The 72089-nt window shown below is 43.1% G+C and overlaps 2 protein-coding genes across 2 annotated transcripts in view; both read left to right on the plus strand.

The window, feature by feature from the left end:
* The window catches only part of LOC117487169 (ubiquinol-cytochrome-c reductase complex assembly factor 1), a 16642-nt gene extending 14509 nt beyond the window's left edge, over positions 1-2133 (plus strand). Inside the window, exons 8-9 of the mRNA XM_034135827.1 lie at positions 1-99; positions 1771-2133. The exon at positions 1-99 is cut by the window's left edge and continues 15 nt beyond it. Coding sequence (XP_033991718.1) covers positions 1-99; positions 1771-1905 — 234 coding nt within the window. The 3' untranslated portion in view covers positions 1906-2133. The remainder of the gene's footprint in view (positions 100-1770) is intronic.
* Positions 2134-33392: 31259 nt separating this feature from the next.
* fam83c (family with sequence similarity 83 member C) lies at positions 33393-58431 on the plus strand. Its single transcript, XM_034135805.1, is given in 6 exon segments — positions 33393-34203; positions 40894-41059; positions 46063-46101; positions 46104-46188; positions 55342-55569; positions 57332-58431. Coding segments are annotated over 6 exon segments (1776 nt in total). The 5' UTR covers positions 33393-33696; the 3' UTR covers positions 58083-58431.
* Positions 58432-72089: the final 13658 nt, after the last annotated feature.

Raw genomic sequence — 72089 nt, forward strand, 5'->3', positions numbered from 1 at the left:
GACTGCGTGCTGGCTGCAGCTCTGTGGAGGAATCTGTTCAGTAAAGAGTGTGAAGACCCCAAACAGCTGGAGCTCATGGTGGAGTACGTGCGCAAACAGGTGAGTGCAGCCGCTCAGAACCAATCAGACGCCTGGACTGTAGTGTGTCCATTTGATGTTGTTTTTATTTACCTCCACGCCAAGTCGTTTCAGAGGGAAATACTGTGTTTTTAAAGAGGCCCTATTCTGCTTTTTAGTGGCGTTCCCTCTCCTCGGGGTGTGGGGTTAGTGCATGTAAATGGTCTGTGATTTGCATATTCCACAAATGCGATTATTATATTTTGATTAATTGTGCAGCCCCGGTTCATACATACACACAGACGGAGGAATTAAGTTGTAAAATAGGAGCAAATATAGAGCTGTTTAATAAAAGTATTAGAAAAACCTTTAAAAAAATTGAGAAATGTCATCTTTCGTTAGCTTAGAGGCAACACACACACACACACACACACACACACACACACACACACACACACACACACACACCTGTGTTAAAGGTCATGGAAGCAGTGTCCGACTCAATCAGCCAACAAACTGTGTGTGTGAGTTTAGAGTGTTGCATCAGAAAACAAACAAATGACACACTTCCCTGAATGTGGAAGTGTGTGTACTTTAACGTAACACACACACACACAAACACACACACACACTTTTGGTCACGGTAATTCACTGAGGAGAAGGAAAACACAGTTTCTTTAAATTATGTGCACATTTCTCAGCTAAATGTGAAGAGGACTGTATTTAAATATGTTGAGGCTGCCATGCCATGAAAACCTTTTCCAGGAACGTTTAAACACACACACACACACACACACACACACACACACACACACACCGTATGCCATCTGGAATAACCGGGGGTTAAGTTTCTTGCCCAACTACGCATCAACATGTTGCAAATATTCGTAGTGGCCAAACTGCGGTACTACAACTTCCGTGTCAGTCCGTAACGTCACTGGGCCCAAAATAATTGTTCCCATTCACTTGCATCAAGAAATAGACATCAGTAAATCAGCAGACCTTTTTTTTTTTAAAGCTTAATCAACTTCCCATTACAAACACTTAAAAAAAAAGCGGTTATTTAATTCATTAAAAGACTTATTTTTTCACCCCTCTAATCACTTGAATGAGCTGTGACTTGCACTGGAGGCGGGGCTTAAAGCAAGGAGGTGTGGCTTAACAGATAGAAGGGCGGGGCTTTAGGAAAACACAAGTGTGCATCCTTGACCAATAGGCTCCATAATCAGATTTCTTGTATGTCCGTAGTGGCCAAACGGTGGTACTACAACTTCGGATACGTAATTTTTTTCGACACTGTTGTACCATTGACTTGCACTGGGAGGGAGACGTCTGTAACTCGGCTGGTCCTATTTTTTTAAGCTTAATCCACTTCCCACTTAAGTAGCCATCATTTAAATCATTAAAAGAGTACATTTTTCACCCCTCTAATCACTTGAATGAGGCGCATTGGAGGCGGGCCTTAAAACAAGGAGGTGGGGCTTAACCGATAGTAGGGCGGGGCTTAAGGGAAATGCAATTGTTAATCCTTGACCAACAGGCCCCTGAATCAGATTTCGGGAATGTCCGGAGTGAAGATCTTCACATCTGATCTGAGGGGAATTTCTTGTTGTGTATTTTGAACTTGTGATGTGTTGTAAAGCACTTTGAGCTACACGTGAAGTATGAAAAGTGCTATAATATTAAATATAAATATGATTATAATGTGTGCAGATGCAGTTCATCGACGCTCTGGACGGGGAGGACCTGATGCTGTCGGGGGAGGTGAAGTGGCGCCCCCTGCTGGAGGAAAACGCTCAGAGCATCCTGAAGGTGGCCACGCCCACTTATAACGACACAGGGCTGTGACTTCCTGTTTCCTCCACTTCTTCTTCTGTCCTCGTGTAACCTCTCTTCCTCCTCGGTCACATAAGGATTTTAAATGTGTCGCTTCTTATCCTCTTACTTGTTTGTAGAGACTATGTTTTATCTCAGCGTGAAAAAAACAAGGAAGCATCATCGTTCGACCTCTTTGTTTTTCCGCTCCCTCTCTGCAGACACACACACACACACACACACACACACACACACACACAGGAAAACAAGACCTATTTATATTTTTCTTGTTTTCTCTACCGTATATTTATCAAATATTTTGTATACTTCCATGTTTACACCCTACTGAAGCGTCACCCTGCGTTAAATAAGCTTTCACTTTGAATCGGAGACGTTAAAGGAATGGTTTCTGGGCCGACAAAATGTCCGCCAATGGAGCTTCTTTATTGCAATCACAGGCTGTAGGTATTTTTCTCATCATGCATCATGACAGGAAGCAAACACTCATCACTGCATTTAAAAACAATGAGGTTTTGTTTTTCAAAAGTGAATAAATAAAATGTTATATGGATATAAAAACTGATGTGTGGTTTTTTTTTTTTACTAGTTATTTTTCTATGCTTTGAAGCCAGTGAGCCTAGCGTTCTAGCTCTCACTTTCCAAGTCAAACATTTTAAAAGCAAAGTTGAATATTTAATGTTTAAAGGGAGAGGTGTCTTAAGGCCCCGTCCACACGGAAACGAAAACGAACCGAATTCGATATCAAAAAAGTCTTCCGTCCACACGAGACCGCTCGACCCGCTGGAGGCGCTGTAGTACATATGCCGGGCCTGTAGGTGGCGCTGTACTTCCGCCACAAAATACACCAAAAGCAGCGGATAAGACCTCCCGAGCATGGTTGCCATGGCTACCCTTCTGTTTATTCTCCGCGGTGGATTTAGTAACATGTAGTTCTCCTTGTCCACTTGTTGCTGATGGTTGTGGTCGAGGAGCTGTAGATGTTGCACTAACATCTGTAGCATGGTCAGTAGCGTCTGGAGCACGAACGCAACCCTGTGATCCGCCATTGTTGTTGTTGTTGGCGAAACACATCAGGCTTGTTTGAGACGAGCTGCGGCTCGCCTCGAAAGTAGGCGAGAATAGCCGATGGCAGCCGGGGGAGGTCTCAAAAAGCTCGCCTGAAGTCGGACAGCTCGGAGTCGGCTTCTTCTTCTTCTTCTTCTTCTTCTCTCGGTTTTTTGGAGGATTGCAAACAGCTTTAAGGTGCATAGCATACTGCCACCTCCGGAGTCGGCTTGACTCGGTTTGCATTTATAAAGAATGCACAAATGTGTTTAATCGTTAATGTCAGATATGTACTCAGTAAATACATTTGTTCCTGCTCAAGATTAGATTAAACTTTATTGTTATTGCACAGATTACAGGTACTGAGACAACGAAATGCAGTTTAGCTTCTAACCAGGAGTGCAACAAGCAGTAAAGTGAAAAGTAATGTACACAATCTACAGAATGAAATATAGAATGAATTGAATGATGAATAAACAGTGAGGGGTATGAATACACTATACACACAGTCGCCTAGCCTAGTATGAACAGTGTGTTGTATGAATATGCTAAGATATATAAAGTATGACAACGGTAAGCAGTGCAAGTATAGTATACAAATATATAGATATTAATGTAATGATGATAAACATTGTGGAACAATGATGAAAAATGTGAATGGAAGTGGCGACGTGAAACTGACACAAAACAACACACTTTAGCCGAGCCAATTGGAGAGCTTCATCTCCAGCACGGGGTAAAAACGACCAATGAGCGCTCAGCTCCAGATACCAGCGAGTCGTTTCCCATCAAGCATTTCGCTTCCGCAGCTCGTGGAGAGAAACTGCGCCGCCTCGCTCTCAAGGCTGCCGGCGTCTTTGTCCCGCGAGATTTCAACGTCTCATGCCGTCGAGCCTTCAGAGCAAGTCGGACAAACTTATTAACCATCATGCAACGCACGAGCAAGACGGCGATCGCAATTGCGCAGGTCTGCGTCGGTCTCGCTCACCTCAAACAAGCCTATCGGCAATGACGCGGGGTGAGCAGGAGAGGCGGGGCTATGGCTTCATCGTTATCAGGAAATGATCGTATAGGGCGCGTACACACGGAGCCGCTTCGTCCGCAGATCTACCCACCTTGGGAGCCGTTGTCCATATCCGCGTTTCCGTGTGGACGAACCGTCTATACGATAGAGAACTGTAGCGGATACAACCCGTTTGGTCTCCGTGTGGACGGGGTCTAAAGCGCTAACAGGGTAAACACACATGTATAGGGGCGTATTGATTGCAGGTTGGAAAAGTACATTACAGTACCCATTGCCAGAAAAATGACAAAAGAGAATACTGGTTTTACTACTCCTGTTTCTAAATACAAGTTCATTAGTTGCTCTAGTTAATTCTCCCGTATGTGCAATTAAATAACCAGAGAAGAAGAAGTGATTGAGAGAACTCCAGTGAAAGCTTAAAGAAACCCATAAAAAAAACGAGACATCTCATCTTTACAGATTTGATTTACTTTGTTTTAGTGGAGTTAAAAGACTAATAATCAAATCAAAGATGTAGTGGAGTAGAAGTATTATGAAACATAAAATGGTAAATAAAGTTTATAGAAATACTCATTAAGTACAGAACTGTGTATTTCATTCATTCATTTTGTATTTAATTTGACTACAGGCGTGTTGTGTGGCTAACATGAGTCTAAGGATGACTAGCCCTTGCAAGCTCTGCATTGGTCCTGCAGAGGGCGCCACACTCCACTTTAAAAACACACGTGGTATTTAGACTGGTGATTCCCCTTTGGAAGTTTTCATGTTTTTTTTTACGAGTCTGAATGTTGAGATTTCCCAAATAGTATGAATTTTTTGGGGGGAAATCGACGGATTAGGAGAAAAAAAGTCAGACATTTTAATAAAGAAATGTAACTTTTGAAATGTTCATAAACATTTTTTGAATTTCTATATTGAAACATCTGCAGAAAAACACCCTTTAATGTCAGTAACAGCTCCTGATTGAACTCATTGTGTCTCTAAGGTGAATACACACACGCATTTTGCACTTTATATTTACAATTAATTTAATTCAGTCAGACAACTCACGTGTTTCTTTAAGATGTTTATTAGAAGCAGCACATAGTTGAGTTTGGCGTCTAGGCTCGAGGCCTCATCACTCCACAGATATGCATAGCTCCATGAATGATGATTAAATAATTAACCCCCGAAGCCTACAGGTGGAAGCTGGGGTGGTGGGGGGGCAGGCGAGCAGCAGCGACGTGGAAGTAGCTGCAGCAATAGCAGCAGCAAGCGATGCATGGAGAGATCTGGCAGGTTCAATAGAGCGGCACATTAAGGAGACTCTGTTTGGTTGGTTGTAGAGTGGCACGGGGCGTTATGTATGAATGCAGCATAAGTGCTCGAGTTGACTGCCTGAACGAGTTAATGCTGAGTTTATTCTAAGATGTGCAGAGAGAAACTCCCTCTGGAGGAACACAGGGATTTTAGCCTCTGCAGACCGTGGAGGCTGTGGCTCAGTGGATAGTGTGCTCAGTGGATAGTGGGCTGGACTTTGAATCAGGGGGTAGCAAGTTCGAGTCCCACTGCAGTCAGCATGTCGTTGTGTCACTGAGGCGCCGTTTACACGAGGAGAAAACTGCTTGTATCTGCATAGTTTCGCGTGCGTATAGCCCTATTATTTACACGAGGCTGATAGAAACTGACCCCACAAACGATAACGGGTCCCAAGGTGGATAGATTTGCAAACGAAACGCTCTGGGGGGTCAACCGAGTCCGTGTAATCACCTCTATACGAATATTTCCTGAAAAAATAACGATAGCCCCACCTTTCCCCACCTCTCCTGCTCACTGCTGGAGCATGGCCAGTAGCCATCTGTAACGATCAACTATCAAAAATAGCTGTGTTAATTAAACGCACAAGGGGTTCTTGAATGAAATAATATTATAAAAGGCAAACCAGAATTGTTAACGCCCAATATACTCCTTAAACAAAATAAACAGAGTCAGATTTCATGCATTGATCCATTATATTGACAAAGGTGCATCTCACCCGGTGTTTGTAGAGAATATCTCTCTTTCTGAGCCGTCCTCTCCACGGAGACGTGCTTCTTGGTCGGTCGATGCAATATCCACAGATTCGGTTTCTTTCAGTTAACTTCCCCGTTGCATTTATCCATATGCTGAGGAAATGACTATATCCCGCTGAATACCAGCAATCGCCACACACACTTCCTCCTGTCAGTAGCTACTGCTAGTGCTACTGCTACTGACCATGCTACAGATATTAGTGCAAAATCTACAGCTCCTCTACCACAACCATCAGCAACAAGTGGACATGGAGAATTACTGTACATGAACTACATGTTGCTAAATACACCGCGGGGCATAAACAGAAGGGTAGCCATGGCAACATTGCTGCGGGGCTCCTCCGGGCTGCTCTTCTTCGCTGCTTTTGGTGTATTTTGGCGGAAGTTACAGCGCCACTTACAGTCCCAGCATATGTACTACAGCGTTTCCAGCGGCCTCGTTTGAACAGACACGTTAAATGAAACGAATGCATGTGAACGGAAGACTTTTTTGAATACGCATACTGTGCATAAACGCAAACGTTCCCGTGTGAAGGAGGCCTGAGACACTTCACCCCAAATTGCTCCTGTGGGGATTGTCCACAGTATTGAGTTCACAGTATTCTTCCTCCGCAGGCTGAGGAGGTTCAAAATGGATTCCAGGATACTCTGCAACTTCTACAGGTGCACCATAGAGAGGATCCTGACCTTCTACAGGTGCACCATAGAGAGCATCCTGACCTTCTACAGGTGCACCATAGAGAGGATCCTGACCTTCTACAGGTGCACCATAGAGAGCATCCTGAACTTCTACAGGTGCACCATAGAGAGCATCCTGACCTTCTACAGGTGCACCATAGAGAGCATCCTCACCTTCTACAGGTGCACCATAGAGAGTATCCTGACCTTCTACAGGTGCACCATAGAGAGGATCCTGAACTTCTACAGGTGCACCATAGAGAGCATCCTCACCTTCTACAGGTGCACCATAGAGAGGATCCTGACCTTCTACAGGTGCACCATAGAGAGCATCCTGACCTTCTACAGGTGCACCATAGAGAGCATCCTGAACTTCTACAGGTGCACCATAGAGAGCATCCTCACCTTCTACAGGTGCACCATAGAGAGCATCCTGACCTTCTACAGGTGCACCATAGAGAGCATCCTGACCTTCTACAGGTGCACCAGAGAGAGCATCCTGACCTTCTACAGGTGCACCATAGAGAGGATCCTGACCTTCTACAGGTGCACCATAGAGAGTAATCCTGACTGGCTGCATGACGGCCTGGTACGGCAGCTGCACCGACCTCAATCGTAAGGCTTTACAGAGGGTGTTGAAAACTGCACAGCACATCACCAGGACGGAGCTGCCATCCATGGAGGACCTTTACTCCCAGCGGCTCAGGAAGAAATCACTACGGATTATCAAAGACCCCCATCACCCCAGCCACAAACTGTTCTTTCTGTTGCCGTCTGGCAGGCGTTACCGCAGCATCCTGGCAAGGACAAGAAGATTCGGAGACAGTTTCTTCCCGCGGGCAGTGAGACTGTTAAACAATTGAACTGCTGAAACCATTTCAAAACATTCATCTGCTACTCAGTAATATATATCTACTATCTAATATATATCATTCCAATAACTTGTATATAGACTCGTACTGCACTATTCCACATCATAACTTTATTTTAGAACTATTTTTCTTTTTGTATTACTTTTACTATCTGTATTATTATTATGTTGCATTGTTGGAGAAGCCTGTGACATAAGATTTTCAATGACATAATTACTCTGTAGCTATGTCAGTTTGACAATAAAGAACCTTGAACCTTGAACCTTGAACCTTGAGTATGTAAGTCGCTTTGGATAAAAGCGTCTAACAAGTGACATGTAATGTAATGTAATGTAATATAACACACTACAGGCGAGAGAAAACCTAAACAGAAAAACTATTATTTTGGGGAAAAAAGACAAATTATAAATGTGGCTCCTCCACATTTTGGGAGGAGCCGTTTTTTTGGAAAAATATCTGCATTTTTATTTTTTCAGAATTTTGGGGAAAAATCTGAATTCTGAGATTTTCAGAAAAAGTCAACATTTTGAGAAACTAAAGAATTTGTACCACTTCCTGTTTCACCCACTGGCTGTTTACATGATACTGATGATGATGATGATGATGATGATGATGATGAGGAGCTTTAATCTTCCAGAGACAAAGAGGAAGGTCAGGGGATTTTCCACTGAGTTTAAAAACCACCAATCAAAGAGAGAGAAAACGTCCTCTTCACACGTTGAGCTCCAGACGTTATGAGATGTTTCAATGAGCTCCAGACGTTAGGAGATGTTTCAATGAGCTCCAGACGTTAGGAGATGTTTCAATGAGCTCCAGACGTTAGGAGATGTTTCAATGAGCTCCAGACGTTAGGAGATGTTTCAATGAGCTCCAGACGTTAGGAGATGTTTCAATGAGCTCCAGACGTTAGGAGATGTTTCAATGAGCTCCAGACGTTAGGAGATGTTTCAATGAGCTCCAGACGTTAGGAGATGTTTCAATGAGCTTCAGACGTTAGGAGATGTTTCAATGAGCTCCAGACGTTATGAGATGTTTCAATGAGCTCCAGACGTTAGGAGATGTTTCAATGAGCTCCAGACGTTAGGAGATGTTTCAATGAGCTCCAGACGTTAGGAGATGTTTCAATGAGCTCCAGACGTTAGGAGATGTTTCAATGAGCTTCAGACGTTAGGAGATGTTTCAATGAGCTCCAGACGTTAGGAGATGTTTCAATGAGCTCCAGACGTTAGGAGATGTTTCAATGAGCTCCAGACGTTATGAGATGTTTCAATGAGCTCCAGACGTTAGGAGATGTTTCAATGAGCTTCAGACGTTAGGAGATGTTTCAATGAGCTTCAGACGTTAGGAGATGTTTCAATGAGCTTCAGACGTTAGGAGATGTTTCAATGAGCTCCAGACGTTAGGAGATGTTTCAATGAGCTTCAGACGTTAGGAGATGTTTCAATGAGCTCCAGACGTTAGGAGATGTTTCAATGAGCTCCAGACGTTATGAGATGTTTCAATGAGCTCCAGACGTTAGGAGATGTTTCAATGAGCTTCAGACGTTAGGAGATGTTTCAATGAGCTCCAGACGTTAGGAGATGTTTCAATGAGCTTCAGACGTTAGGAGATGTTTCAATGAGCTTCAGACGTTAGGAGATGTTTCAATGAGCTTCAGACGTTAGGAGATGTTTCAATGAGCTTCAGACGTTAGGAGATGTTTCAATGAGCTTCAGACGTTAGGAGATGTTTCAATGAGCTTCAGAGGGAAGACTCATATTTTCACAGTTAAGAGATAACAGGCAGAATAGGGCCTCTTTACGTGTGAACACATGACACTCAGAAGCTCATTGAAACATCTTATAACAGGACCTTTTCTCTCTCTTTGATTTGTGTTTTTTAAACTCAGTGGAAAATCCCCTGACCTTCCTCTTTGTCTCTGGAAGATTAAAGCTCCTCATCATCAGTATCAGTATCATGTAAACAGCCAGTGGGTGAAACAGGAAGTGGTCCGACTGAGTCATCTCTTCACGAGACAAGAAGTCAGCAGAGCTTCTTCTGTTTTCTGTTTTTCAGATGCATTTGAGTTGAAATGCCAAAACATGTCAAACATATCTTCTCAATTATCCTATTTCCTTACTATTATTATTATCATGTTTACTATATTATATGTCTATTATTATTATTATTATTATTATTATTATTATTATTATTATTATTATTATTATTTTATTATTTATTTATTATTATTACTTTTTAATACAACTTTTTTTGTATATTATTATTTATTTATTTTTACCATATTATTTATAATTTCATTTATTCATGTTGAATTATTATTACTTTTTTGATATATATTTTATTATAATTGATTATCATTACTTTATTTTTCATTTATTGAACATATATTTATTCATTTTTAATTTATATATATTTTGTATTATGATAAATTATCTTTATTTATTTATTTTATACATTTATTTTTTTATATTTTGTACTTTTGAGTGTTTTTTTTTGCTTTGGCCCCATTTAATTGAACTGAGTTTACTAAGTATTAACAACAAAACAAATGTATATATAATATAGTACTCACTTCGATGTCTGTGTTTATTTTATTTTATTTCGCAAGTTCAACCAGGAAGACCGTCTTTTCTCATTCATTTACTATTTCTATATACTCTCTCTCCTCTCAATAAGTGATCGGGGGCGTCACTCCCCAGCTTAACCAATCACTTCGCTCTATTCTCACAAGCCTATCATAGGGCTCCGCTAACCCTTTAAAATCTGCTCTCCCCCCTGACAGCTGTCATTTCAGGTGACTCGACCCAACCCTCCTCCACCCCTTTTCACCTCCTGTCCCTCTGAACCCTCCCCTTCAGACCGAACCCAACTATCCATTCACCACCACCAGGGTCAAGCTAAGCCCCTCCCCTTCAGACCGAACCCAACTATCCATTCACCACCACCAGGGTCAAGCTAAGCCACTCCCCTTCAGACCGACCCCAACCATCCATTCACCACCACCAGGGTCAAGCTAAGCCCCTCCCCTTCAGACCGACCCCAACCATCCATTCACCACCACCAGGGTCAAGCTAAGCCCCTCCCCTTCAGACCGACCCCAACTATCCATTCACCACCACCAGGGTCAAGCTAAGCCCCTCCCCTTCAGACCGAACCCAACTATCCATTCACCACCACCAGGGTCAAACTAAGCCACTCCCCTTCAGACCGACCCCAACTATCCATTCACCACCACCAGGGTCAAGCTAAGCCACTCCCCTTCAGACCGACCCCAACTATCCATTCACCACCACCAGGGTCAAACTAAGACCCTCCCCTTCAGACCGAACCCAACTATCCATTCACCACCACCAGGGTCAAGCTAAGCCCCTCCCCTTCAGACCGACCCCAACTATCCATTCACCACCACCAGGGTCTAGACCCCAGGGGGTTTCATCGGATCGGTTCTCCCCTCCCGAATGATACTCCTGCACAACGGGGCCTAATCGCCAAAACTCCATTACATTCATTTGTGTATCTCTGCAATAAATATGTATTCTTCCATCAAACCCGTCTCTCCTGATTGAAGAAGAAGGACCCTGCAGATCTGAAAGAGTTTTAGGTCAGAGTCTCTTTCTAGTTTCTGTGTTGGGATTTAAATCAGGTCACCATCTGGGTCACTGAGAGGCAGAGTGCATGATGGGAAAACCTGTTTGAGTTCATGAGTCTCTGAGTGGCTAAATATGACTATTTCAACTTTAATAAGTAATTATTTATATGTAAAAAGGTGCTGCTTTTCCCTTTGTAGTGTGTTATAGAGGTTTTTTGAGAAACTCCCTCTGGAGGGAACACAGGGATTTTAGCCTTCGCAGACCATTTACATGCACTAAAACCTTTAGTACACACAAATGAAAACCTGTGTGCAGAAGGAACCAGAAGGCCTGAGCTGTGACCTACCTGTGATCAGATTTACCTGCAGATTTTGCACACGTCTCTAATCTTTATCACATGTTATGTTTACTTTAAAAAGGACATTTGATCTAAACATGTCTGAACTGGCTGTAATCAAATGCAGTCGCTCATTAAGCAGGAGATATTGACGCTCCAGGTGACACACACACACACACACACACACACACACACACACACACACACACACACACACACAAAGGAGTCACTCACTGTGTCATTGAACCGTTGCTCTGAACCTGCAGCAACAGGATCAGCTTCAGGTGATTTCATGTTGTTCTCTTCGTTCTCCGTCTCTTTACTTCATTCAGTGGTTCCATCATCGTCCTCTTCTCTCTGGAGCCCGTCTTCATTATTCTCTATTTAGACTTTTAAGCTGAGGCAAATATTGAAATTGAAACTGAAGTTATTTGAAAAATGTAGTTACTTTAAATATACACATTAATAATACAAAATCAAAAAAATATCTATCATTTATTATTTTAGGCTATGATATAACCCCTCGCCTACCAAAAAAAAAAACATAACAAAAAAAGTCCCGTACACTATGAATTAAGAAATGAAAAAAAGTTAAAGAATTTAAAATATTTAAAAATTTAAAAAACTTAAAAATGTAAACATTCAAATATTTTACATTTTAAAAAGTTCAAAATTCAAAAGTAAAATAATTTTTTTTTAAAAGATCAAAAAATAACATTTGAAATATATAAGTATATTTCAATAATAACATTTACTTGCACCAGAGTTTTTTTTACACTGTGTTAATAAACTTTTCCATAGAAATATCTTTGTTCTCCTCTGAAGCGCCCACATACTGTATGCATGATTATAAACCAGACTCTCTGTACATTATTATGGGATGCTCTTGAATTAAATTATGAGCACTGACGTGTTTTTGTGTCACACACACACTGAGTCGCTGTCTTGTGTTCCAGAAACACTGAACGTTTCATAACTTCTGCGTGTCGCGGCATGAGAGGTCTATTGTGTGCTTTATTTTAATTTCAACCTTTCATTCTGCTTCTTGTCAGAGAGAGAGAACAAATTGTCTTTTGACAGAGCTGGAGTCTCTCACTGTTGTGTGCTGTAACCTTTAGCTGCTAACCGCGGCGCTGTCAGTGTGGAGCTGCGAGGCTGTGAACGTCTGTGCTGAGAGGAAGAGGCTGCACGACTAAAAAAGGCGAAATATGAGCAAATAAGTCAGAATTTGGGGGAAAATACGAATTGTGAGAAAAGATTTTTGAGATTTTCAGAAAAAGTCAGAAATCTTGGATAAAGGCGAATTATTAGAAAAAAGTCAGACTTTAAAGTTTTTCAGAATAGAGAGACGGTGACAGTCTGTGCTGAGAGGAAGACTCTGCAGGGCTGACACTCAGAGGTGCCTCTCAGTGTATAGAATATTATGACGTGTCGCTGTGTGTGAAATGTGGTTTAATTTCTTAAAGCCATGAGGTCAACTCCCTTATTTTCCTGAAGTCTGTTTTATTTACACTCCTGGTTTATTGCAGCGAATAGAACGTTGATAGTTCTTCACATTTCTGCTCGACACTAGCTCTTTTTAAATCTGCACAGCTCTCCACTTGTTTGTCATATATTATTATATTCTACTGTACTCAGTCAGAAAAGAGTCCGAATGTTGAGATTTTCAAAAAAAATTGGGAGAATAGACGGATTAGGAGAAAAAAGTCAGACATTAAAAAATCATAAAAAATCAAACTTGACATTTTCATAAAAAAAATCTAACTTTTGAAATGTTCTAAAAAAAGAGTCAGAATTTTGAGAAGTTCAGAAAAAGTCAGAATTTGGGGTAAGAAAGGCAAATTGTGAGAAATAAGTCATCATTTTCAGATTCTTTGGAAAAAAGTCAGAATTTTCCGATCCAAGAAAGCGACCAGGAATTGGATCGTTGTTGGGGAATACAGCAGATCTGTGTGAACGCTGGGGGTGTTACTGTCATAGCTGTTCCAAAGTGCAATCCTCCCCCTGCTGCAACACTGCCTTGCAATTAGAATATTTCCTCATATAACTTTAAATAAATGAGGCGTGAATAGCGTTCTGCCTACAGAAACCCTCTTTTGGTCAGGAACAGGAAGTATGTGGTTTACCTGGAAACCTTAAAAAACCTTTGCTTTGTCTTTTGTCGGTAAATTTGAATATAATCCTGCAGATGTATTGTTGTTGACAGCGTCATTGCCACATATTTCTCATTGACTGGTTTCTTTTGAAAATACAATTGTTATTACATCTTTTAATCCTTCTTCAGAAATGCTGTTGTTACAATGAGATTTAAAAATATCTGGGCTTCATTCACAGTCACACGAGTTTCCACCAGACAGAGATCAGTGTTTCCTTTATGACATGTCTCGTGTTCACACTGTCCAACACGACTGCCTCGATGTTTGATATGTAACACACACACACGCACACACACACACACACACTATTGACTTTCATCGTGACGTGTGTGTGTGTGTGTGTGTGTTCTTGTGCAACACAGATTAATCCAAATCGCTTCTTTTCTATAACAGTTACACTATGAACCCATTTTGCAGCAGAATGGACTTTCACTGAGAGCGGCTGAACAGGAGGTGGAGTGTGTGTGTGTGTGTGTGTGTGTGTGTGTGTGTGTGTGTGTGTGTGTGTGTGTGTGTGTGTGTGTGTGTGTGTGTGTGTGTGTGTGTGTGTGTGTGTGTGTGTGTGGTGTGTGTGTGTGTGTCCGGTTTAACCTGATCTGTAGAACAGGAGGATGCTACTCCATTGTCATTTTAGCCCCTTTCTCACAGGACAGAAAAACATTATCACCCAGTAAAATCTGTCTTTTGTCTTCAGTGGCCAAGGTTACAATAGAGAGGTGCGGGAATGAGTCTTAAAGCTGGGAATTAGTTGGAATATCAACACTTCTTGTCCACTGCTCTGGAAGTCAATGGTTTTCTGAATGTGTTTTTGGTTGTTAGCCGGAAATATATGGGCTCAGAACAGTCTCATAATGCACACATGCACACAGAAGGATCCACACTTGTGTTTTTCAATGCTCACACAAATGTGTTCCGTTTCATATTCATGTAAATAAAATCCAAATACAGAAAAAAGTTTTAAATATGTATTTTTGATCCTCACATATTTGTTTTCCGTTTAAAACCCCTGCACCTACAAACACAACCCGCTCTCTGTGCATGGATCGCTGTGCATTCGTGTGTGGGTTTTTTGAGACTCCCCTGACGGTCACCCGATTCGTACTTGTAATTTTTTCTATCTATAGCCAATCAGATGTCTCCTTCATTCTAAGCCAATCACATGAGCGCGTCCCCACGAGGGTATGATTTCTTGCGTTCATGACCTTAATAATATAAAGGCTTGTATTTGCCTGCATTTCCTGCTCGGAAAGTGGCACTGTACTGAGAGTGGAAGTGTCCTGAGATTAGCGCCTGCAGGCAGGCTCCATGGACCTGTCAGCTCCGGACAGCGCAAAATGCGTACATGAAGCGCTACGTCATGAACGCAAGAAATCTACCCTCGTGGGGGCGCGCTCATGTGATTGGCTTAGAATTGAGGAGACATCTGATTGGCTATAGATAGAAAAAATTACAAGTACGAATCGGGTCACCGTCAGGGGAGTCTCAAAAAACCCACACACGAATGCACAGCGATCCATGCACAGAGAGCGGGTTGTGTTTTCAGGTGCAGCGGATTTAAACGGAAAACAAATATGTGAGGATCAAAAATACATATGTAAAACTTTTTTCTGTATTTGGATTTTATTTACATGAATATGAAACGGAACACATTTGTGTGAATCCTTCTGTGTGCATGTGTGTATTATGAGACTGTTCTGAGCCCATAGAAATAAGGTCTGTGGTTAACAGAAACTGAAGAGATTTTCTTCTACGACATAAAATACTTCAGTAAATACCCCACTGGTGAATTTAAAAATGGATTGTCCTAAGAAGAGGCAAAATGAGACGACTAAACGTCATCCCGACCAACATTAGCCGCCTTTAGCTTAGCGGTGGTGACGTGACGTCATGTGACCGTGCTGTAGTTCCTTTATAGCCCAACATTAGCCTCCTTTAGCTTAGCGGTGGTGACGTGAAGTCATGTGACCGTGCTGTAGTTCCTTTATAGCCCAACATTAGCCACCTTTAGCTTAGCGGTGGGTGACGTGAAGTCATGTGACCGTGCTGTAGTTCCTTAATAGCCCAACATTAGCCACCTTTAGCTTAGCGGTGGTGACGTGAAGTAATGTGACCATGCTGTAGTTCCTTAATAGCCCAACATTAGCCACCTTTAGCTTAGCGGTGGTGACGTGAAGTCATGTGACCGTGCTTTAGTTCCTTTATATCCCAACATTAGCCGCCTTTAGCTTAGCCGTGGTGACGTGAAGTCATGTGACCGTGCTGTAGTTCCTTTATAGCCCAACATTAGCCACCTTTAGCTTAGCGGTGGTGACGTGAAGTCATGTGACCGTGCTTTAGTTCCTTTATATCCCAACATTAGCCTCCTTTAGCTTAGCGGTGGTGACGTGAAGTCATGTGACCGTGCTGTAGTTCCTTTATAGCCCAACATTAGCCACCTTTAGCTTAGCGGTGGTGACGTGAAGTCATGTGACCGTGCTGTAGTTCCTTAATAACCCAACATTAGCCACCTTTAGCTTAGCGGTGGTGACGTGAAGTCATGTGACCGTGCTGTAGTTCCTTTATAGCCCAACATTAGCCACCTTTAGCTTAGCGGTGGTGACGTGAAGTCATGTGACCGTGCTGTAGTTCCTTAATAGCCCAACATTAGCCACCTTTAGCTTAGTGGTGGTGACGTGAAGTCATGTGACCGTGCTTTAGTTCCTTTATATCCCAACATTAGCCGCCTTTAGCTTAGCCAGGGCTGCCAACACTCACGCATTGAGCGTGAGAGTCACGCAATTAACCCATATCTCACGCACTCACGCCACACTTGCCTTTCCTCACGCTAAGTTTTCGTCCAAAATAAATGTATATAAAAATAAAGTGAAGGAACAGCAAACCGAGGGGTCTACGAAATGAGACTTCACGGATCAATAACTCATGAACAAAACGTTATTCAGACACAAATGACGTCTCCTAAGTACCGTGGTAAGGTTGACAACGAACTACAATCACATTTTGATAAAAAAAAAGCCAATACGCGCCGTCCTCCGGGCTGGACACATTACATTGGTCTCTATCCGCAGCCGGAGAAGAAACGAGTGCTCAGGGACCGTCTGCAAAGTGCAACCCCCGAAAAAAGAGAATACAATAATATTCAATCACTATTATACAGTATATTACTACCAAACTCACTACACACATCAATAGTCTCCTGTGTGTCATACTACAGCAAGGAGTTTGGAAGAATATGCTTTTGAATAATTTTGGGGAATATTTATAATGTAAAATCTTCAATAAATATGGCATCATCTTAAATAACTTTACTATTATACAGTATATTTCTACCAAACTCACTATTTGCATTGTTGTTGTTAGCATCTGGTTAGCTAGCTGCGCTAAGGGATATTAGAAGCTGTTTCTAAAACAAGGAAAGGGAGAGCTCTCTCCTGTCAGACTGAGAGAGATAACTACAGTGAGGTAAGGGACTCTCTGTGTTTAGATAGTTAACTTTAGTCTAGTTATCTCAGTGGGTCTCAAACGGTTTGGTCACCATTTATGAGAATAAATGAAAAACAGTTATGAAATACTATATGACAGTAAAACAAGAATACAGTTTAAAAGGTGAGTGATTTGTAAAATATCCATAAAGAAAAAGAAAATCTGTTTACAGTTCTGTTTCATATGGGTGTTGAGAGATGTATCCATAAATTCATTTTGCTCTCAAAGTGCACCAGGTTGATGCATTTAACTTCAATATTGAAAAAAAATCCCCCCCCCCCCCCCCACACACTTATAAAATATCACTTTACCTCTGCTTACACCTATATGCCATTTTATATGCTGTGAGCTGATGATCGAGCCTTCATTGCAAGAGTCGCGGGTACACTGTGTATGTGCGTATTCCACTGTAGCGCCCGGTACATTAATGGGAAACCCGTTTGTACATGTTCAATACATTTGTAACACTGTACAAATGAACGTTTCTTTTTTCGGTTCAACAAAAAAAAAATCTCACTCCAAGCTGAACTCAAATGTTGGCAGCCCTGGCTTAGCGGTGGTGACGTGAAGTCAACGTTAGTTAGGTAATGGATTCTCAAACGTAAGGTGATGTTCGCTTAACATTTGACACATGTTTTGCTAACATTAGCGCTCTGTGTTGCCCGATCTTGCAAGAGAGATATCACAACATTGTATAAAACACTTTATCTTAACCTTTGCTAAATCAATGGCTGCTCACTCCTTATCCCAATAACAGGTGACTGTTCCGTTGTCTCTGACTGATTAGATTTCTTATCCTGAAATCAAAGTCCAGTACATGCAATCTAGGTCATGATGTAGTAACAGTAGGAAACTTGATGAATATAAATACTTTTTACTGTTACAACACCTTTGTGATGACAGTTTGTTTGTATAGTTTGGCATGCAGAGCGACGCTGGCATCTTAAGCATTTGATTGTTTTCCAAATGAGGGTGTGACCGCTGCTTCAACTTATAGGCGAGGAGAAATTAAGAATGTCTTCTCTTAGATCACATCCCTGGCTTTCACCCACACAAAGTCCCTTAAAGAGACACGTAGCAATCAGAAAAATACTCAAAAGGACGACAAGGAGACAAAAGCAACTACAAAATGACCCTCAAGATGACCCTCAAGATGACCCTCAAGAGACACAGAATCCCTACAAAACCAGGTTAAACACAACCACTAAAGCAGGGTGTACTAATTTTTGTTCAGGGGCCACATGCAGCCAAATTTGATCTCATTTGGGCCGGACCAGTATGCATTTGTAGTTGTTTTGTGTCCCTTTATAGTCATTATATAACATAGCATAATAACCTAGAAATAACAACAACTCCTAATTGTTCCCTTTGTTTTAGTGCAAAAAACAACCTGACATTTCTGAAGAAAAATAAAATGGTTGAATAATTTCAACCATTTCAGGCATCAGTTTATCTTTTACTCATGTGCATTACAACGTACAGATCACAGTGTCTCTGGAACTGAACAATATATAGTGTTTTACTTTATATCAAAACAACTTGTCAAGATCTAGAAATTATTTTACATTCATTTCCACATCTGTGTAGTAATCCTGACTCACCACCAAACAAAGTGGGAACTATTAAAGGTGGGGTAGGTAAGTTTGAGAAACCGGCTGGAGATACACTTGTTGTTATATTCCATGGAATGCTCTTAACATCCCGATAGCAATGAATATCTGAAGTGCTTTGACAACAAATCCATAAATAAATATCATTTGTGGAAGCTGTAGTACTGTAAAAAGCACGACCAATCATCTGAGCCGGCCCGGCTAAAATAACTGGATGGCCTACCTGCCTGTCAGCCTTCCATCTGTGCACAGACTTATCTCGTGCCCTCATTGGTCATGTGCGCGTTCGTGTGTGTTGGAGGAGGGGCTCTGTGAGGAAGTGGAAGATTTTCTCCGGTTGTGTATTTTCAAATTCTAGCGATCTCGAGCCGGTTTCTCAAACTTACCTACCCTACCTTTAACCTGTTAAGCCCGAGAGACCCCGGTACCGGGGCCCTCCCGCAACATCTTGCAGGAAACAGTGTCTGAGGGCATGTTCATTTAATAAACTATGAATGTTTTATATCCATGTAACGGGAAGAAACTCATCTAACTGATCATTTTTTTTTTTTTTTTCAAAAAAAACCCCACAATGCTAACACTGAGCCTCTGAATTAGCAACGAGCGAAAGATGCTAACAGATTTACTGCACCGAAACTCACTCATAAAACCTTATTATTTATCTTTTCTCTACATCCAACACATCGTTTCACATCGTGAGGTGACACAGAATCCATGGGTACACACATTATCACTATATGATACGAACTTGCGACTTTATAAACAAAAACAGACATCAAAACATGTGGCGCTAGGTAGCTAAAAACGGTAACATGGCTTACCTGTGTCGTAGTCTGGTCAAAAGTGGTCTTCAATGGCATTAAAACGATAAAAACGCTGCTGAAGTTAATCCATAGGTTAATCCAATGTGTCTGTGTCCCTTTGAAATGATTTCTCATAATCCATGAGCATTAAAACTGCTTTTCCGTTTTCAGATGTCAGAGCTAGAGATAGGTTCGCTCTGATGCAAAACTGCATGCGCGAAGCCCCCACCTTCTTTTTTTTACCATGTGTGTGTGTGGGGAAATTCCCCTTCGATTCTATTGGCTCTAACGGTCAGAAAGAGATTTCATTCGTCAAAATCGACAAAGGGGGGCCAGAGATATGGAAAATCCACCCAAATGACCCCAGAAGTGGTTTCTTTTTGCTAAATCTCTCTAAAAAGGTCAGATTTCACTTGTTTTGCATCAATCTTGATACAGGGTACTTATTATATGTTGTACTTTGGATTCCTAACGCTTTTAGTCTACTAACCCATCATCCAAGGGTAGTTTTCACTATAAGTAAAAAATAATTTTTGGACGGACACTATAATTTACAGTTTTTTACTATGTTCAATCTGAATTTTCTTTAAAATAAAAAACATCTATATTGATTCTGACTCTTCTACATCCAACTCACAGGTTTATCATTACTTTGAGAATAAAGATTATTAATTTAACCCTTTTAGAAGGGAAGATATGGTCATTTGTTCTGGGAATGGCATTTTCGAGCCTGAGACCTGAAACACAGGCTCAGGGCTCAACAGGTTAAGGAGGAAGTTAGAGTTATCTCCCTCTCACGTAAATGTATAAAATGCACGTACAAAATACATACAAGTTGTGAAAATGGCAGCTTATGTCTTCACTGTGTTTGTTATACTTTGCAATGTCATCCAGCGGGCCATATTGGACCCTCTGGAGGGCCGGTTTTGGTCCATGGGCCGTATGTTTGGGGCCCTTTGCATGTCTTTGCCCATTGTTTCGTTATCCACACATGACCAATATCATTAAACCCAACACATTAAACATGTAACCGGCTGGAACATGCGTGTACTTGTAGTGCCGAGAGAAGGCAGTCGGAGGCGGTGCATCGAAGGTGCAAATCTGGCTTTAATGAGCAGCAGAAATGGACATGCTGTCGGGTCGCATCCCGGGAAGAGAAGAGAAAGCGAAAGGGAGGACACACAGTAGGTACACAGTAGGTACCGTCAACATATGTGTCCGTGCGGAAACAATACCCCCAACCTGTAGTTCCATGAGTGAATTATGTAACCTAGTTAATTAGTGATCACTACACAAGCCCCCCCAGAATTCAACCATGGACACAATCCTCGCGTCTGGGAGGAAGCACCACAGGGGCCGAGGAAGGCGGGGCCGCCGGCGAGGGCCGGGCCATGGAACGGGCCGTCGGAAGGGGGCCGCAGGAGAGGGTAGGGGCCCCAACGAGGGCGAGGGCATCCCCACCGGGGGGTGGGGGGCGGGCCGGAACGGGCCGTCGTCAGGGGGCCGCAGAAAGCAGGGTCGCTGTGTTGCGACGTGGGGACAGGCGTGAATATCCCGGTGGTCCCCAGCAGGGAGGAGCGCTGCCCGGCCGCAGGCGAAGGCACAGCGGCGGCGGGTACGAAGTCCTCGGGAGGAAGGAGCCGTGTCCCCGGGAGGAGGGAGCCGTGGACAGGGGAGAGGCCAGACGGGGCGCCGTCCGAAGCCGCCGTCGAGGCGAACCGTGAGCCGCGGTTAGAGGAGAGGCCAGGCAGGGTCCCGAAGCGCGCCACCCACAGGCCGATGAAGGCATGGGCGACGTCCGAAACCGCCGAGGCGAGGGAAGAGGCCAGACAGGGTCCCGAAGCGCGCCACCCACGGGCCGATGAAGGCATAGGCGACGTCCGAAACCATAGAGTCGAGGCGAGACGGGGTCCAGAAGCGCGCCACCCACGGGCCGAAGAAGGCATGGGCGACGTCCGCGGCCATTCCGGAGGGCGCACCGAGCCACAGTCTGTGGCAGCCACGGACGTCTCCAAGAATCTCCGGCATTCCGAGAAAAGCTGCGCTTTTTGCCGTGTTCGATTCAGTCTCGGATCCTTCGCGAGACTTATGTCGGGGTCACCAATGTAGTGCCGAGAGAAGGGAGTCGGAGGCGGTGCATCGAAGGTGCAAATCTGGCTTTAATGAGCAGCAGAAATGGACATGCTGTCGGGTCGCAGCCCGGGAAGAGAAGAGAAAGCGAAAGGGAGGACACACAGTAGGTACACAGTAGGTACCGTCAACATATGTGTCCGTGCGGAAACAATACCCCCAACCTGTAGTTCCATGAGTGAATTATGTAACCTAGTTAATTAGTGATCACTACATACTTCTGTTAAAATCACTCAGGTGTGACAGAAAGCTGCTCAACAGCTATACGATGAAGCATGAAGATCTGACAAAGGTGAAGCTTTAAATAACTCATCCATCAGCAGCTTATTGATTGATTGATTGAAAAGTTTATTAACAGCTTGTATATTGGGTACAGTACAGTACAGCTCAAAACATACAATTGTTAAGGGGATGCAGACCAGAGAAAGACTTTCGTCTTGTTTACATCAGGGTCCCCCATTTCCAATTCATCATATCATTTAAGACATATAAGACATATTTGACATACAGATGGCTTATTTACAATTTACATACAGGTGGTTTTTTACATACAGATGGCTTATTTACAATTTTCATTTTAGATTTCGTTCTAATACATCCTAACCGGACATTTAAGACATACCAAGTCTACAGATATACAGTTAGTAACAGAGTCTAAAATGCGAGTATATACATAGATGGGGGGGGGAAGCTGTCCATTGTACGACAGGTTGAGATTTGTACCATTACCGGGGCCAGTTTTGCAATGCTTTCCCCCGAAGGTGCTCTTTAAGAGAGGTTTTGAAGGTAAGTATAGTTTTACTTTCCTTTACAGTTGTGGGAAGAGCGTTCCACCTTGATGTGGCATAATTGCGAAACGTGTATTCCCCTTTTTTTGTGCCAAATCTGGGTTTTACATGATTTGTGGAGCTCCCTCTGGTGTTATGATCATGGTATTCCTTGACCTTTGGGAAGAATTTTGACATGTACATGGGTACCATAGAGGTGTAGTGGATCTTGTAGACCAGGCCCATTGCAAGTAGCTGTACTCTGTCGTCTACTCTAAGCCATCCTAGGTTGTCAAAGTGGGCAGAGGTGAGGTGGGTTCTAGATGAAAGGTCAAGCAGTAGTCTGACCAGTTTATTTTGCGATGTTTGAAGTTTTATTTTTAGCGCCTTGGAGGTGCTATGGTACCATGACGTGCAAGCATCTTATCTGATCCACCGGCACGTACAATGGGGCTGTTTGACATTTCTATTGGCAGGTGAAGACAGGAATGAAGTTTGTTTACAGCTGGAGATCATCATCCAGTCGCTGCCGATAACAAGATATTCAGAGAACAGAGTGACGGTAACACACTGCCAAACCTGAGCAGCAATAATTAAATTAACCTGTTTCCTGCTCAGTTTGAAGACTTTGATCTTCACTAGTTTTAATGCTTAAGTGGTGCGGTGATGTTGTGTTTCTGTGTTGGTCCCTGAAGGCAGCATCTCCCAATGGGATTTCTCCATGTGATTTTGGATTATTGCAGAAAATAATCTCTGTGTCAAACAACATTTAAAATACTTACACGTTTAGTTCAACACCACTTTCTGATTTATGAAGTAAAAAGCTAATGTTGGGCTATAAAGGAACTACAGCACGGTCACATGACTTCACGTCACCACCGCTAAGCAAAAGGAGGCTAATGTTGGGCTATAAAGGAACTACAGCACGGTCACATGACTTCACGTCACCACCGCTAAGCAAAAGGAGGCTAATGTTGGGCTATAAAGGAACTACAGCACGGTCACATGACTTCACGTCACCACCGCTAAGCTAAAGGTGGCTAATGTTGGGCTATAAAGGAACTACAGCACGGTCACATGACTTCACGTCACCACCACTAAGCAAAAGGAGGCTAATGTTGGGCTATAAAGGAACTACAGCACGGTCACATGACTTCACGTCACCACCGCTAAGCTAAAGGCGGCTAATGTTGAGCTATAAAGGAACTACAGCACGGTCACATGACTTCACGTCACCACCGCTAAGCTAAAGGCGGCTAATGTTGAGCTATAAAGGAACTACAGCACGGTCACATGACTTCACGTCACCACCACTAAGCTAAAGGTGGCTAATGTTGAGTCATAAAGGAACTACAGCACGGTCACATGACTTCACGTCACCACCACTAAGCTAAAGGTGGCTAATGTTGAGCTATAAAGGAACTACAGCACGGTCACATGACTTCACGTCACCACCGCTAAGCTAAAGGTGGCTAATGTTGGGCTATAAAGGAACTACAGCACGGTCACATGACTTCACGTCACCACCGCTAAGCTAAAGGTGGCTAATGTTGAGTTATAAAGGAACTACAGCACGGTCACATGACTTCACGTCACCACCGCTAAGCTAAAGGTGGCTAATGTTGGGCTATAAAGGAACTACAGCACGGTCACATGACTTCACGTCACCACCGCTAAGCTAAAGGTGGCTAATGTTGAGCTATAAAGGAACTACAGCACGGTCACATGACTTCACGTCACCACCGCTAAGCTAAAGGTGGCTAATGTTGGGCTATAAAGGAACTACAGCACGGTCACATGACTTCACGTCACCACCGCTAAGCTAAAGGTGGCTAATGTTGGGCTATAAAGGAACTACAGCACGGTCACATGACTTCACGTCACCACCGCTAAGCTAAAGGTGGCTAATGTTGGGCTATAAAGGAACTACAGCACGGTCACATGACTTCACGTCACCACCGCTAAGCTAAAGGTGGCTAATGTTGGGCTATAAAGGAACTACAACATGTTTTCTTTCTAATACTGTCCTGATAACACTGGAGACGTGGACTGACTGAAAAACTCTTACTTTGATATTTAACACATCTTGCTGATTATACTTTACTACTTTCACCTCAGGGTTTTATAGTTTCTTTTGCTATATTTACTTAATAAATGATCTGAATACTGGTATCTCCCAGCTCTACTACGCAGTATGGACTCAGGTGTTTCCATAATGATCTAACCATGACTCAGATGAGACTTCCCGGTCAGCGGACAAACCTCCAACATGTGACCCTGAAGCCTCTTACACCTGCAAACAGGAAGTGATGCCTTATAAGGACACTCACCTGTCTTGGTGAACATCTTACAGCGACAGGATAATGATCATCCAGTTATCTCTGAGGAAGAAGGAAATAATTACGGTAAAAAGCCTAAGGTGATGCACTTCATCAGAACACACAAGGTCAAAAGGTGATACAGCACCTTCCTGTCAAACACAAACAAGTTATTGTACTGACAAAAAACTGCTTTAAAGAAGCCTTATTCTGCTTTCTGTGGTGATCCCCTTCCCCTCAAACTTCAACTGTATTTTAAATGGCAGCATCTCACTCTGATGTGGGAAGAAAGTGGAAATATTTTAAGTTTAAGGTTGAATGTGGTGACTGTGTCGGAGTGTCGGAGGGAGCGATGGGGGGGTGTAATCCTGAAGGAGGTCGTCAGATAGGTGGAGGTCCAGGTGGTGAAGGGCTTTGTAGGTGAGCAGTCTTTGGTTGTTGATCCGGGATTGAACAGGGATCCAGGTGGATGAGATTGGGGGTGCTGTGGTCAGAGGACTTGGTTGGATTGTTGACATCCACCCGGATCCATCTTCTTCTTATTATAGACACATGCATTTCCAAGCATTTGGACTACCTATGTTGTAACGGTTCAAGGTTCAAGGTTCAATGCTTTTATTGGTCATGCGTACATAGCTACAGTGTAGTTATGACGATGAAAATCTGAGGTCACAGTGTTAAATGTGTTATCTTTTTAATTTACACACGGCATCTATTTCCTGTCTGTCCGCCCTGAGAGAGGGATCCCTCCTCTGTTGCTCTCCCTGAGGTTTCTAACATAGTTCCCATTAACTGAGGGGTTTCTCTGGAAGTTTCTCCTTGTCCGATGTGAGGGTCCGAGGAGAGAGGGGGTCGTATTGATATTCTGTACAAACTGTGAAGTCCACTGAGACAGATGTAACATTGGTGATCTTGGGCTATATAAATAAACATTGATTGTTGTCGATACGGGATGTGATGAATGCATGATTACTACTTTGATTGTGTATATAGAGGATATATACATATTTGTATACATATTTGTACATTTGTACAGTATTATTGTATTTTGTATTTGGGATTGTTGGAAACGTTATTTCGATCGCTCTGTCTGTACAAACACACAGACACATTGACATTAAAATTGACTTTGAATGCCAGCCACAGGTTTGTCTGCAGCTTCATGCAGCGTCATCTTATCATACTTTAGATAACGCTGTGTAACCCGTCCGGCCGGTGTGACGGCTCTTACTTTCCACACGCCTCGTGACTCCAATCCCTTCTCAATAAGTGAGAGGCTTCTGTATTTACTTATCCAAACACACACCTCACCCTCATGGGCAAACACTCGCTCACAAGTGTTCGCGGATGTTTACCTCCAGAACGGTTTATTCTCCTGTTTCTATTGTTTGAAAAGTGAAGTTAATGTGACTTTTTGACCTTTTTGGCACTGCGCGTCATCACAGAAAAAACTCATTCAGGACAGACGTTCATCTGTTTAATTTGGTCATGTGACCCAGGGGAGCACAGATGATTAATCCTTCCTTCTTCTAATTCTCTCTGACATCCATTAATGCAGAAACACTTCATGCTTTCCTAGGAATTTAGGGAGAGGAAATTCAACTGGAAATTATTATGTAGATTCCTGCAAGTTGGTTCTACTCATAGAGAAACTGGAGAGGGTGTTTAAATGTCTCCAGTTGCTGTTGCTACACGAAGAAAAAAGAAAAAATATCATAATATCAAGTCATTCTTTTGATGATAACATGTTTAACTAAGAGGGTTAACATTGGTCTGCTAATTATCAAATGTTAGCGTGCTTAAATGCTAAGGTAAGATGGTTAGCATACTTAACATTGCACCCGCTAAACAGCATGTTAGCATCGCCGTAATGAGCATGTTAGCATGTCGATGTTAGCATCAATACAACCTCAAAGAGCCATCGCTACAGACTCTGAGTTTAAAGGGCCCATGTCATGGCCATTTCCACTGATCATAATTACATTGTTGAGGTATACTAAAATAGATTTATACTGTGCAATTTTCCAAACTCACATTGGTTTCGCATACAGCATCTCTGTCAAGCATGTGTATTCAGCAGTATTCACTTTCTCCACTAAACGACTCGTTGGAGCTCTTGCCCCCCCCTCCCTGTGAGCCTAGTGTGCTCCGATTGGTCAGCTCGGCCACTCGTTCTGATTAGTCAACCACCAGAGAGGCTGCGCCCATGTCTAAACGGCTGCTCTCAGCCGAACATCAGTCTTATCATGGCGTCGGTACAGCGGTATATTTTATATACATATATATTTTTAACTGTTGTTATAGAAGAGTGTGACGGCCCCAGGGCCTTTGTCTTACGATGGGGTGGAGCTGAAGAGGCTAATCAGCACGATCACGGACACCTCCGGACACAGTCTCTCTCCAAAGCGGCTGCAGGAAGACTAACTCTGCGATCCTCTCAACCACCTATCTCTGCATTTACCACAATAAATGTGCCGTGGTTTTGTAAACTCGTGTATGTCTCCTTGTCTTTCCGTTGTGGCCTACGAGCTACTCTCATAACAAAGAGTAAGTTATTTTTACCCGTTATAAACTACTACTGTTTGATGAGAAATCAAATCATGGTTTGCTATATATGAATTCAGGGAAGAAAGGATAGGCCTACTAAGTATTTCCATTAAACTTTATTTTTAGAAATGTACAAAATGAACATAAATATACATATATACACACGGTATATCATTCATTCCTCCTCCTCGCATCCTGCCTGCGCACAGTCGGTGCGGTGCCTTTTAGCACGAGCCCTCAGTAGTAGTCGAAGTCCCGTCCCCGTCATGGATTGTCCGCCAGGATCTGGCTGGACGAAATCAAATGCAAATCACAAAATATTAGAGAAACTTAGTTGTTTTAGATTTGTTAGTAGTAGTTGTGTAATGAACAGCTTGCCTGCTAATATGCTAAGCTAGCTTTGTTTACCTTGGTAGCTAACACGATATGAACGTTAGCTTGGAGGAAAGGCAACTATAATGCAGTGTAATAAAACTACTATGAACAAAAGCTAGTGGTTCATATTAGGCTAGCAATAACGTGTTTATAATTGCAATCGTATACGGGTATTCTGCTACCATACAATGTAACTTGCATGAATACATTGTTTTGCGCTAGCATACAGCTAGCCTCGTTAGCTACATGCAGTATATGTACGGTCACAATGTACGGTAAATCACAGTACAGTATACTGTATGAGTATTCCGTGTGTGTGACTGCAGACATTCTCCTGCCATGACAAACATGTAAGGCCATCTGCTGACATTGTAGTTGATATATTTAAACGCTAGCAACGTAGCATCACAAAAATGTTTTTCCGACCAAAACTAGCTCTAGCTCCGTGTGTTAGATCGCTACGCCAGCTATAATGTAATTAAGTTTCGCGACTGACCGGCAAATCACCCGGAGTATACTGTCAATAGGTATTTTGTGTGTGAATGCAGACATTCTCCTGCTATGAGATACATGTATGCAAGGCCATCTGCTGATATTAGAGTTGATATATGGAAACTCTAGCAACTTAGTTAGCACAGTTAGCACTGTGTCAATGGCTTAGCAGTCCAACACAGTTTACACATTTAAACAGTCTTGTTTGATAAATACACAAATAACAATGCAAACTTACAGGTTGTATACCCAGATCTTCCCCTGCTCCAACCGGTCCAAACAAGCTGTGCATATCCGGCCTCAAACTGGGCAATGTTTTGGAAGCTTTCGTCTGTGAAATGCCGGTTCTTCGAACCTCTGGAGGAGGAACACGCCGCTGCTGGTGTGGCCATAGCTCTTCGGGATTGGTCCATTTCGTTCCGGGTACCGCATGACATCAGGCGGTACCCGGAACTAAATGGAAGACTCAAATGGGCAGTGACGTATCTCCAACGAGGCGTTTTGGGGAGGTATTTTCTGTGTTAGAGTTTTACTCGCTACAGGGTGTACTTTGAGGGTTTTGACTCTGCACACCGTTTACATGCATAAAAACCTTCATAACACACAAGGGGACGGGTAATAACCGGAAAAGCATGACATGGGAGCTTTAAGAGTCGTGTGAATAATGATACTTGCACGAACAGCAAAAGAAGTGGCCGCTTATGACTCGTTCTGCACTTTAGCTTATTAGCTTATTAGCTTAGCATCTGTGTGTAAGTTATAGCATTGATATAAATAACTTTTTCTGAGATGATATAGAGTACACTTTTTTTGGATGTCATTAATAAAACTGCAGAAACGAAATGACCGTACGGTTCACTCTTTAATCATTAACATAATTAAATGGTATTAAAGGATATGAATAAAAGGGCAGTTACATGCAGATAAATACAGGATATTAGACGACTGCAAAAGCGTTAAAGATATTGTTCTAAAGGCTAAATTGAAGGTATACAGTTATAATAAGCACCTCACATCCGCCAGATGATTATAGAGTTCATGTTGTCTGTCATTTTATAAAATAAGCTAATATAAGCACAGTGGGGGAGTTTCATTAACAGCTTGTGGAGCGACAAAACAAAAGACTAAAGGCAGTAATCTGTGTCCGTAATGACTTGATCCCTAAAGGGCAGATGGTCGTGTGTGTGTGTGTGTGTGTGTGTGTGTGTGTGTCCATTATTCTAGCAAGCATTTGTCCCACCACAAAGGGTCTTTGATCAACAGGGTATAATATGTACCTAACAGATATCACCATGAACCCTCCCCTCTTCATCACTGACACGAAGACAATTATCTTTTATATTACAAGTTCTCTGACATGTTATATTTAAATATGCAAATGAGGCATTATGTTATTAACTTTGTGCTAATTTGCATAATTTCTGTCGCAGAAAGGTGAGCGTGTTATAAAGCCGGTTCATATTCTTGTTTCATGTTGTTGATATATTAGAGTCAAAGCTTTCTACAGAGGGAATCTCTATTGGTTCATAAATCTGAAAATACCGCCATAAAAAGTCATTTTCTGCATGTTTTTATGAATAAAGTGTCTTTAAATGAGTGTGTGAAAAGCTTCAGGATATAGAGAGGAATGAAAGTGGACAGTTTGGTGTGTGTAAAAGATGTCTGTTGAGATCGGAGGAAACATTTGAGCAAAGAAAGTCAAACACTTTAGAGGTAAAAGGTCGTAATAGTCCGGAAAAAAGTTAACATTTTTTTACTTAAAAAGGTTCAAATATTTACAAAAAGACAGTCGATAAAATTTCAAAAATGGAAAGAAAGAAGTCATAATAAATAAGGTGAAAAAAATACAAGGGAAGTCGAACATTTCAAAGAAAAAAGTTGAAATATTTAATCAAAACACCCTGCAGATGAACAGGGTAACATATTTAACTTACATATATCACCCTGAAACTTCACCACTTCATTAATGACAAACACACAATTACTTTTTATATTACAAGTTTTCTGAAATGTTATGTCTTAATATGCTAATGAAGCTTTATGTAATGCAAACTGTTGTTGAATTTAGGAAGAATCTGCAGACAGAAACAGACAAAGTTAGTAACATAAAGTCCTGAATCTGTATTATAGCTGTTTTCTTCCCATTGGGTTAAAATAAGGCGTGTTATGGTAACAGCCCAAACTGTGCAGGAAATTACTATATTTTTGCCTTTAGTGTCTTTTCATAAGGGATTCTTATCATGCATAAGGTGGAGGTATAACGGTACGTCCACACGGCAGCGTCGCGTGCTTCAACGGAGACGCTTCCCCTTCACTTTGAATGGGGTGACGTCACGCTTTGCCGAACTGCATTGTGGTTCCTTCGCGGCGCTTTGCCTCCGTTGCTCGCGCTGAAAGTTGAGAAAAGTTCAACTTTCAAGCGTCGACGGAAGCGCCAGCCAATCAAATCATATGCCAGTACAAGCTCTAGCCAATCAAACCGTGTGCTTGTGTGTCCGGGGCGGGAGATTAATGTGATTGGTTGTTGGTAGCACGACAGACACGCCCACCGGCAAGCTTCAACGCGACGCTGCGTTGAAGCTTGAAAAGTTGAACTTTTCTCAACTTTTGAAGCGAGCAACGGAGGCAGAGCGACGGAACCACAATGCAGTTCGGCAAAGCGCCGCGAAGGAACCACAATGCAGTTCGGCAAAGCGCCGCGAAGGAACCACAACGCAGTTCGGCGTCACCCCATTCAAAGGGAATGGGAAGCGTCTCCGTTGAAGCAACGCACGCTGCCGTAACGGAGCTTACACACGGCGGCGTGCGTTGAAGCTTCAACGCTTCTGCCCATTCACTTGGAATGGGGTGACGTCACGCTTCGCCGAACTGCATTGTGGGAGCAAAGCGTAGCGTTGCTCGCTTCAAAAGTAGAGCAATGTTCTGTGTGTAAGCTCCGTCAGAGTTAAGGAGCTTTTAGATGAATTAGGAGAAAAGCGTTCATGTAACTTGCTCCCAGAGAGAGATACTCCCGGGGGAGAGAGAGGGAGGGTTTCATATTTCACATCGTTTATAGAAGAGAGAGGCAGAGAAAACATAGCTGTGTGTGTTTACTAACGTATTTCATCTCAAAATGATCTGTTAAAAGTCAAAAGGATCAGCCATAGAGACATTTCTGCAAATAAATCAAGAAAAAAACCATGAAATCAACATTGACATGCAAACTTGTCCTTATTTGTTCTTGATTATATTGATAAATCTAGATATTGTTATATAATATTAGTGATCAACCACACCTCGTGTTGAAGGAGCTGCTGTTTATAAGCAACAGGAAGTGGACGAAGTGGAACAAGGAGACCTTTTCATGTTCTATGTCTGGCCGTTTGTCTTCATATCTCATCACATACATCCTAACATGTCTCCCACTATGGTCCATGACACACTTCACAGGGATCTGACAGTTGCTTTTTGTTTTTGGGAAAGAAAGGGCAGCTCTGCTAACGGACTCACTGAAGAACCGGAAGTTAGGCAATGCTGGCTTCAAAATAAAAGCACAGAATTCGTTACACCTGAAAATAAGCACACGTTGAGCCATAAACAAGATTTAAAGGTTGAGTTATTTTATAAAACTGGTTATTGTATATTTTAGTAAAGCACAGCTATACAATATATCTTTATAAAGTGTCTTTTATTGTGCATTAAGTGGGATGGATTGCAGTCGTTTGTTCTGAATCGAATATCACAAAATATACACAATGTACGGAACTTAGTCCGGCGATATACGCCTGAACATCAGCAGGAGAGGACTCTTTAAAGTAGAGACACTACATACTGATATACGCCTGAACATCAGCAGGAGAGGACTCTTTAAAGTAGAGAGACTACATACTGATATACGCCTGAACATCAGCAGGAGAGGACTCTTTAAAGTAGAGACACTACATACTGATATACACCTGAACATCAGCAGGAGAGGACTCTTTAAAGTAGAGACACTACATACTGATATACACCTGAACATCAGCAGGAGAGGACTCTTTAAAGTAGAGACACTACATACTGATATACACCTGAACATCAGCAGGAGAGGACTCTTTAAAGTAGAGACACTACATACTGATATACGCCTGAACATCAGCAGGAGAGGACTCTTTAAAGTAGAGACACTACATACTGATATACACCTGAACATCAGCAGGAGAGGACTCTTTAAAGTAGAGACACTACATACTGATATACACCTGAACATCAGCAGGAGAGGACTCTTTAAAGTAGAGACACTACATACTGATATACACCTGAACATCAGCAGGAGAGGACTCTTTAAAGTGGAGACACTGATATACACCTGAACATCAGCAGGAGAGGACTCTTTAAAGTAGAGACACTACATACTGATATACACCTGATCATCAGCAGGAGAGGACTCTTTAAAGTAGAGACACTACATACTGATATACACCTGAACATCAGCAGGAGAGGACTCTTTAAAGTAGAGACACTACATACTGATATACACCTGAACATCAGCAGGAGAGGACTCTTTAAAGTAGAGACACTACATGCTGATATACACCTGAACATCAGCAGGAGAGAACTCTTTAAAGTGGAGACACTACATACTGATATACACCTGAACATCAGCAGGAGAGAACTCTTTAAAGTGGAGACACTACATACTGATATACACCTGAACATCAGCAGGAGAGAACTCTTTAAAGTGGAGACACTACATACTGATATACGCCTGAACATCAGCAGGAGAGAACTCTTTAAAGTGGAGACACTACATACTGATATACACCTGAACATCAGCAGGAGAGGACTCTTTAAAGTAGAGACACTACATACTGATATACACCTGAACATCAGCAGGAGAGGACTCTTTAAAGTAGAGACACTACATACTGATATACGCCTGAACATCAGCATGAGAGGACTCTTTAAAGTGGAGACTCAGATTTATTTTCATGTATCAAAAATATATTATCGAAACAAACCCAGCAGAATTATTGGTAAATCTCAGATCTTAAAAAATAAAACACTATCAATACGGGTGTGCTGGCTCACATGGGACCTTTACTTTTGAAATATTTACCGGAAGTAGCATATCTGTTGCAAACTGGAGAGATAAGATGGTAAGGGAGAGGAGGGAGGAGGGAAGGGGGAGGAGACTCTCTCCCAGCTGGGGACCAATCACAGGACAGGTAGCAACAGGTGAGAGGGAAACACACACCTCTCACACACACACACTGCTGCGGAGACATGACAGGGAACTAGAGAAGCGAGGACCATTACAGCCACGGAGGAAAAACTCCTTCCTTTGGATTAAAAGCGCTTCTATACCCCGGGACAGAATATAAAAGCACTTTAAAGAGTGTCCGCGCGGAGGGAGAGCTACTTTAGAGGTTTTAAAACATGTTTTCAGGAGCGGTGTAGTTTATTCTGGGCTGCTTTAGTTTGTTCTGATGTCTCCTCTGGTGCAACAATGCGCGTAGAGACGCTTTATTTCAGGGACTAGTTTGAGGTTTTTTAAATCAGATCTGAATCATGCAGAGCTCCGAGAGTCTGAGGCCGGCTCAGTCGGCCAGGAAGCCGCTGGGGAAGCTCTCTTCCCGGCTGGAGGAGGTGAAGAACCCGTGGAGACAGGTCTCCTCTCTGGAGCTCAGCCACAACGAGGCGGCGCGCCTGGCCACGGACGCGCTCCTGGAGCAAGGTGAGCACGAGTACAGGAGGGTGCTGACGGAGGAGCGCGAGGTGAGCTTCCTGTCCCAGCAGGAGGTCCAGTACATCACCCGGTACTCTGCAGCCGCTGCCTCCAAGACCTCCTGCGGGCCGGACAGCTCCAATGACCGGGACTTCGAGGAGGATGTGTCCGAGCTCACCTCCGGGACTTATTTCCCCATGATGTCCGATGAGGAGCCGCCGATGCTGGAGCTCGGCTGGCCGGAAAACCCTAACAGATTCGGGCCATCAGAGACCCAGATCTACTTCCAGAGGGACAAGAGCCACAACGTGAAGGACCTGATCCGGTCCCTGATCAACCAGGCCAAGAAGGTGAGAGGCTCGGGGTCAAAGTGAGGGATAATGAGGGTATCTGAGGTCATAGAAACATGAGGATAATATATTGCAGTGTGCTTTAAATTAACATGAGTTATTTATATATCAGTACATATATTTTTTGCATGTATTTCTGGAGTCATTTGTGTCTTAATTTGGTAGTTTTGCACTTTATACTATCTTTGGAAGCCAATATTGTACTTTTTACTCCATTATACTTATTTTTAGGGTTAGGGTTCATTTGTATTTGTATTTGATTCACCATTCATCGTCCCACAGAGGGGACATTTACATTCTGCATTTGACCCATCTTAGTGTTAGGAGCAGTATCTGAAAGTATGCAGTCACAGAAACATGAGGATCATGTATTGCAGTGAGCTTTAATGAACACAAATCCCCCTAATTGTTGCTATTGTATGTCAGTACATATCACTTTTTTTTAATGTCTTTCTGGAGTCTTATTTGGGTAGTTTTTGGTCTTAATTTGGTAGTTTTGCATACTTTATACTTCTACACCACTATTTATGGAAGCCAATATTAAAGTTCTGAGTACTTCTTTCAACTCTGACATTTGGTATCTGGGGTTTTGAGCTCATCGAGTCACAGAAACATGAGGATAATGTATTGCAGTGTGCTTTCATTAACAACAATCCCCCTAATTGTTGCTATTTTATATCGGCACATATATATCAGTGTCATTTGTGTCCTGTTGTGGTAGTCTGGTGTCTCTTTTCAGTCATCTCTTTTGCAGTTAAGTCATTTTTGCACATTGATGTGTGTCTTCTTTTGGTAGGTTAGCATCTCCCTGTAGTCCTTTCAGGATGTTTTCTATGTTCATTGAGTACTTTTAAAGTACTGTACCTAATATTGAGGTACTTGTACACAACCTGAGTATCCTATCTTATTTTTATAATACTTTATACTCCTCTACTACATTTTAGTAGACAATATTGTCCTTTTTATATTAGTATATTTTGATCCCAACGCATTTGTACTTTAACTTAAAGGGGACCTATCATGCAAAATGCACTTTTGTACGTCTTTTCCACATGAATATGTGTCCCCGGTGTTCCAGGGAACTCACCAAGTGTCAGAAAACACAACCCTCTCTATTTTCCTCCATACCCAAATCTCTAAAAAAGGGGCTGCAACGGATCTGATAAAAACTGATCCAGATTTGAACACTGTCCTGACGTCAGGACGGTGGCGCTACGGCTATTGGGCCAACTCCACCAATCAGGAGGAGACAGCCACGGCCATTGCCGTTCGAAAGCGCTGGAGACGCTGTAGTACATATGCCAGGCCTGTAAGTGGCGCTGTAGTCTGCCACAAAAGCAGCGAAGAAGACTTCCCGCCCATAGTTACCATGGTTACCCTTCTGTTTATTCTCCACTGTGGCTTTCTTTCTCCCTCCCCGAGGCAAGCGTTTGCTCCCGCTGCTTTAATTCAATGCAATCCCTCCCCGTCGAGGCAAGCACTGTAATTCTCTCCGGTTAGTCCACCAGCAGATGACAAACACCCACCTCTCCGCCTCTTCCAAGGAACCAGGGGACCGGGCGGCAGAGTTTCAGTTTCAGTTTCTTTCGCCGGTCAAGATGTCCGTTAAAGTTTAAATCTTCCAGACAAAATTAGAAAAGTGCCGGTGAAAGGTCTTCTTTGTTATTTATTGAGCTTTAAAACAAATGAATAACGACTCTATATAATAACACACGGAGGACGGAGATCTCTTTTTCTCCCCCTCTTCTGACAGCCCAGCAGCTGATCAGAGCACGTCTCCCCTCTCCTGCAGGGGGGCGTGGTCAGCAGAATCAGACCCGTAGACAGCAAACAGCACATAGAGCGAAATGAGGCATGGCTAAAATGCATGATCTGTTTGGTATTTTGAAAACAGAAACGTATAAATATACCTTATATAGGTATGGCCCTACAATATATCATTTACATATAGCATGATAGGTCCACTTTAAGGAAGGTCTTGAAGGCACGACTTTTACTTACTTTTGCACAATTAACAATAATCTCCAGTTATTTAAATTATTGCTGTTTTTATTTTGGATGCTGCCACCTCATAGTGGTAGAGTCCTGCCACACAAAAACACAACCTTATTCACACGCCAGTCTGAAGAGGTGTCTTCATGGTTCCTTTGTGTCTCTATCTGGGCTTTTTGCAGCAGTTGTTTGGTCTTGTTATTGTTGTTGTTTACGTCACCTTTCTGTAGACAGTTTGCCTCTCTTTGTAGTCTGTTGTGTCTTTGTGACATCTTGTCTCTTTGCAGTTGCACAACGTAGATGAGTAGAAGAAAAGGAGGGTTTGATAATGGCTTCACAGTGACGTAGGAACCTGAATATTGGGTGATGTGAATCAGAGTACGCCTGCCTCAGCGAGCGATGGTGTTGTTTCCTGACTAACACGTCTCCTCCTGTGTCGGCACTTTTTTGTTTTTCATGCTTCCACCTGAATGCATCCTTTCTGCCTGCAGAGGTTCCCCCCCCCTCCTGCTGTCATGTTGGATCCTCTTCTCTGTGAGCAGTGAGCAGACACTCCTTTAGTAACCTCAGGGAAAACTCTCTATTACCTCTCTACAGTACGGAGGCCCACAGGTGCTAACGTGCTAACGTGCTACATCGACCCAGAACACTTCAACAAAACAGCTTCAGAAAGGATGCAGATATAGAAACACAAAGGTTCCTCATGAAGAAACATCTTCAGCAACTTGACAACTCATGCAGCGTTTAGAGAACATCCAGCACCTTGAGGACACATGCAGCGTTTACTGAAAGCTGCAGAAACCAAACGCTGAAGAAGCTCAAAACACAACGGAGACCAGGGGACACTAAAGAGTGACGCACACAGCTGGGAGACCAGGGGACACTAAAGAGTGACGCACACAGCTGGGAGACCAGGGGACACTAAAGAGTGACGGCTGTGTGCGTCACTCTTTAGTGTCCCCTGGTCTCCCCACTCTTTAGTGCCCCCTGGTCTCCAGCTGTGTGCGTCACTCTTTAGTGTCCCCTGGTCTCCAGCTGTGTGCGTCACTCTTTAGTGTCCCCTGGTCTCCAGCTGTGTGCGTCACTCTTTAGTGTCCCCTGGTCTCCCAGCTGTGTGCGTCACTCTTTATCGTTGTGTCTCATGTTGGTAGTGTTGCCTCTGCATTGAGTCATATTGTGTTGGCTTATGACTGCTCTCTGTCTCACTGCAGCCTTTTGGACGTCTTGTATCTCTTTTTCGTCTTTTGAACGTCTCTCTGCAGGCTTTTTGTGTCTCTGGACGTCTTCTGTCTGCTTTGAGTTGTTCTGCACGTCTTTCTGCAGTCGTGTTGTGTCTTATTTTGGTAGTCTGACTCTCTGACTCTCTGTTATTGGACGTACCCCTCTGATATGTTAATGTCACTTCAAACAGAAGCTCTGCTATCACCGATTACCTCTGACCCCGTGGTGACCTCTGACCCCGTGACCCCCGACAGACTCTGAGAAAGCTGTCAAAATAAAACAAAAGCAATAAATAATGTCCGAATTATTCAGCAGCTCTGTCTGTTGCATGTCGCAGAATCATCTCATAAATAACAAACAGTCAGTTCACTGGCAGACCGTCGGACACACGCTGCATGAGTCACCACACACACACACACACACACACACACACACACACACACACACACACACACACACACACACACACACACACACACACACACACACACACACACACACACACACACACACACACACACACACACACACACACACACACACACACACACACACACACACATACAGTTTCACAGCAGAATAGAGAACAAGCCTCAAAGCTTTAAAAAGTCTGAATGTCAGCATTAAAAAACTGTAGATCAAATATTGAAAGGCTTTCTGGTCGTATGCAATGAAAATCTGAAGAACCAGTCTCCTCCAACAGTGCCACATACTGAAATGAAGAGATATAATGGTGCAAGTATCAGCCGAGGTGGAAAAGAAATTGAGATCTGAACAAAAGTGACGTTTTTGTTTTTAGTTCTGAGATTAAAGTCAGAAAGAATCAATGTCTTTTAGTCAGAACTCCAAAAACAAAGTCACACGTGGCACGAATCCTCTTCTGTGTCATCTTATCATATGTTGTTGACTGCTGACTCAGCACATCTCTGCACTGCGTGTGTGTGTGTGTGTGTGTGTGTGTGTGTGTGTGTGTGTGTGTGTGTGTGTGTGTGTGTGTGTGTGTGTGTGTGTGTGTGTGTGTGTGTGTGTGTGTGTGTGTGTGTGTGTGTGTGTGTGTGTGTGTGTGTGTGTGTGCGTGTGCGTGTGCGTGTGCGTGTGCGTGTGCGTGTGCGTGTGCGTGTGCGTGTGCGTGTGCGTGTGCGTGTGCGTGTGCGTGTGCGTGTGCGCGCGCGCGTGCGTTGAGACGTTCACAGTTAAAGTGAAATGGAAATCCAGATGTTTAATAGTTTGTGAACTTATTTAAGATACCTGCGTGATGTTCTGTTGCAGAGTGTCCTGTACACTGGCTGCTCCAAAAACAGGTTGAACAATAATGAAAACAAGCTGTTTTCCCTTGAAATAAGTCCAACAATCTGCCAATAGAACAAGTGAACATGTGCTTGGTTAGATTTCTTGAAATAAGAAGGGATATTTAGATCAGATCTTGTAATTATCTGGGTCAATCAGATGCCGCAAATGCTCAAATGTTAGTTGGTGATTTTCTAATACATATGTAATGTGTTTCATCTGAGATACAACTCAAAATAAGATGTTTTGACTGAACAAGATGAGGCATTGTCTAAAAACCAGACCCGATATCTCACTGCAGTGTTACTTCTGAAGTTATTGTGTCTCACATCAGGTGGAGAGACATATTCTGACTAGATATTAGACACAGATACTGGGCAAGATTTAGAGTTTTTGTCGTGTACATGATGGGATCGTGGAAGTTTTAGAGGTATGACCGACACATGTTCCAGAGGACTGAGAACAGGTTGAACGTGTTCCTCAGAGACAAGCATAATTTTATGTCCCTATTCCTAAATGGTTGAGTCATAAATGCTCAGTAATCTACATTTTATAGATGTGTCATTAAACTAGGGCTGAACAATGTAAAACATGGCTAACTGCGATTATTTCAACTGATATTGCATTGAGATATATTCTTCAAATTCAGAGAGAATGATCACTTTTTTAGATAAAGTTATTATTAGGGATGTCCCGATCACCTTTTTTTGCTCCCGATCCGATTCCGATCATTTGATTTTGACAATCTGCCGATACCGATTTTTCCCGATCCGATCTTTATGCAATGCATTAAGAGAAAAAAAAGGTAACAGATAACGGCTGGTCATCCAACGCGATGAATTCAGCTATCTTGGCTGTTATGTTTTTGGCCTTTTCACTGTTCTGGGGCAGTTTCTCTTTCCTTTTAAAAGTCTCTGAAAGTGTCGTTGTTTCAGTGCCGTTACCTGAGTGGCCGCTGTGTACTCGTCGTGTTGTTGGTGGTGTTTGTATTAGATTGGTCGTGTTGAACGTAGCTCTGTTCTTTCCACCACGCGGAACCTCCGCCTTGCAAACATTGCATCTGGCTGTTACACTGCCTTCGCTTTCAATTTTATAATACTTCCAAACTCCTGACATTTTCTCTGTCCCAACTCCCGAGGCACCAGCTGAACGTAGCCTCTCGTTAGCTTACTGCTACTATTAGACACTGCGCCCACTCTGTTGCCAGATTTGAGAGAAATAAGCAACCAGGTCGATGAAAACAAGCCCAAAAGAAGCAACACATACATGATGTTGTGTAATTTTACACCAAAACTAAGGCCTCAGGATGACTTTAAGACGTGAACATGGTCATTTTTGTTTTGTAACATTAAATAAAATAATAAAAATATTTTATAAAAAAAAAAAAAAAAGAAATCCCGATCCCCGATTTCTTTCTCCCGATTCCGATCTTTTTAAAATCACGTGATCGGCTCCGATCCCCGATCACGTGATCGGATCGGGACATCTCTAGTTATTATTGAAAAGGGCATGTACTGCTCATTTTGGTGGACTTTTAATGGTTGTATAGTAATGTTTCAGAATAATCTTACTGGCCTGAGTTGAATTGTCTAAGTTGAAAAATGTTGTATTAAAATGTTCAGATTACTTTATTGTCCATTAAATTAACATAGCATCAAACTGGTCTCTAAGATGATTGTTGTTGAAACTGTAACTCTGACTGTGTCTCTACTTTAAAGAGTCCTCTCCTGCTGATGTTCAGGTGTATATCAGTATGTAGTGTCTCTACTTTAAAGAGTCCTCTCCTGCTGATGTTCAGGTGTATATCAGTATGTAGTGTCTCTACTTTAAAGAGTCCTCTCCTGCTGATGTTCAGGTGTATATCAGTATGTAGTGTCTCTACTTTAAAGAGTCCTCTCCTGCTGATGTTCAGGTGTATATCAGTATGTAGTGTCTCTACTTTAAAGAGTCCTCTCCTGCTGATGTTCAGGTGTATATCAGTATGTAGTGTCTCTACTTTAAAGAGTCCTCTCCTGCTGATGTTCAGGTGTATATCAGTATGTAGTGTCTCTACTTTAAAGAGTTCTCTCCTGCTGATGTTCAGGTGTATATCAGTATGTAGTGTCTCTACTTTAAAGAGTCCTCTCCTGCTGATGTTCAGGTGTATATCAGTATGTAGTGTCTCTACTTTAAAGAGTCCTCTCTCTGCAGGTGATCGCTCTGGTGATGGACGTGTTCACGGACGTGGATCTTCTTTGTGATTTGATGGAAGCGTCCAATAAGCGGCGAGTCCCCGTTTACATCCTGCTGGACGAGAAGAACCTCGACTCCTTCACCGATATGTGCACCACGCTCGATATCCAGAGCTCGCACATGAGTGTGAGTACTTTTTTATTTATAGTTAAACCTCAGATGCATGCGTTTTAAATGTCTACTTAACGTTTGCGCACATTTTCCCCACATAGTATACAGTACAGTGTAAATAATCTAATCTGTGTCACACATCTTAAGCAATGTTCTGTTTCTGGAACCTTCCTAGAAACAAACCTTAAACCTGACTTAAAATCATTTGGAAACGCGTCACATTTGACCCGAGGACAACGGGTACATGTGACCGTATGAACAGAATGCACCTTCATGATCTCCACACAGGCTGCTGTCACAATCATGACACATGTGATAACAATACCCCTCACTTTTGAAGAGCTTTTTGAACATTAAAGGATGAAAACATATCACAGTAGATGTCGTGGCTTCCTTGTTTTTCTATCAAGCCACTAGACGCCTTAAACAGACATGTTTTAACCCGTTTTATTTGTGTTACTTACAGTTTGAAGAGTTGCTTGGCCTCCAATGGTTTAGATGGTATTGAGGAGAGAGTAGAGGAGAGAGGAGAGAGGAGAGGAGAGAGGAGAGAGGAGAGGAGAGGAGAGGAGAGGAGAGGAGAGGAGAGAGGAGAGGAGAGGAGAGAGGAGAGAGAGGAGAGGAGGACAAGACGAGAGGAGAGGAGAGGGGGAGAGAGGAGAGGGGAGGGGAGAGGAGAGGAGAAGAGAGAGGAGAAGAGGAGAGAGGAGAGGAGAGAGGAGAGGAGAGAGGAGAGGAGAGAGGAGAGAGGAGAGAGGAGAGAGGAGAGGAGAGGAGAGGAGAGGAGAGAGGAGGGAGGAGAGAGGAGAGAGAGGAGAGAGGAGAGGAGAGGAGAGGGGAGGAGAGAGGAGAGAGGAGAGGAGACAAGACGAGAGGAGAGGAGAGGGGAGAGAGAGAGGGGAGGGGAGAGGAGAGGAGAGGAGAGGGGAGAGGAGAGAGGAGACAAGACGAGAGGAGACAAGACGAGAGGAGAGGAGAGACCAACGTATGTATTGTTCCCGTCTTGATAAGGCTTATATAACTTAATAACTTAAAGCGTAATTGAACGGTTTTAAAAACTGTTCAACTCAACAGCGTCTTTCTAGCAGGCTGCCCATCACTGTCACTCTAGAGCAGGCGCCGTGGGAATTGTAGTCTTTTATAGTGTGTTGACTACAGACGTCACAATTAGGTGGTCCTTCTTATGAAACAAAGACCGGGCTCCAACAGTAGAGACGATACACACTGATGTGAACCTGAGAAGGAGCAGCATACGGCTCTGTAATGAAAAGCAGGCCCTTCGTCTTGTAATTGTTCCCTTCCAGTCCAAGATCTCTGAAAGTGAACAGACCTGTCCTCGGGGTGTGGTCTCCTGAGTGTCCTCGGGGTGTGATCTCCAGAGTGTCCTCGGGGTGTGGTCTCCTGAGTGTCCTCGGGGTGTGATCTCCAGAGTGTCCTCGGGGTGTGGTCTCCTGAGTGTCCTCGGGGTGTGATCTCCTGAGTGTCCTCGGGGTGTGGTCTCCTGAGTGTCCTCGGGGTGTGGTCTCCTGAGTGTCCTCGGGGTGTGGTCTCCTGAGTGTCCTCGGGGTGTGATCTCCTGAGTGTCCTCGGGGTGTGATCTCCTGAGTGTCCTCGGGGTGTGGTCTCCTGAGTGTCCTCGGGGTGTGGTCTCCTGAGTGTCCTCGGGGTGTGATCTCCTGAGTGTTCTGCAGACTCAGCAGTGTCACTGAGCTTCTAGAAGTCTCACTGCAGTGCGAGAGAGGAAGCAGAGGATCAGCATGTACAGAATCCTCCTGTCCAAACACTCCTCACTTCGGTTTGATCTAAACCTTTTGGTGTTCCTCTTCACTGACATGATGGTATGGCTGTGAGGAATCTGCAACACATTGACCCCCTAAGATGACATCATCACAATCTGACTACTAATTCATCCCGGGGAAAATGGGCTTCGTGAAAGTTGCTCCAAGAGAGTCCTGGTCTTGGAGTGACCAGGTGCCAACAAGCAACATGTGGGACGAAGAGGACGTCTTTGCGGGACATGTTACTGCGTTGCTAAGAGCTAGATTACATGTTTATATAATGTCTATCTAACCCTTAAGAATAAACATTTCTATTGAACTATAAGCTTATAAATATGAATAACAACGCTTTACTTTAGTTTAGTGTTTGCACAAACTATGCAAGTAAGTCATTCAATATATTTGTTTTGAATGGAATTAACAGAACAAATGATTATGACCAGAAAGAAATGACGTAGCTAGCTTACTGCCATGTGTGCTAAACGTTCATTAACCTGTTAAGCCCCAACGCCCCCGTCGGCGGGTCTTTTTTTTTCTCCACAAAAAAAAAAAAAAAAAAAAAAATTATTATTATTTTTTATTTTTTTATTTTTTATTAATTTTTTTTATTTTAATTTTTTTTCTTTGGATGGAATGAATACCTATGGTGATAATTCAATGTAATACATCATTTTTATAGTCTGGTACCTGAAAAATGTCAAATGGCACTGATGGAACCAGATGTACCCAAATGTGCCGAAAGCTTATTCCGCCTGGAACTTTTTTTTTCTAAATCTCTCTAAAAAGGTCAAATTTAACTTGTTTGCCTCAATCTTGATACAGGGTACTTATTATATGTTATAGTTTGGATTCCTAAAGCTTGTAGTCTACTAACCCATCATTCAAGGGTAGTTTTCACTATAAGTAATGTTTTTTCTTTAGGCGGAGGTAAGAATTTACCTTTTTTTACTATGTTCCATCTGAATTTACTCTGACTGAGAAACATCTATATTGATTCTGACACTTCTACATCCAACTCACAGATGTAACCTTGCTTTGATAAAAGAAATTATTCATATAACCCTTTTAGAAGTGAAGTTATAGTCATTTGTTTTGGGCATGTCATTTTCGAGCCTGAAACCTGAAAAACAGGCTCTGGGCTTAACAGGTTCAATCAGCTGCTGGTCCCTCATCTCTTCTGCGTTCAGGAGGAATGTATCCATAGATCCATATTTTCGTTATGAGCCAGGCGTTTCTTGAGAGTTTCGGGGAAGCGTCGCTTCAAAACGTATTCAGGCAAATCTGACAATAACTCTGTGGAATGTCCCTCGACCGGCTGCACCCATACGTTCAGTCATTTCTCTGTTGATTGATTGACATCTGACTCAGCTAATGGTGATAGCTCTCGCTTTCTACACACCTTTGTATGAACGCCTTGTTTTAGACGGGCGACTGTCAATCAAATGCGGGACATCGGCTAAATGTGTGGGACAAATGATAAGCATGCTCCTATCTAAGAGTCGCCTTGAGTCTGTTTAAAGAAACCAGCTCTCTGAGTCTACCGAACATTTCTGAAAATAAAAATTAAAGTTAAAATATGTGCAATAAAAAGATTCAATATATCAGAATAAGAATATTTAAATATAAATAAGAAGCTAAAAGAAAACATAGAATAAAGACAACCTTTAATTAAATAAACGTCTATACAGATAAGAAGTTAGAGTAGAAATCTGCAAATTAAAAATATGAATATTTATAAAACATTAGAGGTTAAGGTGAGGGTGCAATCAATAGATACAATATATAAGAATAAGGATATTTATACAAACATGTTCAATTAAATTAAATGGAATAAAAAATATTCATGTAAATATCAAAAGTTGAAAGTAAGAGAGTTAAAAATAAATAGAGATAATAAATTAGAGAAGTCACTCAGAGTGTTTGACACACACAAACACACACACACACACACACACACACACACACACACACACACACACTCCTGTCTCCACAGATGATATCGTATGTTCCCAGTTATGAATCATCCGTCACACACAGGTTCCTCTGCTTTTATAATCGTGCAGTGAGATGAACCGAACGCTGACTGCAGGAAATAAACAAAAACATCAGAGAGTGTTCAGGAGAAAAGTGAAATGCAATAGAAAGTAGGGATGCCAGCGATTATTCGATTTTTCGAATATTCGTTACAGTCTCCATAATCGAAAATTATTTTTAAAATTCGATTTTATTTATATATATTTTTTATTATTATTTATGTTTTTCTTTTTTTTCCTGGCTTAGTTTCAACCAAAATATAAACTAATGCTAATAATAGTAATAGTATTAATAATTGTAAATGGCCATTGGTCACACCACCAGTTTGTTTTACTGTAAACTTGGAGGAAGCCAGCAGCGCAGGCTGCGCAGAGTGCAGCCTACTACACACCGACCCCCCCCCCCCCTCTCCGTCACACGTGCGATTGATTTATTGGCGATATCCAGAACAGTGAGAACAACACAACTAAAGATGAACAAAGAAGAGTTTGAGTTCGAACTACTTCGAACTGACAAGTGCAAATGAAGTAAAATGCAAGCTTCTTCTCTCCCGCGGTGGGGTGGTGGGGGGGGGGGCGGCGAATAATCGATTAATATTCGCCAGGGCTGTCCGATTTTCGAATTTGATCATGGTCAGTTTCTGGCATCCCTAATAGAAAGATGCTCCTATGCCTTCAGCTTCACCTGTTACATCACATCACATCACATCACATCACATCACATCACATCACATCACATCACATCACATCACATCACATCACATCACATCACATCACATCACATCACATCACATCACATCACATCACATCACATCACATCACATCACCTCACATCACATCACATCACATCACATCACATCACATCACATCACATCACATCACATCACATCACATCACATCACATCACATCACATCAACACATCACATCACATCATCACATCACATCACATCACATCACATCACATCACATCATCACATCACATCACATCACATCACATCACATCACATCACATCACATCACATCACATCACATCACATCACATCACATCACATCACATCACATCACATCACATCACATCACATCACATCACATCACATGTCATTTGTAAGTCGCTTTTATCCAAAGCGACTTACAAATGTTCATTACTGTGGACAATCCCACACTTGTGTTACTAACGTGTGTGTGTGTTGTGGTAGGTGTACAGAACATGCGTTATTCGCACACACTTGTGGGGACACGTACTGCACAAGAGCGGCAAGAAGTTCAGCGGTCAGGTCCTCGAGACGTTCCTGATCATCGACTGTGAAGAGGTCATCGCAGGGTCGTACAGGTGAGGACATACACACACACACACCACTTATATCAGTCACTATGCATGTGCGTCACTTTTTAGTGTCCCCTGGTCTCCCAGCTGTGTGCGTCACTCTTTAGTGTCCCCTGGTCTCCAGCTGTGTGCGTCACTCTTTAGTGTCCCCTGGTCTCCCAGCTGTGTGCGTCACTCTTTAGTGTCCCCTGGTCTCCCAGCTGTGTGCGTCACTCTTTAGTGTCCCCTGGTCTCCCAGCTGTGTGCGTCACTCTTTAGTGTCCCCTGGTCTCCCAGCTGTGTGCGTCACTCTTTAGTGTCCCCTGGTCTCTCAGCTGTGTGCGTCACTCTTTAGTGTCCCCTGGTCTCTCAGCTGTGTGCGTCACTCTTTAGTGTCCCCTGGTCTCTCAGCTGTGTGCGTCACTCTTTAGTGTCCCCTGGTCTCCCAGCTGTGTGCGTCACTCTTTAGTGTCCCCTGGTCTCCCAGCTGTGTGCGTCACTCTTTAGTGTCCCCTGGTCTCCCAGCTGTGTGCGTCACTCTTTAGTGTCCCCTGGTCTCTCAGCTGTGTGCGTCACTCTTTAGTGTCCCCTGGTCTCTCAGCTGTGTGCGTCACTCTTTAGTGTCCCCTGGTCTCTCAGCTGTGTGCGTCACTCTTTAGTGTCCCCTGTCCCCTGGTCTCTCGGCTGTGTGCGTCACTCTTTAGTGTCCCCTGGTCTCTCAGCTGTGTGCGTCACTCTTTAGTGTCCCCTGGTCTCTCAGCTGTGTGCGTCACTCTTTAGTGTCCCCTGGTCTCCCAGCTGTGTGCGTCACTCTTTAGTGTCCCCTGGTCTCCGTTGTGTTTGAGCTTCTTGCAGCGTTTGGTTTCTGCAGCTTTTAGTAAAAGCTGCGCATGTCTCCTCAAGTTGCTGAATGTTCTCTAAAAGCTGCATGTGTTGACAAGTTGCTGGAGATGTTTCTTCATGTGGAACATTTGGGTTTTTATATCTGCATCCTTTCTGAAGCTGCAGCGAGTTTCCCCAGCTATCAGCCTCCTTACAAAAATGCCTCATTACCAAACTAAATAGTTAGAAACAGAACGCCTGCAAAACTTTGAAAAATAAATCTGAGAGCCACAACAATGACTCATTGTACGATCAGAATTTGATCCATTATGTCCGGTAAAATTAGACTTAACAGAAGATGAGTGTTCTCGTCATCGTTAGCACTCCTCAGCCTGTGAAAACACTTGTTTGTCAGTGAGGCTGTCATGATGTTTGTCATTTGCATCAAGCTGCAGATATGTAACAAGGCCTGGAAGAAGCCTGGGATTAAAATATGATGTGTGAGACGATGTTAACTCTTCATATGGAAACATGAACGAGCAATGAAGGGAACGCAACAAGTGTAAACGTTCAAATATCAGAGTCTGTGGCCTCGCACGATTAGCATTAGCATTTCACTTTGCATGCTGCCTGATAAGCAGTGTGTGTGTGTGTGTGTGTGTGTGTGTGTGTGTGTGTGTGTGTGTGTTGAACAGTGCTCTTATTGTGACTCTTGGTGCCATTTGAAACTGTCGTGAGAATACCTGAGTAATACCTGTAATTACTGCTGTAGCTCAGAGAGGACTGTCAGCCGTATATGATTTAATACCACTATCATTTATTGTTTAAAATACTTTCACTTGCTGCTTAGTTTTTAACTAATGAAAGAAAGGTTTAAGATCTAATCTACAGGTGCACTACACTATTCATTTGAATTAAATTCATATTGAAAAGCTATAGTTTGTTATAACTGGAGATAATTACATTGAATTCCCCCATGCAGGATAAATTAAGCAAGTCTTCAATTTCTTCTTCTCGTTTTTAAATCACTATTACTTTAGGTAAGGCTGCTGTTTGACAGATTGAGCAACCTCCGTGAACAATGAGCAGCATACACGAACGATGACATTTAAAATATTTGTCGGGACCTTCAGAGTTTATATTAACGCATTCTTTCATCTTTCACTCCTGAGGTGTGTCTTCAGCTACACACCTTAAATCCTCTCAATCATTTCATTTCCTTCCTTGTTATGTCAAATACTGTCCCGTCCTTGTTGTTTTAATAATATTGTATTGTTTTCGTCTGACACGTTAGCCCAACATTAGCCACCTTTAGCTTAGCGGTGGTGACGTGAAGTCATGTGACCGTGCTGTAGTTCCTTTATAGCCCACCATTAGCCTCCTTTAGCTTAGCGGTGGTGACGTGAAGTCATGTGACCGTGCTGTAGTTCCTTGATAGCCCAACATTAGCCGCCTTTAGCTTAGCGGTGGTGACGTGAAGTCATGTGACCGTGCTGTAGTTCCTTGATAGCCCAACATTAGCCGCCTTTAGCTTAGCGGTGGTGACGTGAAGTCATGTGACCGTGCTGTAGTTCCTTTATAGCCCAACATTAGCCTCCTTTAGCTTAGCGGTGGTGAAGTCATGTGACCTTGTTGTAAGATAAGATAAGATAGGACTTTATTTATCCCGAAGGAAATTGTAGTTCTTTTATAGCCTAACGTTAGCTTTTTACTTCAGAAATCATAAAGTGGTGTTAATATGTGGAGATTATCCTAATGATCACCACATTTAACGTTAGCCACGTAGCCAAGATGGTGGTCGTTGAGTGTGAGAAGTGTCCAGCGTTCCACGTTCAACTTTCTTACCGTTATGAGAGAAATATCCGGTACTAATGGTGCATTTTGACAGACATTTGACATATTGAGACATTATGCACTTAAAAAACTGTTCTTGCATACACAGTACTAGCGATTCATTTGAGACTCTGCATTGGTGTGTGTTCAGGTGTGTGTGGATGGCGTGTGCAGCTGTGGAATGAAGGGCGAGGTGTGGGGAGCTGCCAGGTGAATTAGTTGAGGCAAATATTTCCTCTTATCACCTGAACACACCTGTCCCTCCCTCCTACGCTATCTATAAATGTTCCAATGCTGAAATGCAAAATGCTGCTTGGCACATTGATACCAGGAAGTGTCCGCTGTGAGAGACGGAGACTGATACCTTTGTTTAAGAAGCAAAGAATAACAATCACTGATTCACTGATAATAAGGAGGTAATTATTAGCTGTTGTTAGCTGTTATCTGTTAATGCACCACGTCCTGTTTAATGTTTACACAAACTATTTTCAGTAAGGAATAATGCCCGCTTCGCTGCACATTATTATATAAACCAATGACTTGAATTCTGTCTTCTTCTGCTGTTCCCTTTAGTGTTTACTTCCTGTCTGTCTTCTTCTGCTGTTCCCTTTAGTGTTTACTTCCTGTCTGTCTTCTTCTGCTGTTCCCTTTAGTGTTTACTTCCCGTCTGTCTTCTTCTGCTGTTCCCTTTAGCATTTACTACCCGTCTGTCTTCTTCTGCTGTTCCCTTAAGTGTTTACTTCCCGTCTGTCTTCTTCTGCTGTTCCCTTTAGTGTTTACTTCCTGTCTGTCTTCTTCTGCTGTTCCCTTAAGTGTTTACTTCCTGTCTGTCTTCTTCTGCTGTTCCCTTTAGTGTTTACTTCCTGTCTGTCTTCTTCTGCTGTTCCCTTTAGTGTTTACTTCCTCTCTTTTCCTCTTTCCTTCCCTTCCTTCATCCTCCTCAGCAAAGGTCATTATTTGACCTAGCAACAGTGTGTTATCGAGTATTAACAACCTCTGAAATGTCCAAATTGACCAATCAGAATTGTGTATTCAACCAAGCCGTGTAATAAAAAATAGGGATGCACCAATACATCGATGAAAGATCTGCCGATGTGTGACCGGGAGAAGTCGCGCTCGCTTCGTTTTATTTATATCTGACGAACAAAATCTGAAGTCTGGGCATTATTTTTTGAAGCATTACATTTGTGACTTTGTTAAACTGCTGCTACTCCCGTAACTACGCTCGCTAAACTCCTCTCTCGCTTTCTCTACACGCACGCGCCACACACATACCCCCCCCCCCTTGTTACTGTACTTAAGTACATATTTCTGGTATCAGTACTTTACTCCACGACTTTTTACTTTCTACTTCTTACATGTTGAACACAAATACCTGTACTTTCTACTTCTTACATGTTGAACACAAATACCTGTACTTTCTACTTCTTACATGTTGAACTCAAATACCTGTACTTTCTACTTCTTACATGTTGAACACAAATACCTGTACTTTCTACTTCTTACATGTTGAACACAAATACCTGTACTTTCTACTTCTTACATGTTGAACACAAATACCTGTACTTTCTACTTCTTACATGTTGAACACAAATACCTGTACTTTCTACTTCTTACATGTTGAACACAAATACCTGAACTTTCTACTTCTTACATGTTAAACACAAATACCTGTACTTTCTACTTCTTACATGTTGAACCCAAATACCTGTACTTTCTACTTCTTACATGTTGAACACAAACACCTGTACTTTCTACTTCTCACACTTTGAACACAAATACCTGTACTTTCTACTTCTTACATGTTGAACACAAATACCTGTACTTTCTACTTCTTACATGTTGAACACAAATACCTGTACTTTCTACTTCTCACATGTTGAACACAAATACCTGTACTTTCTACTTCTTACATGTTAAACACAAATACCTGTACTTTCTACTTCTTACATGTTGAACCCAAATACCTGTACTTTCTACTTCTTACATGTTGAACCCAAATACCTGTACTTTCTACTTCTCACATTTCCCAAACAGGCTGGTTCCTTTAGTTTGAATGTGTGTTTGGTGGCGTGATCATTATTATTTAGAGTCATTGCGTGCCTATTGATTTGAACACGATCCGTGTATCCATCATTTCCTGGTCTTCTCTAAAGAAGAGGGACCAATGAAAACGTTGTCATGTTGCCGTTGTTCAGCATGGAAACATTCATTAGCTAACAATGACATTATTGTTCTATTCATATAAAGGGAGGTCAGGTACTCTTTAAAACAGCTGCTAGTTATGGGTACTTTTTACTGAAGTACATTTCAAAGCCTTCTTTACTTTGACTTGAGTAAAGAAGTTTAGTCAGTACTTCTACTTTCACCAGAGTATTTTTAAACACGAGTATCTGTACTTCTACTTGAGTACAGGATGTGCGTACTTTTGCCATCTCTGGTTAAATGTCAGTATGAGATGAACTGGGACATTTCAAATTACCAGCACACACCACTTTCTTTGTTCCTTCAGGGACTCAAACCAGCAACCCTCCAGCTACTGCTTTGCTGTAGGGTTGGTGTGTCTGGGCCTTTACAGGGACCCAATATAAACACCGTCACACAGATAAGCTGAAGCAATAGAACTTAAAATGTCCCTTTAACGGTTACATGATTGGGAAATACATTATGATATGACATGTTATGACTTCTTAAGTAGAATTGGAGCGTCGAGCACAGCCTCTTTATTGCATGCCTTTAAGACGGTTTATAATGTACGGTGCATGAAGTGAAGGGCGTGCTCCGATCAGTTCCTCCTCGTGTGCACAGCATGTGATCAGTGAGTGATTGATGGCGGAGGAAAAGCCGTCCTGCAGGTTCAGAGTCTGAGCATGCATCTGTATCTCTGCAAACCTTCAACACTATTTCAATTCAGAAACAGATGTGTTGTTTGAATGCAGGATTGTTTTCTTTTTGTGTGTGGTATCGTCCCTTGCAGAGATGAATACATATCTTATTTAATGTTCAGTACGTTGTTGGATAAAGTGGATTATTGCTGCCTCTGGGACAAGTTACAGCAAGTTCTGCAAACAAGCCTGGGATCGAGCTTCTGTAATTATGACGAGCCAGATTCAAATCTCTATTTAAACTCTCTGAGAGTTCACAGAGGTTGCGCCCATTGTCAAACACGCTTACATAACAAGATGACACGCAGATAAGACCAGCTCACAGCAACACAATAAACCATATTTATACCAAGTCATAGTCAAGGCAGAGAATATATTTAACTTTTATTTTTAAAACCGTATTTTCTTGGAATGTAAAATGTTTGAGGATCAGATGTTAATGAAACAAGTAGTGTGTGTGTGTGTGTGTGTGTGTGTGGTGTGTGTGTGTGTGTGTGTGTGTGTGTGTGTGTGTGTGTGTGTGTGTGTGTGTGTGTGTGTGTGTGTGTGTGTGTGTGTGTGTGTGTGTGTGTGTGTGTGTGTGTGTGTGTGTGTGTGTGTGGTGTGTGTGTGTGTGTGTGTGTGTGTGTGGTGTGTGGTGTGTGTGTGTGTGTGGGTGTGTGTGTGTGTGTGTGTGTGTGTGGGTGTGTGTGTGTGGTGTGTGGTGTGTGTGTGTGTGTGTGTGTGTGTGTGTGTGTGTGTGTGTGTGTGTGTGTGTGTGGGTGTGTGTGGGTGTGTGGATCTAAGGAAGCCAATGCTAATGGAGATTCTACAGTGCAAACGTGCTATAGCTGTGTGCGTCACTCTTTAGTGTCCCCTGGTCTCCCAGCTGTGTGCGTCACTCTTTAGTGTCCCCTGGTCTCCCAGCTGTGTGCGTCACTCTTTAGTGTCCCCTGGTCTCCCAGCTGTGTGCGTCACTCTTTAGTGTCCCCTGGTCTACCAGCTGTGTGCGTCACTCTTTAGTGTCCCCTGGTCCCCAGCTGTGTGCGTCACTCTTAGTGTCCCCTGGTCTCCAGCTGTGTGCGTCACTCTTTAGTGTCCCCTGGTCTCCCAGCTGTGTGCGTCACTCTTTAGGTCCCCTGGTCTCCCCAGCTGTGTGGTCACTCTTAGTGTCCCCTGGTCTCCCAGCTGTGTGCGTCACTCTTTAGTGTCCCCTGGTCTACCAGCTGTGTGCGTCACTCTTTAGTGTCCCCTGGTCTCCCAGCTGTGTGCGTCACTCTTTAGTGTCCCCTGGTCTCCCAGCTGTGTGCGTCACTCTTTAGTGTCCCCTGGTCTACCAGCTGTGTGCGTCACTCTTTAGTGTCCCCTGGTCTCCCAGCTGTGTGCGTCACTCTTTAGTGTCCCCTGGTCTCCCAGCTGTGTGCGTCACTCTTTAGTGTCCCCTGGTCTCCCAGCTGTGTGCGTCACTCTTTAGTGTCCCCTGGTCACCCAGCTGTGTGTGTCACTCTTTAGTGTCCCCTGGTCTCCCAGCTGTGTGCGTCACTCTTTAGTGTCCCCTGGTCTCCCAGCTGTGTGCGTCACTCTTTAGTGTCCCCTGGTCTCCCAGCTGTGTGCGTCACTCTTTAGTGTCCCCTGGTCTCCCAGCTGTGTGCGTCACTCTTTAGTGTCCCCTGGTCTCCCAGCTGTGTCACTCTTTATTATCCCTATAATAGACTAACCTACTAAAGAGCTACAAACATAGGATAATGAGATCATAGGGTGGAAAGTTGTTGCATTTTATTAAATGAAAATGCAGCGTTGTAGAGAGTGAGTACAATATGTTCTAAATCTGTTTTCAAATGTCCAGGACTTCAGTTTCTGTTGGTAGCGAGTCCCACTGTGTTTGTTATCCCCTGCTCAGCCGTGAAAGCTTTATCAGCCCGGCGTTGCTGTCGCCAGCTGCTGGCAGATCAGCTGAGTCATCGTGGTGACTCAGCTGATCTCAGGGAACCGTTGATCCGCAGGTTCATCAGCTGGAGGTGGACGGAGATCATTTATTCAAAGACGGCTGATGATGAGTCTGAGTCACATTGGTGTTTTGTAATTCCTCCTTTACATGACTCTGATTTAGTTCATTATACCTGCAGTCTTTTAAAAGACACGATGCACACATGATACAATTACTCCTACCCAGGGTGCAATGCTGTGGACCTTCCTGATGTCACTTCCTGTTACCATTTGTGCATTCAGTTGTTCCTAATTATCATCGTTTAACACTTGTGGGTAGTGTCATGAACAATAATGAGCACATTCGGGGTTTTTTAAACACTTAAAGGAGAAGTGGTTAAATAATTAGCTCCGCCAACGAGGTTATATTTGGCTCATTTATTTGTCCGTCATTTCATTCCAGAAACATCCACCCTGGTGTCCATGAGATCTACATCTAGCTCAGTTCCTCCTGGAGTAAATCCACAAGCTACCCTGCAGTATACAAAGTCATTCAAACTAGCTGCACCTTTACCAGCTTTGAGAACACTTTCATGATCAATCATTATAAAACATATCATATATATTATTCTGAAATGGACCAATCTGCACAATGACTACTTTTACTGTCGCTACTTTAACTATATTTTGATGATAATACTTTTATACTTTCACTTGAGGAACATTTTGAATGCAGGACTTTTACTGTAACAGAGTATTCCTACACTCTGGTACTTCTACTTTTACTCAAGTACAAGATCTGAGTACTTCTACTTTTACTCAAGTACAAGATCTGAGTACTTCTACTTTTACTCAAGTACAAGATCTGAGTACTTCTACTTTTACTCAAGTACTAGATCTGAGTACTTCTACTTTTACTCAAGTACTAGATCTGAGTACTTCTACTTTTACTCAAGTACAAGATCTGAGTACTTCTACTTTTACTCAAGTACAAGATCTGAGTACTTCTACTTTTACTCAAGTACACGATCTGAGTACTTCTACTTTTACTCAAGTACAAGATCTGAGTACTTCTACTTTTACTCAAGTACACGATCTGAGTACTTCTACTTTTACTCAAGTACAAGATCTGAGTACTTCTACTTTTACTCAAGTACTAGATCTGAGTACTTCTACTTTTACTCAAGTACTAGATCTGAGTACTTCTACTTTTACTCAAGTACAAGATCTGAGTACTTCTACTTTTACTCAAGTACAAGATCTGAGTACTTCTACTTTTACTCAAGTACACGATCTGAGTACTTCTACTTTTACTCAAGTACAAGATCTGAGTACTTCTACTTTTACTCAAGTACAAGATCTGAGTACTTCTACTTTTACTCAAGTACACGATCTGAGTACTTCTACTTTTACTCAAGTACAAGATCTGAGTACTTCTACTTTTACTCAAGAACAAGACCTGAGTACTTCTACTTTTACTCAAGTACAAGATCTGAGTACTTCTACTTTTACTCAAGTACACGATCTGAGTACTTCTACTTTTACTCAAGTACAAGATCTGAGTACTTCTACTTTTACTCAAGAACAAGATCTGAGTACTTCTACTTTTACTCAAGAACAAGACCTGAGTACTTTTCCCCTGTATGCTTGTATTATTAGTTGTGAGTCACTTGGTATTGCCTTGTTGATATATGTGTCCTCACTCACCTTGTCTTTGACACCGTCTCCTCTGCAGCTTCACCTGGCTCTCGGCTCAGGTGCACAGCAACATGGTGATGCATTTCTCCGGCCGGATCACGGACAGCTTCGACCGGGAGTTTCGCTGCCTGTACGCCGACTCGCAGATCATCGACTGCTTCTTCAACACGGAGGAGGAGGGGGGGGGGCTGCCCTACTACCCCTCCTACCAGGCCATGATGACCCCCGGTGGCCTGGTCCCGGGGCTGGACCTCCTCCCAGACAGGTCATCATAATAATAATAATAATACAAGTTATTTAAGGCGTCTTTCATGACACCCAAGGACACCGTACAATTTGTTAAATATTCTGTTAGGAAAACTCCCTGGTCCCCGGCTTGAGCTTCAACCTCAGGATCCATGTATCTGTGATCCTCTCCAGAATGGAAGTGGTCATCACATACAGAGCATCAACTAGTTCCTGAGCAGTGTCCTTCACATGCTGATATCCAAGAGAGGGAGTTACACAGTCACAAGATGGAGGAATAGAAAGCAGTATTCAATGTTTACTTCAGATTAGCTCCACGTCAGAAATGAGCATGCTTGTCATATGTCTATCTCCATAGAGGCTGAATCATCATGTTAATCACATAGCTATCATATGCCTCAAACAGTCCTGATGCTCTTCTAGGTAATCATACATCCTGTCATGTTCACAGCTACAGTTGGGATACCTTTGTTAGCATGTTACTCTCATGTTGGAAGAGGACATTCAGTATTTTCACAACATATTCTAAGAGGTAAAACCAACAGAACATGATAAAAACACAAACATACCATCATGGAGAAGACAATTAAAGTGGACACACCTGGTAGGGACAGGTTATTCAGGGTAGACAGATGATAGGGAGCACTACAGTGAGTAGGCTGATCTGAACAGGGGTTTGTGTCAGACTGTTGGAGAGAGAGTTCCAGAGTTTGATAGGTACCAAGATTTGTTTTTTAAATGTTTATCCAAGGATGACCTGATTAATACATGTACTTAGTTACTCTACACCACTGATGCTAACTGTTAGGAAAATCCTGAATGTCCTCCTCCAACATGAGAGTAACATGCTAACAAAGGTATCCCAACTGTAGCTGTGAACATGACAGGATGTATGATTACCTAGAAGAGCATCAGGACTGTTTGAGGCATATGATAGCTATGTGATGAACATGATGATTCAGCCTCTATGGAGATAGACATATGACAAGCATGCTCATTTCTGACGTGGAGCTAATCTGAAGTAAACATTGAATACTGCTTTCTATTCCTCCATCTTGTGACTGTGTAACTCCCTCTCTTGGATATCAGCATGTGAAGGACACTGTTCAGGAACTAGTTGATGCTCTGTATGTGATGACTACTTCCATTCTGGAGAGGATCACAAATACATGGATCCTGAGATTGAAGCTCAAGCCGGGGACGAGTGATTATTAACATTTTTAAGTATTCAGAAAAAGTCAGCATTTTTGAGATTTTCAGAAAAAGTCATATTTTTGAGATTTTAAGAAAAAGTCAGATTTTTTAAATTTGAGAAAGTCAGATTTTTGAGGAAAAATTCAGATTTTTGAGGAAAATTTCAGATATTTTAGGAAAAAAACAACATTTTGAGAAAAAGTCCGAATTTTGAGATTTTGAGAAAAAATCCAAATTTTGAGATTTTGAAAAAAATCAGAATTTTGAGAAAAAGTCCGAATTTGAGAAAAAGTCAGAATTTTTCAGAAAAAAACCAACATTTTCAGAAAAAACTGAGTATTTTGTACATGACAGGATGTATGATTACCGACAAGAACCGGTATTCCTCCATCTTGTGACTGTGTAACTCCCTCTCTTGGATATCAGCATGTGAAGGACACTGTTCAGGAACTAGTTGATGCTCTGTATGTGATGACTACTTCCATTCTGGAGAGGATCATAAATACATGGATCCTGAGATTGAAGCTCAAGCCGGAGACGAGTGAGATTGTTCTAACACTAACCCTCCCTTCCCTCTCGTCCTGCAGCAGACAGCGGGACAGGGTTTGCTCTGAGAACTCCAGCAGCCAATCCAGTAACAGCGTGTCGAGTGTTAAGGCTGCGCCCGGCATGACCTCCAACACAGTCTACAAGGTCACCCAGAACCTCGACAAGAAGGAGTCCAACAGCAACCCCCTCCTGAGCCCAGAGCGGAGAGGCCAGACCCCGACACCCCCGGGAACACGAGGTTTGTCCAACGGGGGAACCCATCAAGATCGACCCCCGCCGGCGTACGGTCAGCAGATGGGCATCGAATGGAACAAACCCAACGCGGCGGACGTCATGCGGTCCAACATCGGCGGGGCTTCGTCCAAATTCCAGGCGTTGGGGTTGTACGATCACAAACCGAATATGTTCCACAGCCCAACCTCAAACTATCGGACGCATACGCCCTCCCCCATCACTGACATGAAACTCGCCCCCAAGCAAAGGACTCCCCCAAACCAGTTCTTCAACAAGCTATCGGACATATTCCTGCCCAACTCCAAGGAGACCTACAACACTCGGGGGTCTCCGTCGCCTATGGAGATTCCTCCCTGGGGGGGGCCGGACCTCACGGTGAACGAGCCGGAGAGCGAGCAGAGCCCACCCCCCCCGCCCTCCCCCACCGTGCTGATGAACCGGCATGACCAGAAGCGATTGACGCTGGGACACAGCAAGCTGGACCTGGTGAACCAGTACAACAAGATGAAATCCAGACAGGTGTACAGTCGCTTTGAGCTCAAGACATCCAATTAAACCGGGAACACATTTAGTTTTTTTTTTTTTCAAACCCTTTCCATTCCTCCGGCGTCTCTTCGTCGACCAATCAGAAGGTCGGTGCTTCCATCCCAAGCCCGTTGTTGTGTTTTAGAGCAAAAATATTTTCATCCCAAATTGCTCCTGATTGTGAGCAGTGTGTTTTCCTGATCACTTTGCAATGAATGAATGTGTGTCAATGGGTGAATGATGACTTGTATATGAGGAACCTTTACATGTACAGTAGGGATGAGACTCCATAGATGAAAGCAGCGCTACGTCACTTCCTGGCAAAAGTGACGGCCCCTTTCCGGTTGGAGCCAAGTGGAAAAGATCATTTTGTTTACTTGCAATTAGAAAAAAGGGTGGTATAAGAAAAATATCTTCTTCTTCAAGCCTCAATAGAGAGGATAAAAAGCACCAATACATTCATGTAAACCAGGGTTGCCAACTCTCACGCATCTGGCTTGTGACACTCTCTCAATCTCACGCTCTCACGCTGCCCAAACTATTCTCACGCCAAAAACAAGATGAACCCGCGATCCTTTTTGGTTGGTTATTTACAATGTTGAGTTGAGAGCTGCTCAAGCTGTCGATCCGCTCCCTCCCCGCCCCCACCACAACGTTAACAGACAGCAGAGCAGTGGGAGCCGGTTGCTCAATCCCCGACCCGTATTGCGCATGCGCAGATCTGAGATCCAGTAGAAATGATAAAAAGTAAAAGTCTGCTGCTTATTGTTCTACTAGGCCAAAATAGAGTCAAAGAGTATATGAGAGTGAGAGTGTGTTAATTAATATATTTGGCAGTTTGGAGTAAGTCTGTAGATTTGTGTGTGTGTGTGTGTTTCATGTATAGGCCTCTCACGATAATTAATTTTGTTGGATACATTTTCCAGGAAATTATTGCGATAAACGATAATATTGTCGGCACCGTTGTATGACCATTTTAGACCACTGACATAATGATAATATATAATAATAATTCAAGTACATCCTTTCAAACTGCTAGTCACATCCTCATGTAAATGGCAATTTATCGAGGTCAGAAAAGTTATGGAGTTCATTTTTATTTATCGTACGATAAGTCAATTAATTGCTTATCACGACAGGCACACAATAAAACAGTGGAAACAAACATGTTTGACTTTCATTAGTGAATGAAACTGTGTGCCCTTTATAGTCTGTGTCCAATATTGTGTATTTGTATATATTGTATATATATCATATATATATGCTAAGGTCCCGCTGCTGACACGATAGCAGTCATTTAGTGCGCATATGTGTAATTAAACCCATGATATCAAAATCTCACTCCAGCCAGGTACCCAAAGTTGGCAACCCTGTGTAAACACTTCATCACAGCTAATGATGCTAATGAGGCTAACGTCAAAGTAAACCGTTCATAGAAGTGACTGTAGATGCTTCATTGAAATATAAAACACTGAGAAGCTGAGGAAATCCGAATTTAACTGCGTTCAATTCACCATATCAACGGTGCTCATGGATCTCCAATGACTTGTGTAACTGTTTGCCGTGCTGACCATCGTAAATAGGCTCGTAGTAGAGAAAAAAGTTGCACGGTACGGCGAAGACCTCCGAATATGTATTTAATTGGCGGGGGCCATGACGTAGACGGAAAGTACCGGATGTGTTGCTCTCATGTTTGTGTGGCGGTAGCTTTGTTTACACCACTGATCAGTAGGAATTATCTTGCAACTAGTTTCTCAATAGCTGCGACATAAGTCATGATGTTTTCAAACATTTTAAAAGACAGATTTTGTAGTGAAAAGGTTTAATAAACGGGAATCCTCAGAGAAGATTTTGTCACATTTGATGGCGGCTGAACTGTCTGCTGAGAGCGGATCGCCCTCCGTCTAAAGGCAATGTGAGGATTTCAACAATTAATTTGAGTAAAGACGCTAAAATATAAGCGCTTTTCATTGGAGCCTTCCACTGCCTTTCTCTCTCATACACTCCAGGGATTTAAAGGAGGGTTTTCCACACAGTTGTACACTTATAAACAATCCAGGTGATGCAATAAAAGTCAATTTTCACCGTTTGTATTATGAAGTCTTTTAGGTAAACTTTTCTACAGCTGTGAAGATCAGTTTTTATGTGTGTAGCATCACTAAGTGCACATTTTCAGTGCTCTCCCACACATTAACAGAACACTAGAATTCACTAGGGCACTCTCACATCAGAAAATAATATAACTGTTAACGATTTTGACCTCAAACGTTCGAAGTCTAGGAGTTTGACGACCAACTAATTTGTACTTTAAGTTAAAGGTCCCCTATTGTGCAAAATCCACTTGTCCCCTCTGTGGAAAGAGACTCTGAACGTTTCAGGAACAAAGATTCTCTCTCTTTTTGATCCATTTCTATAAAAACCTGTCTGAAAATGAGCTGATCAGATTTTGGCCACTTGATGTCATAACGATGTTTTGTCTTGTGTAACCATTAGCCAATTAGCAACCAAGGTAACCCCCCCCCCCCCCCCCCACCTTATCACCTGAATCTCCTCCTAGAGCACCATTGAGTTCTTTGTAACCAAATGTCTCTCAGAGGGGCGTGGGGAGGGGCTCCTTATGATCTGTTTGGTGTTTCAGCCAATCAGAGACAGGCTCTGGATATATCTGAGACCTATAATGTATTGATGAGAAACAGTTTAATAGGGGACCTTCTAAAGGGTTTTTTTCGGAATCAAACACAACATGTGTCTGTTGATGTGTAAAGAAAGTGATTTAATGGATCCCTAATTGTAAATACAAATGTATTCATCTTAGTTTAGATCAGGGGTGTCCAAACTGCAGCCTGTTGTCCATTTTGAGGCCCTCGGATCATTCTAAAAGTTTAATGGAATATGGCCCACGCAGGAAGCTTGTGTATCAATTACCAAGCGTCCTTTACTTAAATTTGATTGATTTTTCTAACTTATAACTTATGAGGCAATATACCTCATGTGAGGTGAGGGGCCCTTCGTGTATGTTTAGACACCTCTGGTTTAGATCATTCCTGCAACACTCCTGTTTTAAAGTGTATTACATGTGCCTTAATCATCATGCCTTAAGGTTTACAATCACATGACATAATAGTCATAATAATATATGTGCTTGTGTGTTACTAAAGGAACCCACAAGCCTATTTGAAACAATAGGAAATAAAACAATATTATTTGTAATTTCTCTGAATTCTGGGACATTAGTTGGGTCATATCTTGATGAAATGTATTGCATTTAAATGTCTGTTATGTTCTTTAAATGTGTTTCCCCATGTGTGCATCTTTAGTTTACAACACAAAGCAGATGTAGATTTGTAAATACTTAGATACGGTTTAAGCTAATTGTATTATTTACGTTGTCTTCTAGTTTCTTTGTGATTAATTGTGCTGGTGAGGTAGTTTTTTTATCACAACACAACAGGGCTACATATTCCTCCTCAGCGTGGAGCAGCAGCCATTGAGAACTGATTTGTACTGGTGTCTCCTGAGCAATAGCGATTGATAGCGATCTATAATTGTAATATGTGTTTACATTGTCTTTACTCCAATCAGCCGTCAATCTGCAGGCGTCTTTGTCGCTTTTTTTACGGCTAATGTATATAACGTTGTATATAATACACTTACAGACTATCAGGAATTTGGGTTACTGTTATAGAAACACTTCTTAATAAACTTCTTGTTTACGGTATTTTATTTTTCACTGTGTCATGTACTTGAGAATGTGAACTTTTTGTGTTTAAAAGTTGTTCTTAATTTGTAAGATGAACGATTGTGGATTTAATAATAAAAAATAAGAGCTGTTTTGGGTCGATGTTTTTTTATCTGGAAACCAAAGTAGCAGGGTTAGTAAAGGTGGAAAATGTCTGTCTATTCACCTTGTGTAGCCCCGCCCCTTTTCTCACTTCTGGTTAGTCCGATATGTCAGAGTTAGTCTGTCTCATAACTGTCAGTGTTTGTCTGTATATCTGAAATGACTAGGTTAGCTACGTTAGCTAGCTAGCTTACAGCAGATCTGCAGTAACATCAGGAGTCATGTGACCACATTGTTAAAATAAGACCATACAACATTTTTAGGTAAGTTTCCAACAACAGAGACAGTTTATAATCCTGAACGTCACCAAGCGCTCCGTCCCAGCTGTGTGCGTCACTCTTTAGTGTCCCCTGGTCTCCCAGCTGTGTGCGTCACTCTTTAGCGTCCCCTGGTCTCCCAGCTGTGTGCGTCACTCTTTAGTGTCCCCTGGTCTCCAGCTGTGTGCGTCACTCTTTAGTGTCCCCTGGTCTCCCAGCTGTGTGCGTCACTCTTTAGTGTCCCCTGGTCTCCAGCTGTGTGCGTCACTCTTTAGTGTCCCCTGGTCTCCAGCTGTGTGCGTCACTCTTTAGTGTCCCCTGGTCTCCCAGCTGTGTGCGTCACTCTTTAGTGTCCCCTGGTCTCCAGCTGTGTGCGTCACTCTTTAGTGTCCCCTGGACTCTGTTGTGTTTTGAGCTTCTTGCAGCGTTTTGTATTTACAGTGTTTGCTGCATGTCTCCTCAAGTTGCTGAATGTTCTCTAAACGCTGCATGTGCTGTCAAGTTGCTGAAGATGTTTCTTCATGAGCACAGGAACATCTTTTTATACCTGCATCGTTTCTGAAGCTGCAGCGAGTTTCTCCTGATGGAAGAGTTTTAATCCGTTGTAACACGTTTGCACCTGTCAGCCACCGCACGAAATAATCGTTCTTTTGAATCTGTAAATCACTTCGGAGACAATCGATCCTTATTAACGACGAATGAGTGTTGCCAAGACCATCCATCTTATGGTTTCTTATGTTCTTTGAAACAAGGATGTTTTGCTGGACTTGAGACCACCTTTCCCCCCCGGAGCGTCTGGACTGTATGTTTTCCTGACAGGAAATCCAGCCCAGGGGGATTTGTCGCAGGCCAAACAAAGAACAATGTGACAGATACATGAACAATGGAGCATCCAATGAACCAAACCCGAAATACCTAAAACTGGACTGCACGGAAATGTATCAATAATCCAGACAAATGCTGAGACAGAAGGTGTTTTTATGTGAAGGAAACTAAATTAAAGTTTGGTCCCACCAGACCAGTTATGGCGCATTTCCACTACACGGCCTCGCTCGGTATGGCTAGGCCTCGTTAGGACTGGCTCACTTTATGGCGCATTTCCATTACAGTTTAGGAACTGGGGTAGTATCTATAGTAACGCAGTGTAGGCGGAGCCGTGACGTCATCTTCAATGAGAACCCCAGAAAAACAACACAGCCGTTAGCTGTTAGCACTCAGAGCTCACAGCTCCTTATATATGTTCAGAAACTAGACAAAAGTTAAACAAGTACAAACCACAGACTGTCTGTGTCATGGCGAATACAGGCGCTGCTTTATTTATGTCTGTATAGGCCGTTGTTGTGAGTGTGGACGGTCAGAGCATATACTGCGTTAGCTTAGCCAATCTCCATTTAGAAAACAAGCATTTTAAAAGGTTTTTCGCCTGCCGTCTGTCTGCAGACTTGACAAAGCATTAATTCATGGTTTTTACTAACCGGTATCAGTATGTTGTTACTTCGGCATCATTTTGAAACGTGTATTACAATTAAATCACGGTCAAATATGTCCATCTTGTTGTAGTTGTAGCCCCCTTGCCAGCGATTCTCTCTCTAGTTTAGCATACTCCGCCCGACTCAGCCTCGTTGTCTCTGGCCCTAGACCCACGATTTTATGAGGCCAGAAAAACTGTGAATTAGGACCCGCCGGCCGGTACTAGGCCAAGTGGAAACGCAACCAAAGACGGGCCGCTGACGTCACAGCCCTCTTAAACCGTGCTCTGCGCTGTAGTGGAAACGCGCCATTACATGCTGGGGGGATTCTGTGTCTTGCATTAATGAACATCGTACCTGTCTTAGAGTATTTTAAGATCCCTAATATCAGCTTTAAAAAGACGTCAGGACAGCTCAAAGGGTGCAGGAGTCAGTGTGTTTTAGGTGTAGTAGTCCTGTTTACTTCTGCCAAACATTACTCACCTTGAAAGGAATCTCCCAAAAACAATGACACCCTAAACCACAGCGCTAAACGTCAGTACCTGGTTACTGGTTTGCCCTGCACTCATGGCCTGGATGTTTTTCTTGGTTTGTCGTGGTTACAGGTGAACAGGTGGACTCCTGGTGGTTTATAAGGTCTTTACTGCACATCACAGCCCAGACTTTGTTTTGTCAAAACCAGGGTGTATAATTTCTGATCTAAACTTGGCTTTAATCCAATGGCTGTCATGAAAAAAAAACGAGATTAGCTGTGTCAATCAATCAAGAGAGTGTGGAAATGTGTTTAATTATGGGTGTAGCCGGTAGAGGGTGAGTCCCAGAGAGTTTTTGTGATGCATGCCAACGTTTCTTCTAAAGCGGCACTACATGTGAGACTCTCCTCATCCTGGGCACCTGATCACCCTAGTTGAGTGTTACGGTAAGATAAATATAACTATTGTGGCTGAATGCCAGCCATTCATTACCCATAAATCCTCATGTTTCTGCAGGTGGAAGACAGTGAGGAATGACATCAGTTTCCCGTGAACATTTCTTTGATTGGGAGTCACGTCTTGCAGGTGAAACACCTATGAAACAAGGCACAGGTAACGTAGATCTTGGGCTCTGAATGCTGCTTAACTGTGGCATTGTTAGGAACATGAATATATAACAATGTTGCAACCGTTTCCTTTATAGTAGATTTTAAAAAAGACCTAGAACTAATGGTCTATGAGCGTTATTGATACACTTGAAGGAACACACAAAGCAGTAAAAGCTCCTCTCTGTGAGTCCGTCGCTGGTTTGTCGAGCAGACGAGGAAACACAATCTTCCCCGCTCATGTTTCACATTCGACCGCTGTTACCGGATTCAGTGACAGGCAGCAGAGAGAGGTACTAACATAGGCAACAGACACTTTCTCTGTGGCTTTTAGTAGCCTATTCCATTTGCATTAAAAAGATACCATACGTAAAGTTATCCACTAACTAATGAGACCCAGTAAAACCAGCACTTATTTACTACTTTATTTCAAATGTACTTTCTCAAAGTCATACCCATCCCTACCTGCTTATGTGAGATCAAGCACATGATATTTACACTCAACGCCATGTTATAAGTTACATCTGCACATTAAACTGTAAAGACCACTTTTTTCAGAAGTGCTTCTGATATCCAGCCCCCTTCCTGACAAAGTCACGGAAAACTGAACCATCAGTGGCAGGGAAGTGGGCCGGTCGGACGATGTGGGCCGGTCGGATAAGTCACTAGCACCCACCCCCCCCCCCCCCGTCGACAAGTTACTAGCGGTATTTGCTTGCGGTACCGAGGTGGGCCGGTCGAGAGTCCCGGGCTGATTTGTAGTCCCAGTCCGCCCCTGATCAGTGGTGTACTCATAGCAAAACTTCATTTGGATTAGACATCCAAAAGAGCCTTCTGGGATATCTTTAAATGAAGAAAAAGCGGTAAAGCGCCCCCTTAATGGAGCGCCTTAATGGAGAACACGGTTGTTCCTAGAATGGTGGCCTTGAACTTAGGGAAATTCAATGCGGAGCTACTAAATGTTAAAAAACGTTGGTGCCATTTATATTTGTAAGTAAGCATCGGTAAAGGTTAGGTCAGGTAACTTAGGTCACAACATACCCCACAGTATGTACCTAATAAAGTGACCACTGTTCGTAATCATATGTTCATACAACAGTTGATATATATATCATTCTGCCTTTAAGAGCTAGTAGGTGCATATCTTTTGTTAGGTATAGCACGTATAAAGTTGTTTTTACTGTGCATAGGTAGAGAGAGAGCTGAAGCTTTGAATATATTTGTCAGTGTTTCCCCTGTGTGGCGGCAATAAATGCATTAGGATATTAACTATTGGTTATTGTTGGCGTGGGTTTGTGCTGTGTGGGGGTGTGTATTTACGTCACTGGATAATGTAGGGTATTTTAGCCCTGAGCACAGGATTAGCTGAAAAGAGTCCAGGAAGGTTATTTACAAGTTAACAGCGTTTAATTAAACAATGATACGATGATACAATGAAATTGCAAAATGGTGGCTCTCCCCGATGGATCAACACAGTCTCACGGCATTTCGTGTTATAGTCAATTAATCTATTGATTCGTGTTCACCAACACGATTTCGCCATTTTTTTCGTGTCACACAGAACGATTTTAAAAGCAATGTAAATAATAACAAATTAGAAGGAAAAAGACATTTAAAAAAATACAGATTTCAGTATTCTGACACAGAACGATTTTAGAAGCAATGTATTTATATTGGTAGTATGTTTCGTGCCTGCACCAAATAATAACTAATTAGAAGGAAAAAAAGATGACATAAAATACAGATGTCAGTATTCTGAGGCTCTGAGACATTTCTTTTCCTCACTGACGGCAACAAAACTCAGACATTATACAATTTAAAATAAAAGGGATAGGGTTAGGCTTAGGGTAAGATATTGAGTAAGAACATGTTTTTATGAACCACACAGCTTCTGGTCTTCCAAGACCCGACCGGACAAAAAGACGTGTTGCAGGCACGAAACATACTACATTAATTTCGTGACTAATAACACGAAATGCCGTGAGACTGGGTTGGATGGATGGACCTCCGTTCACTGTCCTTGATGGACAGCTGTGAACGAGGGAAGCTTCCAGCTGGCTTCTCGTTTTATAATCTGTAGTCTTCTCCTATTGGCTTAGCGTTGACGGGGGCGGGTCCAAGGCATGTCCTGTCGTTTTCTGATGTTAGTTTTACAATATTCTAATATCTGTTTGTCATTTAAGCATTCCCTAATAATAGTATTGCAGCGACAATGAGTGAGGGTTAAAGACAGTGTGTTTAGTGTGCAACACCACGTGTCATTTCTCCTTAAATTGACGTACACAAAACATAATATTAGCTACATGCTAATGCTAACCGGAAAATGGCGATATTTACTCGCGAAAACCGGAAGTCGAGTGGGTGAACATCCGGTTTTCATAATAAATCAGCTTTAAATTAGAACAGTATGTTAATTTAAAGTTACAGCACATGCAATAGTCCCTACACAATAGCACATTTATCTTTGGTTTTGGTATTATAAGGGCTTCATGTACGGATTTTATTTTGACATTTAACCAAAAAAATAAAAGGTTTGGACTGTCTCTATTGGGCAGACCTGCCTTCATTAGCCTTCTCAGCGGCTAAATTGTTCCCGTTGAAAGTCGCTGAAACACCCTGCCTTATGGACTTTGTGAACTAAAAAGTCAGAGTTAAGATACTTTACATACTTAGTGGCCTGATGACTTTAAACTTGTGAAAAAGGTCATTACCACTGCAGCATTTCCATCACTGTGTAACCTGACACACGTCTATGTATGTCTTGTATGTGTGTTTCTCACTGCATAGCGAGGCAAAAGACAAACACACATTTTAGCCTAAGCAGGAGTTTGGACAAGATTATTTAGCCACAGATTGACATTGTGAGGATTTACAGTATCTCCCTCCTTCTTCTCTTCTTTGTTTTATGTTTGTTATGTTCGTTCTGTCTGTCTGTGTGTCTGTCTCCCTGGCTGGGTGTGGCTGACCCACTTCTGATTCCCGCCAACTCACCTCCCCAGCTGCTGCTCATCATCCTGATTACACTACTCACCTTCACCTGCTTATATGCCCGGTCCTCTCATCCAGTATTCACCAGTTCGTCGTTTCACCTCGCTGGTAATTCGACTTGGTACATGTAGTTTATGGTAAAACTAACTCTCTGTGTTCCTGCCGAATCTAACCCTTGTGTTCTCCGTCAGAATCCATCTGCCTACTCCTCTGCCTGCCACATCCAGCCACGTACCTCTCGTCTGAGTATCTCCGTGCTTCCACGCACACCGGCTCCAACCTGTCAACTATCGCCAGCTCTGGATCAGCGGCTTTCCTCGCCAGTGTACCTTCGTGCTTCCACGCACACCAGCTCCTTCCTGTCGACTCTCACCAGCTCTGGTCCCCCGGCTCTCCTCGCCAGAGTATCTCCGTGCATATCCGCACCACCTCAGTTAACAAACCCTGGCTTTGGGTTTATTGGATATTTAATCCCTCGTCTGACTCTATATAAGGTTTTTGGTTAATAAACCTTTTTCTACCTCAAAAGCTCTGTTTCATCGTCCTGTGTTCAGCATTGTGAGTTCACTCCTGTAGCTACCGGTGAGCTTAACAGTACGAACTGGTCAATATGAGCTCCGCTGATGCCGGATCGGATCCCGCCTCAGTCCAGCACGCCATTTCCCATCAGGGAAATCTTCTGGGCCATCATGAGCAGATGATTCGAGCCTTAGTGGAGAGCAATCAATCCATGGCTCTAAACGTCTCAAACCTTGCTGCTCAGGTCTCTGCTTTGACGTCTTCTGGTACACTTCCTGCCTCCTCCTATCCACCTGTGGATTCCACTCCATGCCGGGACTTCCCCATTGCCGATCCTGAGCCTTTCCACGGAGAGGTGGAGAAATGCAGAGGATTTCTTTTTCAATGCAATAAGGTATTTCGCCAGCGCCCCGTGTCTTTTTCCTCTGATGGAACTAAGATTAACTATATGTTGAGTTTGCTTCGTGGAAGAGCTTTAACCTGGGCCGAAGCATTGAGTTCTTCTGTGGATTACAATACACTTTCCTTTGGAGTTTTTTCGGATCATTTTTCCTCTGTTTTTGATCATCCTGAACACTCTGGCTCAGCTGCTAATCGTCTGTTGAATCTGCAACAAGGAACTCGAACCATTGCAGATTATTCTATCGAGTTTCGCACACTGGCGGCAGAAGCCCGATGGGACGAGGCGGCTTTAAGGGCTGTGTTTGTTAGGGGATTGAGGGATCAACTGAAGGATGAGCTGGCTGCAAGAGAGGAGCCTGCTGACCTCCAATCCTTAATCTCCTGGGTTTCTCGTCTCGACAGCCGGCTGCGGGAGCGCCGTGCGGAGCGCACGCAGCGTCCTCCTTTTGCTTTGCCTTATCAGCCAAACAGTTCTCCCAGGTTTGCTCCCTCTGTGTCCGGACCATCTGGCTTCACCTCACCAACCCGCGTGCCCACTTCTGCTATGGTGGAACCTATGCAGTTGGGACGCACTGGATTATCCCCTGAGGAGCGCCTTCGACGTATTAGGTGTGGAGAATGCCTGTACTGTGGAAAGGGTGGCCATATCCTCTCTGGCTGTCCTGTTCGCCCAAACGCAAGGGCTCGTCAGTGAAGTTGGGGGTCCTGACGAGTTCGCTTCCTACACCTATTGTAGCCCCAATTTTGAGCCGTTTTTTGATTCCTGCTAGACTTTGTTTCAACGCTCAGACATTGCCCCTTTCTGCTCTCGTTGACTCTGGAGCTGAGGATAGCTTTGTGGACTGTGAACTAGCCAAACAGCTGGGGTTACATTTGGAAACTCTAACAGAACCTCTGACAGCATATGCTTTAAATGGGAAAAGCATTTCTAAGGTTACACAGCAGACACAACCCTTAACCCTGTTTATTTCTGGTAATCACAGAGAGGAGATTCAACTGAAGGTTATTTCCTCACCAGCAACCCCTTTGGTTCTTGGATACCCATGGCTTCGCACCCACAATCCACATATTGATTGGGCCGGAGGAAGAATCATGGAATGGAGCCAGTCGTGCCACCTTCACTGTTTACAGTCTGCTGTGCCTCCCGTCCCTGTCGAACCTAAGTCTGCTCCTTGTGTCTCTGCTGAAGTTGACTTGTCTGGTGTTCCTGAAGTTTATCACAGCCTGAGTGGGGTCTTCAACAAGGAGAAAGCTCTCTCTCTCCCTCCTCATCGTCCCTATGATTGTCCCATCAATCTGCTGCCTGGAGCTCCTTTACCCACCAGCAGGCTTTATAATCTGTCTCGGCCTGAAAGAGAGTCCATGGAGAGATACATCGGTGACTCTCTTGCTTCTGGGATAATTCGTCCTTCTTCCTCTCCTCTGGGTGCTGGGTTTTTCTTCGTGGACAAAAAGGATAAGTCTCTCCGACCCTGTATTGACTTTCGTGGGCTAAATAACATTACAGTTAAAAACAAGTACCCACTTCCCCTGATAAACTCAGCCTTTGAACCTCTCCAAGGTGCCACCATCTTCTCCAAGCTCGACCTCAGGAATGCCTACCACCTTGTTCGAATTCGCCAAGGAGATGAGTGGAAGACAGCTTTCAACACCCCCCTTGGTCACTTCGAATATCTTGTCATGCCCTTTGGACTCTCTAATGCCCCCGCTGTTTTCCAGGCCCTGGTTAACGATGTCCTACGAGACTTCCTTAACCGATTCGTGTTCGTTTACATTGACGACATCTTGATTTTTTCCACGAGTCTGGAGGAACATCAGGACCACGTCAGTCAGGTGCTGCAAAGGCTGCTTGAGAACAAGCTGTTCGTCAAGGCTGAGAAGTGCGAGTTTCACCAGGAGCGGGTCAGCTTCCTGGGATATATCATCAGGCAGGGCAAGTTGGAGGCTGATCCAGGAAAGATCCTAGCTGTCTCCGAGTGGCCAGTCCCCACTACTAGGAAGGAGCTGCAGAGGTTCCTGGGTTTTGCTAACTTCTATCGCCGGTTCATCAGGAACTATAGCAAGGTAGCAGCTCCACTCTCCAGTCTCACTTCTGTCAAGATCAAGTTTACCTGGACTACTGATGCTAACAAGGCATTTCTTCTCCTCAAATCCTTGTTCACATCTGCCCCCATACTCATCCAGCCAGACTCAAGCAAGCAGTTTGTGGTGGAGGTAGATGCATCTGACATCGGGGTTGGCGCTGTTTTGTCTCAGACGGCAGGGCCAGACAATAAGCTTCACCCATGTGCTTTCTTCTCTCGCCGTCTCTCCCCAGCTGAGAGAAATTATGATGTGGGCAACAGAGAGCTGCTGGCAGTGAAGATGGCATTGGAGGAGTGGCGACACTGGCTCGAGGGCAGCGAGCAGCCATTCCTGGTTTGGACTGACCACAAGAACCTGGAGTACATTCAGTCTGCTAAACGGCTAAACTCCCGACAGGCCAGGTGGGCCCTCTTCTTTGGTCGTTTCAACTTCTCTCTAACTTATCGTCCTGGTTCCAAGAATACTAAACCCGACGCCCTGTCCAGGTCGTTTTTGTCTGAGGGACCAGTCACGTCTTTTGACTCTATTCTTCCCCTGAGCTGTGTTGTGGGTGGCCTCACCTGGGAGATCAGTAACTCCATCCAGGAGGCGCTATTGGAGCAACCGGACCCTGGTTGTGGTCCGCCAAACCGTCAGTTTGTCCCCAACTCTGTCCGTTCTCAAGTCCTGCAGTGGGTCCACAGCTCCCTTTTCGCTAATCATCCTGGTGCCAACCGCACACTCTCTCTTCTCCGGAGACATTTCTGGTGGCCAACAGTTGACAAGGACACTAAGGAGTTTGTTTCAGCCTGCACTACATGTGCTAGGAGCAAGGCCTCTCATCAGAGACCTGCAGGATTGCTCCAGCCCCTTCCTATCCCAAGTCGACCTTGGTCTCATATTGCACTAGATTTTGTCACCGGCCTACCTCCCTCACAAGGAAACACAACTATTCTAACAGTTGTAGACCGTTTCTCCAAATGTGCCCATTTTGTAGCTCTGCCCAAGCTTCCCTCAGCCCTGGAGACCGGTCAACTTCTCACCCAGCATGTTTTCCGCCTGCATGGAATCCCGGCTGACATCGTCTCCGACCGTGGACCTCAGTTCATCTCTCTGGTTTGGAAGAATTTCTGTCATTCACTTGGTGCATCGGTCAGTCTAACTTCTGGTTATCATCCCCAGTCAAACGGTCAAACTGAAAGGGCCAATCAAGACCTGGAATCTACTCTCCGCTGTGTTGCCAATCGCAATCAATCTACCTGGAGCTCCCTTCTACCCTGGGTGGAGTATTCCTTTAATTCACTCACGTCTTCTGCAACTGCTCTCTCTCCTTTTGAAGCCTCCTTAGGGTACCAACCTCCCCTGTTTCCTGAGGAGGAGAGTGAGTTGGCAGTTCCTTCTGTCCAGCATCACATTCAA

Source organism: Trematomus bernacchii, unplaced genomic scaffold (genome assembly GCF_902827165.1).
Source record: "Trematomus bernacchii unplaced genomic scaffold, fTreBer1.1, whole genome shotgun sequence".
NCBI lineage: Eukaryota > Metazoa > Chordata > Actinopteri > Perciformes > Nototheniidae > Trematomus > Trematomus bernacchii.